The sequence below is a fragment of the Oryza brachyantha genome, chromosome 2 (assembly GCF_000231095.2).
Source record: "Oryza brachyantha chromosome 2, ObraRS2, whole genome shotgun sequence".
NCBI classification, from domain to species: domain Eukaryota; kingdom Viridiplantae; phylum Streptophyta; class Magnoliopsida; order Poales; family Poaceae; genus Oryza; species Oryza brachyantha.
Window position 1 is genome coordinate 21,599,695 of NC_023164.2, and position 57,063 is coordinate 21,656,757.

Below are 57,063 nucleotides of genomic sequence, written 5' to 3' on the forward strand. Positions count from 1 at the left end.
ACCACGTAACTTTGAGTTTTAAAAATTGAATGAAATCACTGCAGTTTTGAAATGGAAATCATGCAGTATCCTATATTTATCGTGATATTCTTGACGATAATCACAGCATTTTTTGCAACATCGGTAATCGCGATATATATGTCGATAATCCTGACGGCACGATCAATATAAATAATCATTGTTTAGGTGTGAAAAACACGTGCTATGTCATGATTATCACCACAATCGTTTTTCCTATGTTTTACCAATTTTTTTCAAAAATTTTAAAATCTCGCAAAATTTTCAAAGCCTACCGTGACTTAACAAAGCCACGCCTCGGCTGATCAGGCGATTATCATGATCACATGAACCCTAATTAAAAGTCCACTCTTGACGTTATTCTCGCTGAGGTTTTCAGCCTATTTTGCTGTTTGCATTTATTATAGCTCAATCTACTACCAGCTCTTACAAAAGACAAATTAGAGCATCCCGATAATTTATCTAAATTTGGTCATTTGTATCTTTATTTTGATGATAATCTAAAACAATTTCATCATTTATATCCCTTTGTACTTCAACATATCATCCATATATAGCAATATAGCATCCTTCATATCTCTTTGGAGGTTGCAGCTGACATTTAAAAATAGAAATAGAAGATGTGATGGATGCTCTACTAGAGCTTAACTTCTACTATCCATCCTCTATTTTCAGAATAAAGGATGGGATAGCTGATCCGTTGGGATGCTCTTAGTACGGAAAAAAGTCCAAGCTGTCTGCCAATAATGGAAAATCTTTATTGCCTTATGGGTAGGGAATGGCTATTTGATGAAGTAAGATTAGTTTAAATAGTTCTCAATTTACGTAGGGATGGTACATAAGGGGATAAAAAATATTTTTTTGGTAAATTTTGAACACTAAAAATTAACTCATTTTCACAAAGGGAGTAAAATGCTGGAGATAAATGACCTAAATCTAATAATTATATACCAGAAATACTTATATTTAAATCAAGGAAGGTCCAGAGGCTAAATAATGGGGCAGTGAGTTTGACTGCAGAGAATAAGTATTCATACAAGTAAAATAGGCTAGCGCTAGAGGTCCTGTTCTTTACGGATTAATAGGATTATTTACTCCTCGATTTCTGTTAACATCTGTTTTTAAAATCGTTGAACAGTATTGTTTAATATAAAAGTTATTTTAGAAAATTAAATAAGTCTATTTTATAAAGAAAAATCAACTACTAGCATTTCATTGATCATTAATTAATTATATTTTAACTTTGTGTGCGGCTAATTAGGCAACCACAGTATTGGTGTTGTCCATGTTGGATCATCAAGCCCTCGAATCAAGCGCAGAAGTAGAGTGGAGGTTACGTGCGCGCTGGGGCACCGTGGGCCGTCCGGTACAGGGTGAAGCGCGCGGTGATAGGCAGTGGCGACTGACACAAGCCTGGATACGGGCAACAATTCAAGACAACTGAACGGAGAACTGCGGGTGGCAAATCCAACCACCAGCCGGCCGGGGCGGAGGCGGCCGAGGGGCGCGACCGCCGACTTGTGCGAGTGGTGACGAACGTACGGACACACATAGAAAATCTCACATCGAATGTTTGATACTAATTGGAAGTATTAAATATAGACTATTAATAAAACTTATCTTATACTATGTACTATTTTACATGACAAATCTATTAAGTCTAAATAGTCCATGATTAGCGAATATGATGCTACAGTAAATATTTGCTAATTATAGATTAATTAGGCTTAAAAAATTTGTCTAATAAAATAACATTTATTTATATAATTAGTTTTATTATTCATCTATATTTAATATTTCTAATTAACATTTGAACATCTCTGACAAGGAACTAAAAAAGTCTCTGGATCCAAATAGGCCAGCAGTGATGTGTGGCCTTCTGTTTCTTTCATTTTTTTCTCTAACCAAGTGATGGGATTGTTCGATCCACTACGCACTGCAAAAAGGACGTCGATGCATCATGTGTATGTCCTTGTACTTACGTATATGTCCCACTTATATTAATAACGCTTTCTGTTTTAAAATATAATTTTTCTATATTTTTTTCTTAAAAAATTATAGATAGCGAGCAAAATACTTATATTTTGAAAGGTATTTGTTGGTTTTTTTTTACTCTCAATAGTTAAACCATGCTTCCACTACAAATTACCTATATATAATTTACACTGTAATTACAAATGTGAATTTCAAAATCTAACCATGAATTTCAACATTGCATTGTAAATTTTCTAATGCACACGATGTATGATAGAATTAGGATTGAATTAATTGATTGTGTACTTAAAAGAGGAGATATAACATATTGAAATATACTGACACATGGAAAAGATATGCTAAATCACATAGAGGACAAAATAAATGTATTAATTACTCCTTATTAATATGAATACTGCTAGATGGTATCCTGTCTAGGGATGGGATCATAAATGACGAACTAGCCTCTTCACTAGCATCCTCTTCCTCCTCCACTCCATTGTGTATCTCTCTAGGGTTTCCCATCTACCTCCTTCCCCTAACATCCTCGATGTCAGTGCACTGATTTGAGGGCACTCATGGTGGTGACAATGTGGGTAAAGAACTAGGCCCTTTTTATTATTAGATCTGGTCCAAATGAAAATCAGCTATGAGAACAATGCTCGATGCCAGCCCCATGGCCTCCTCCTCTGTCTCTCATGATCATGGCATGACAGAATAGATATGAAACCATGGCGATAGGAGCAACCAGGGAGAGAGAGGTTGTCAAGGAGGACACCGAGCGGCACAGACTTCTTCTCCTAAATATACATGGCCATCTAGGCCAGGCTTTAATAGGGGCACGAGCACGGCCCGATAAAGCACGACCCAAACATGACCTAGCACGAACAATTGTGTGCCCGTGCCGACCCCGCCCGTGACTATGGGCCGTACTTGGGCCATAACGCCGGCACATTAGGCCAGCATGAGCACGGCCCGTTAACGGGGATGGCCCGATATGGCCCGTCTCGTATGCATGTTTGTTTCTTATAGCTTTATATGTGTGATTTCTATATCTAAAATTATGAATTTGAGGAGTTGTATATTTTTGGTTGTCTAGTTGATAATGGATGTCTGGATTGGGTCATTGAGTGCTTTTCATTGTCAACAAGTTATTTTTTTTTATTTTTGAACTATTGACTAGCTGTTATTTTTGTATTTTGAAATCTGTGTCTAGAGTTCGGGCCAACACGGACACGTCGGGCCTAACGGGTCGGCACGACACGTATAAAACCTCCGTGTCGTGCCTGGGCTTATTGCAAAGCACGACACGCGGCACGGCACGACACGACTAGCCAATCGTGCCTATCGTGCTCGTGCCTTAACGGGTCGTGCCTATTCGTGCCATGCCGTGCCGTGCCGGGCGGCCCAGATGGCTATGTATACTCCTAAAGCGTTATTGATGGTAATAGAAGGGCGGCAATAAAGTTGTTGGATGTCGTAGTGTTGTCTTCTTTGTTTCTCCTGACCATGTCGTTGTGCTGCTCAAGATCCATTTGCTCTTGGGAGTACTAATAGGTATCCCAGCCGACTGAATCCCGCCTTTATGAAGCTTGGTACATAGAAGTATCGGTTGATACATGATCTAGCGTATTTGCGTATTAGGTTTGTTACCCGAGTATTAGGTCTACTACGTACCTCGTTGGCAGCGAAAGACTCACTCATCCATGAGCCCCAGAGTATGCAACTAGTCGATGACAACAGCTATGTAGGGAGGTAGAGGACGAAGGGACAGTGAACATGCGGAGGTGGCAGGATGGAGCCTGGGGCTGGCTTAGACAGAGCTCGTAGATGACTATGGAGGGAGTGTGTGCTGCCACCTCCTAGTGTCCCAACCTTTGGCACTATCGCCGTTTGGCCGAGAAACGAGCCGCCTATTGCGATTTATGTCCTCTCACTCTCTCACTCTCTCCTCTCATTGGCTCTGCCATTCCTCTGTTTTGTTGTTATGAGTGTTGTCTTGCTGGTGCCTCCTCCAGGCATCCTAGCTGCCTAGCGCTATCGTTTTGCGTTGTTATTGACTGATGACTTGCTAGGAGGAAGAGGAGGTGCGGGATAACATTAGTATATATCAAGTATAAAATATGGCATCATATTGTTATCAAAACTGTTTTTTTCAATGAAAAAGGTCGATAACAACTATCTTTTTTCTAAAAAAAAATCTTCAATAGCAACGGAGCAAATGGAGATTAACCAAGAGGTTTACAAGCAGACAAGCAGTACGAGTTCGCTTTTACTAGGAAGTGCACTCCTACTCCCTACGTTGTGGGTTGGTGACGACCGATTGCGTCCAGCTGGTTGCATTGCACGTAGTCTCGTCACTGAAACGGCGCGCTGTCTCCCGTGTCTCGTCGAGTCGTCAGAATCACCGGGATCCGCGCCCTCGAGCCCTTTGCGCGCACAGTCGCACATCTACAGCGACTACAGGTAGGGGACGCGCTCCCGGGACAACCGCCCAGCAGATCGAGCGCGCGCGCCCGCCCGCGCAGCTAGCTCACCATATCGACCACGCGGTTGGCATGGCATCTCATCGCGCGCTCCCGTCCCGTCCCGTCGCTTCGCTTCGCTCGCGGCCCGGCTGCGTACGCGCGCGCGACGAGTTCTAGCTAGCTTGGCGGCTTGGCGCCTCTCCCCCTCGACCCGTCGCGCGCGGCCGGCCGGGCCGACGACGCGACGTGCGCTCGACTCGTCGATCCCGCGCGCGATCCGGCTCGCGATCACTCAAACCGGGCCCCAAGATATTAGGCTTTGAAGGCGCGTGGGGGCGTCGCTGTCGTGCGCCGGCCGGGAGCGAGCGCGCGCGCGCCCGCCCGCGTGCGTCCGTCCGTCCCAGGCAGATGCAATCATGCAATGCAAGTACGTACACGCGCGGCGATCGAGGCAGGGGTTGAGGGGGATCAGATCGATCAGGGGAGAGCACAGTGCGCACTAGCAGTAGCATGCATGCACATCAGCACGGCGATGTTACTGTTCATCACGCCCAGTTGGTGGCAGAATTGAATGGTCCCGATCGATCGATCCAACAGAGTAGGATGGATAGAGGCTGTGTTTCGTTTCAGCTGGTTGGACTGAACTCCTCCTCGTTTTCCGTTAACATGTTTTTCAAACTATTAATTAATGTATTTCGTGCAAAAATTTTCTATATAGAAATTATTTTAAAAGATCAAATAACTTTATTTTTTAAATTTTAATAAATAATATATAATTAATCATATAGTAATTATGTTTATCGATTATCATGCGACTAATCAGTTTTTGCAACCGGCAGCTTGGACCGCAGCGAGAGATGGATAGATGGAGCGTCACCCTCGATCTAATCATTTTGCACCGCGAATTGGCAAACGATCCTCTTCTGTAGAGGGGAGGATGATGAACAGCGTCGCGAGGCACCAGGCTGCCAGAGAGCAAAGAGGAGGCTCGCTACTGTTTGGAATTAATTGCTGGGAATTTACCATGTGAAACTCAAGTTCTCGCCAAATAGAACTGTTCCGTATAAAGTTGGGCCTGAGAACGCGTACCATTTTAAGCCCAAATGTTTTCTGGCCTAGCATACAGGTCTGTCCAGTTCAGTCTGAACAGAGCCCATGATTTGGTTGTTGAAGAATATCAGAGGGCAATGCATAGAGGCCTATACATAGGTACTCCAAGTCTTCGACACCTCTCGATCAGTTGCCCAAAAATACGGTTTAGCTGTAACTCTTTATAAAATCGTACTGAATTGATTTTGTAAATGATATATATAAAGGTCGAAATAATAGTACTTTTCGTCTATATTATTAATATCGAAAATGCTAGATAGCGGTATATCATTCAAATCATAAGCAATGGGATGCAGGTACTAGCACCAGACTTACTCCGATACACATGAGACGATACAAAACATTCACACGGAGCAAGAGGCGATGACGACGGCGGCGACGATGACGACGACGATAGCAGCGACGACGACGTCGGCTCATCTTCTCCTTGACGGCGTCCTCCTTGGCGAGCACATGCTGCCTCCGGCACGTCTCGACGGTGTCATGCCTCACTGTGAAGGAGAGGGGAGGGAAGCAGAGGCTACGGGGGAGATGAGGAGGAGTGTGAAGAGATGTTACTTGTAGTTGAGGGGAAGAGAGTGGAAGGGAGGAGAGAGCAGGTGCAGGAGGAAGACGATGTCTTTAGTTTGGTTGCTTGGTTAACATGGTACATGTGAGACACCATGTTACATGGAAGCTACTATGTTGTATGGTACTTTGTAGGTATCATACATGTGTCTCAATATTATCAGACATGTAGTACTCGACATGATATTGTTTAGGTATCATACGAATATTACTGTTATAGTATCTTTCTTTGTTTTTTGTTACTTTGTTTTGAAACTAGTTGATACTCATATAAATCAAACCATATAGACAATCTAATGGATAACATAGATGATATCTCAATGGTACCAACTGAGTATTATGGCTAAGTAACATATTACCTCACATGTACTATGTATGATACCTTAATGTATCAGGCATTATACCATAACCAAGTAACATGACACCCCAGGTAACATGTCACATATACCATGTATGATACCTCAATGTATCAAGCATATTACCATGATCATGTAATAGGATATCTCACATGTATCATGTATGATACCTCAATGTACTAGGCATGGTATCTTGTTCAGGTAACATGCGTGCTACCTGAAGGGTACTATGCTTGGTAACATAGCCAGGTAACATGGTACCTCCAAGTAACATGGTATCTCACATGTACCATGTTTGATATCTTAAGGTAACAGGAATGGTACCTCCGAGATAACATGGTACCTCATATGTATCATGTATGATACCTTTAGATAACGATACCATGGCTAGGTAACACAGTAACTCCCATGTAACATGATACCTCACAGGTAAAGATACCTAAATAGTACCCAACCAACTAAGCCACCAAACTATCGTCTTCCTGATGCACCTGCTCTCTTCTTCCTCAATTGCAAGCAGCAGCTCTTCACGCGCACAGACGACAGGCATTGGCGGCGACGACGACTGCGGGCAACGATGGCGACGACGACGACTATGACGACTTGTCACGCCCAGAAATTTACACCAAATTTCTGAACAATAGCATGTATTAAATCTCGGTCCAGGCATCAGCCCGAGTACACACTATGACAAATTAATACACAGTTCCACGACTTAAAAACAAATAAAAACAATTATCTATCGAAATGCAGCGGAAAGAGGAAAACAAGACTAGACCATCTAATCTTCAGCTTCAGCTTGCGAAGACGGCTCCACACCACAGGCACTCTCGACGGCGGACTGAACCTTACTTCAACCTTCGGAACAACCTTCTTCTGACACCGGCTCTGGCGCTTGCTCTGGTGGGGGAAAATTAAGCAAGGCTGAGTACAAACCACCGTACTCAACAAGTAACACCCAAGAGAGGGAGAATAATGAATGCAACAGGGTATCAAGGATAGGCTAAGGTTAACTTGCACAAAAGCTGCAGTAATTTAGCAAAACAGTAGATAAAATAGACTGAAATAAAAGTAAAGTAACATTTAAAATAAACATCCACTGTCCAACGTTACACCACGCTGCAACAGGCCCAAACCACTGTCGAACGTTACACCACGTAGCGACAGGGTCAACCCTCTGTCCAACGTTAAACCACGTTGCGACAGACCCAAACCACTGCCAACGTTACACCACATTGCGCAGGGTCAAACCAATTTCAAGATTAATAAAATTATTAAAGGGGGTTCAACTAATCCCAGTGAGTCTGTCGGTTCGCCCAATAACCGCGGGCACGGCTATTCGAATAGTTTTACTCTGCAGAGGTGTACAACTTTACCCACAAGACATGGCTGCCAAGCATGTTACCATGCCCCAACGTATCACCACGATACCTCAGTACGGAAACCATGATAAGACCTTTCACCTAGCCCTCCCTAGACAATCGCACCACACTTCAGGTTTCACCCCCTCCTTTACACCAATTCGGGCAGTCCCCTCTTGTGCCTTGGTAGATCCGGAAGCAGGAGAAGCTTTCGTTACACCACGATTGCCCGTCCATACTCCATCACGCCTACCCTTGCCTGGGTACGTCGAATAGGGACAAGCTAGATTACGAGTCTCACCGTTGCCCATTCTGGCTTGTGGTTAGTACGTGTAAGACCTTCAGGGTTTCCTGAGAACCGGTCCTTAATTGCTATGGGTGCGACTCTCAAAACCATGCACCCACAGCCCACCATAAGCAATATTTTAGTTGTATTAATCCATCTCGGGAAATGAATAATGATAACAACCATTGAAGGTGTACCAAAGTGCAACAATAATTAAATAATAATTGGTGAGCTAGTTGAACTAAGCATGGCTAAGCATTGACTAATCCTAATTCTAGTCAAATTAACCCTGGGATGACAATAATAAATGGGAATCAACGGATATAAAGGTAAATGCCCAATAGATAAATACAATAAATAGATTTGCATAAAACAATGCATGTTTGAATGTAAAAGCGGGGGATTTTATAATCATGGGTTCAATATGATCAAAGAAGGGTGCCACTTGCCTTGCTTAGACCCACGAGGAACTTCGGCGACGACTTCGGGAACGAACGGCGCTGCGACGGGGTCAAAACCTACGACAAACAAGGCAAAACAAACAAAACAGGCTAAAAAACTACTGAAACAGAGAAAGAAACTATTTTTTAATGGATTCTTGGCATTTTTCTGGATTTAATGAAACTTGAATGGACCTAAACGGAGACTAGATGGATTACTTATGAATTTTAGAAGTTTTCTGGGTTTTTTAGCTAAACAGAAAAGTCCTAAATCAATTATTGCGCAATTAATGGGGCTGCTGACGTCAGCGAGGAGAGAGGAACTGACGGCTGACAGGTGGGGACCACCTGTCAGTGGGAGAGAGGGGAAATGGGCGGCTGACACGCGGGCCCGGGGAGGAGAGAGAGGAAGGGGCTGGCGGGGAACGACTGACGGGTGGGTCCCACTCGTCAGCGAGAGAGGACAGAGAGGAGCGAGCAGAGCGCGCGGCTCGCGGCGCGACGGCGCGGCGGGCGGCGACCGGCGGACGGCGGCGCGGACCGGCGGGTATGCGGCGGACGGCGGCGATTGGCGACGGCGGCCGGGAAGCGAGGACGTCGGCGGCGCGAGCAGCGGCGCCCGAGCGCGGCGCACGACGACGACGGCACGGCGGCACGGCGACGGCTGAGGAGGAAAGGGGAGGTGGCGATGGCGATGACCGGCGGCACGAGGGCGTCGACGTCGGCGACACCGACCGACGACCGAAGGGCGACGACGGCGTCGGCGAGGAGGAGGCAGAGACCGCGGCGGGGTGGCGCGGCTCGGAGCGGCGGCGGAGTAGAGCGGAGGGAGAGGGTGGCTGAGCGGCGGCGGAGCGGAGCGGCCAAGTGGCAGCGAGAGAGGAGAGGAGAGACGGCCTCGACGGCGGCGCGGGGACAGCGACGGCCGGCGACGGCTCGACAGCAGAGCGGCGGTTGGTGGTCAGCGGAGGCGAAGGTGGTGACGAGAACGGCGACGACGAGTCGGCGCGGACGAAGACGGCAGGTGGAGGGGCGATGGCGATGGCGCCGGAAGGTGGAGGCGACGGCGGGCGCAGGCAGCGAAGGCTTGGTGGCCGCGCGACGATGGTGGCGAAGGGCGGAGATGCAACGGCGAGCACCGGCAGCGCCCGACACCAAACGACGGCTCGCGGGATCGGGTGGCGGCGGAGGACGTCGGCCGACGGCGAGTGGCGGGGCGCACTTGCGGTCGCACGAAGAAACAGAGGAAGGGAGGAGAGCGGGCTCACCGGGGTGGCGCGGCGACGACGGCCGATGCGATGAGATCGGTCGGTGCCGGGCGACGGTGGCGCGACGGCGCTGCGGAGCGGCGGCGCAACCGGATGCGGCCAGAGGAGCTAGGCGGGAGCACGAGGGAGGAGTGGGGTGGAGTCGGCCAGGCAGCGACGCAGCTTGGCGGCTGAGCGGCGGACGCGACCGGAGCGGCGGCGCAACCGGAGCAGTGGCGCACGGTGACGATGGCAAACGGCACGGCAACAACGGCGTGACGGCGACGACGAGAAGGCGACAAGCGGGTGACGCGGCGGACGGCGACCGGCACTTACCGTTTGCACGGGGAGGTCGGCAGCGGCGGCGAAGAGGGGAGAAAGAGGGAGAGAGGAGCGGAGCGCTCACCAGTGGCGACGAGGAGCGGCAGCAGGTCGGCGAGGATGAGGCAGAGGTGATGACGCAGACGAGCGACGGCCTGCGACGTTCGGGGGCGAGATCGGCCGACGGCGTCGAGACGACGGGGCACGGCGGCGGAAGGGACGAAGGGGCGGCGACGAAGCTCGGCGACCACCGGTGGCGACGAGGGCCGGCGGAAGGTCGGCGAGGACGAGGCGGAGGTGGTGACGCGGGTGGGCGGCGACGTCCAACGGCCGACGGGGAAAACGGCGGCTGACGGCGACGGAGGGAAGCTTCGGCGGAGAGGGGGAAAGTGGCGGCGGGGCGGCGACGCGAGGATTTTATAGGTGGTGGCGCCGGCTAGGGCGGAGCGGCCGGTGGAGACCGAGTCGACGACGCGGCGAACTCGGCGGCGGGAGTTGCGGTGGCGGCGCGAGCGGAGGACTCGGGGCGGCGGCGGACTCGGCCGGCGCGGCGTGGCGCGGAGGCGGGGGCGCTGGCGAAACCTGGTCGCTGACAGGTGGGCCCCACCTGTCAGTGGCGCGAGGGGAGGAGGGAGGCGAGACGGACTCGCGGCGAGCGCGGGCGCGGACGCGCGAGCGAGCTGGGCCGGGCAGCGGCCCAGGCGGAGGCGCGCGCGGGCGGAGGAGGCTGGAGCGGGAGGCCGGCTCGGCTGGGCCGGCCGGGCGGGGAGAGGTGGGCCGGCTCGGCTGGGCCGGCCCGGGAAGGAGGAGAGGAAAAAGAAAAAGGAAAAAGAAAAGGAAGGGAGGAAAATTGGACTTCGGCCCAATTTGAGAAGGAAGGGAAAAAGAAAGGAAAAAGGAGGGAAAAAGGAAAACCCCACTTTTGCCGAGTTTTAAATTAATTTGTTTGGCCAAATTTTATACTTCTGCAATTTAAATTCAAATCCTGTTAGTCGATTTGCGAGCCTCGATTTAATTGAATTAATTCCTTTTAGAGGGATTTTTCCTGAGTTAATTAAGCCAATTGTTACTTACGAATTTCTTTTTACGATTTAGGCTTGGGATAAAACCCCGGGCGTGACTCGACTGCAACGACGACAGCGAGGAAGCACGACGGGGGGATTCACGACGGCGAGGAAGCACGGTGGAGGGAGTCGCGACATGACGAGGAAGCACAGAGGAAGGGAGTTGGTGCCGCGGCGTCAAGGAGTCAGCGTCGTGGGCGCCGCGGCGACGAGAAGCGCGGAGGCAAGGTGGTTGGCATAGAAGAGAATACGTCGTATTTGTTTTATTTGGTTCGCCGTTGATATCAGGGGTGATGATCCCATTCTATAATGGGAAACCGTACGTAGGATAGCAACCGCCTATTAATATACTTCCTCCATAAAAAAACTTCATTTATAGTCTTTCTCACGTGTATGTATATGATACTAAAAACTAAATGCCTTTCACCTTTTGAAACTCCAATACATTTATTTTTTTTTTCAAGAGTTAAAAATGAAGTTTTTAGGGAGGGGGAGGGGGCGGAGGTAGTATTTCCCAAGCATGCGTTGTAGCTCGGTCAAAATCAATTCTTTTGTCAATTACTTGTCCAAACTTGCACTTCTATTATGTATCAAATCTTATTTCAGATAGTTATACTTTAAGACAGACGGAGTGCTACTCCAAAGCCCTAGCTTACTACGATCATTTCAAAGTCAAAATAATGGTCTTATACTCTTATTAATATGAATAGGTTTTAGGTAGAACAGAAGTAGATCGTGAATTCAAGAATTTGACAAGGAAGTTTGTTGTACCAACTTACTCAAATAGACCTGGCTAATTCTTTAGCAACTTTTGATATGCTGGCTATTGCGTCATTTTCTTCATGAAAAAGAAAAGTATAGAGAATATTTCTGGCTGTTTCGTCGATTTCTTCAAAAAAAAAAATGCGTGGAAGATTTCAACATAGAGAACAGGCCACTTTACCAGCAGAATATAAAGATGGAAATAGAACAAGGGAGTGCATGAATCTGTCAGCTCTTGCATCAACAACCTCACTGTATGTCTGATATGATATTCATTACAGAAATTACTTGAGCTACACGTGTTATTTGTTCCCATGCAGGAGATTTTTTTTCTGGTTGAAGTTACGGATCAAATCAAGTCAAGTGTAAACGAGAAGATACCAAATTTCCAAGTAGACAGTTCCAGTTAGGTGAAATTTGTCCACCACCTTGACTTTGTATGCGTTTCATATCCTATTTCTATTTTTCATATACTGAAAAGAATGCAATTTGGTTAGCCCATTCATGCAATGACATACATGCATAATCAGTTCTTCTGCATATACACTTTTAATCTCATAGGTGAACCCAACATTGACCATCTTGACATCCCTGTATAAAAAACATTTGACCAATTTGAGATCTTTTGTTTGGAAGATAGTATTCCTACAATGTGATCGACGCATGTTCACATGAATATTCTTCAAAAATGCCGGACGTACTGGGCCAGTGGGCCTTACTTTTCTTTTCATCTATGCATCTGTTTCGGCCCAGGCCTCTGCGTTGCTACCAGCTACCGCCAAGAGCCATCCCCCGGTTAACTCCGACGGCGCCGCGCGGCCGCAACGGCAGCCTGGCCGCCGGCGGGGACGAGCCCCCTTCATCTTCTTCCACTTCCCCGACCTACTACTGCACTGCCCTCTAATGCCTCCGTGTATCCCGTACCTCTCCGGCCATCTCGATCCGCCACACCCCCCGGCCCCCGCGTCGTCGCGCCTCGCCCGCCTCGCGGCGGCTCGGGTTCGTTCGGCATCTGAAACCCAGCCGGCTTGGCGATGGAGGTAGGATTGTCAGGGATGTGCCGCCCACCACCGTCGGCTTGGTAATTACTACTGCTACCATGCAGCGCGTTTCCGCCGTTGGTTTTATCTTTTATGTATGTACTAATTCAGCTGCGTATTGCCGCGGATTTGTGCCAGGGTCTTTGGTTTGTTATTATTATCTCGTGCGACTTCTGTATTATATTCTGTTTTATTAAGCCTGGTACTAGATCTTTTGGTTTTTGATATCAAAAGCATGGATCAAACCGAATATTAGTACTGGACACATGTTCACATGTCACAGTCTGCCAAATTGATATCAGAAGCATGCTAATCTACTCACATGTTCACACGTCAGAGTCTGCCAAGTTGATATCTGAACATATTAGAGCTAATCTACTGCACGGACCAGGGAAGAAGGGTTGCTCTTGGCAATTTTGTGTCATTGTGTTGTCATACCATTAGGTGGCATGATGAATCCCCTAGTGCATTTTTCCAGGTTTATGTCTTTATTGTTTATTCCCGTGCTCAATTTCTTTCGTAGAGAGAAGTCGAAAGACACATGTGAATGGGTTCTGAGTAGTGACTACTGACTACTACATATAGACATGTAGATTAACTTCATTACTGCACATCAGGTTATTTTTTCCCTATAATTGTGTAGTTGGATTCCTCTAACAAAATTGTGGTGTGCCACAAATTGTACATTTTCAAAAACTTTCTTTCTTTGGGGTCTCAATCAACTTCAGCTGCCTATGTTCCACTGTGTAGCATACGGACCAAAGAGAGTCTGATGGGAATGTCCATACCTTTATGTTTCTTAATATTTGATGCCAATACAATGCACTGATGGCAGTGCTTATACCATTATGCTAGTATATATTATGCCCTTGATGGTAATGTTCATAACTTTGTGTTTCTTAACTTTTGATGCTAGTATAATGCCCTGGTGTAAGTACGGGCACACTACTATGTCTCATCTCTCCCTTGAAAGTCGAAAGTATAAAAGATATATGTGCAGTACCCGACAGCAAGACATTCAAGCATGCAGTTGGTGATTGTACGTTTCTGTAAATTGTGAAGTGGTTGTCATCAGGATTCAAGGTAGTGTCATTTTTTTCATTTCCCCATAATTACATGCTTACTTAATTCACCTACTTACCCACCAACTTTTTCAAGGATGATATCTTGGGTCAAATTCAAGAACGGAGATGATCGGTTTTGGAAGGTTTTAGGTGTTGTTGAACTGTGGTAACTGGTAAGAGAAAGTTCAGGATTAGTTGTACCAACCTATTGGCAGAAGTCTAGTTTATCAAGACACAGAAGATAAAACACATATCTGTCGACAAGTTCTGTATTTGCTTCAAGCAATCTTCAAACTCAGAAGTTTTTTCTTGATGTAAGATGATGACTGAAACGGGGAAGGGGGGAAATTGTCAATAACCTGGTTTGGTTTACATCTGACTGCAGAGCTGTAGTCCTCTCATCAATTTTATATATAGTTCAATTATGGAGTTGGAATCTCACAAGTCACAGCCACCGCCACAAAATGTGGGAATGGTCCTGTGATCAAAATGCGAAGGTTCTCATTCATTTGCATGTGCATAATCTGTTCATTAGAAGAGAAGACCAGGAATCATTGCGTGGACGCAAACCAATTTTCACCCCCGTTTTGGTGTACACGTTCATTCTATAATTCCTTGTAGCACGTGTTAATTGTTCATGTAGAGAACATTCCACGTACAAGAACAAGAATGGCAAGCTCGACATGACCAAAGTTTTCCATCTTTTTCCATTTTCATCCTATTTTTCGCGGTTTCCATATAGGAGTCCACTAGACCGACCATTGTACATGTACTCTTGACTTTTTTTCCCCTATACCTACTTCATCAACGTCATCAAAATTTGGTAATTAACAGAGTAGAAAAAACCGATGCAATCTTGGATCAGCTATCCACCTGTTGCAGAAAACACCCTTCAACACCAGTATATAAGTATTTCTTGGAGGAAAACAAATAAAGTGTTCCCTTCAGTGACATCTAGCCAATGCATGTTTCGTGAAACACCTTCAGAAAGAACGCGTTACGATAAGTACGTAATCATGTATGCTTAATCTGAGATGACACCGTATTTTTTTTACTTAAAGAAAAGAGATATGGATATAGTCAGCATTAGCAAGAGGGCATGGACAGACAGTTTATTAATGGATTGACCGGGCATTTTATCTCCTTATTTTCCTGGTGTGAAAGAACAATATACGTAGTGCAGAATAACCTACCACGAGTATCCAACTACCCCCAAATTATGACTATTTTAGAACTTTAATATGTAGTCTCCAAACCGAAATTACCTGGATGCACGGTCAGGTTTAAGAGTGCACTGGGATAACATGGCTACTTTTCCTAAGGTCCAACACTTCACTGCAGGGTTGAATTGCACGGACCATGACGGCTTTTGAGCTAAAACTTTCTAGTACTGTTTCTCAACTGTTTTTTATGAGAATTTTTCCTATCCTTAAGAAGGCACCGTAAGGTACCACTGTTTTCTATATAAAATTTAATGATTTTTTATCATCATTAAAAAGTATCTCAAGGTACCAAGAATTTTAGTATAAATTTTTGGTATCTCAAGGTACAATGTACCTCAAAATACTACACTCTTTACACTAAAAAATATGTTATCTTGAGATACTTTTCAATATCTTTTAGTATAGAAGGTGTCAAGAGGTATCAAATTTTACATAGAAAACAGTGGTATCTCCTAATATCTTCTTAAGGATAATAAAATTGCTCTTTTTATATGATACCGTTGATTTTTTATTTACATTTGAATGTTCATCATATTCAAAAATTATTGTAAATATGGACAATTATAAGTCATTCTTAAATTTTCTTCGGTAATAAATTAAATCATAATAAATAATTATATAATTTTTAAAATAAAACGAATGGTTAAATATAGACACAAAAGTTAACGACATCAAATAAAAAAAAATAGAGGGAGTGCCTCCCATTTGGCTTGACAGTGAGAGAGTTCTCCTAAATTTACACGTGTTGGTTAATTTCTTTGGAATAAAGCAAAAGGTGTGAACTTCTTCTGCCATTTTCCCTTGGATTTCCACGCTTCATCGAGCAGTAGGTAAACCCATAGAATTAGAAGTTCAGAGTTGGGACTACCGTTTTACAGACAGAGGTGAGACTACTATTCCGTAACTCAGTAGAGTTCTATCAACCACCACGGGACCGTCAAACCTTGCAAATACGTCGTGTCATATTATCCTCACCATGATTACCATCTGTGTCCAGCTAATGCCTTCGTTAACTGTGACCCTGGAAGAACAATTCCAGCCAAGGCATGAAAACTATACCCTGAAGCGATCCTGAAATTCAGCCAAAATGACAAAAAAAAACATTGGTACAGTACTGTTTTATCCATATTATGCAGATAAAGGCCTGTAGTGTTCGTGCTGGATCACATCCCTGTCGTAATGATCACAAGATCATATCCGACGAGAAGTCTGACCCCCAAAATTTCCTACCAATCCATCCATGGCTCGTATCACCTACCCAAACGGACAGCGACATGGCCAGTTCTGAGCTCCGGCATGACATCGCCATTCGCCACCCACCACCCAGTTCAGTCCACTTCCCTGTTCCAACTGCCAAGGAAAACCACCACGGTGTCAGTGTTTGGCATTTATCACGAAAAAATTAAAAAAAATCATATTTATAAACTAAAAATAATTTATAAGTAAATTTTCATATACGTGCTCTCAGCCATTTTAAAACAAATAATAAAAAATAAATTATAATAAAAATATTTAAATTAACTTTAAATTAAAAATTAAAAATTTAAATACCGGAGAAAAAAAAAGTGCGTGCAACGTTTCTGCCCAGACAGTACAGCGAGAGAACCGGAGAGACGAGTACTACAGCACATCCGACATGTCACGCTCACGCGCGCACTCGGACGGCGCGGGGTAGGGCCGGCCAGTGGCGACCGGAGACCGCCCGCGCACGAGCTTGCACACAACGAGCCGAGCGCGACCGCGACCGCGACGGCGCCGACGCCGACGCCGACGCCGACGGCTCTTCGGAAGGGCCGAGCCTCCGCGGTTCCGCCTACCGCGCAATGCGTGGAAACTTCGAGAAATAGTTTGTAGCATAGAATGCCATCTAAATAATTATTAAAAAGTATAAAAGTTTTTAACAAAATAAATTAATATGAGTTATATCACTCCACAAACCTATAAGTTTAAATTTAACTTTTACAAGTTGTAAAAAAAAACTAAACTAAAGTTAAGTATATACATATTCATAATTATATTTGTTATTTTTGCTACGACTCATAGAAGGTGAATTTAAACTCATATATTTATAGAGTGATATAACTCGTATTAATCTATCTTATTAATTTTTTTATATTTTTTAATAACTAATTAAATGATATATGGATGAACATCACCCGTTATGCTAAAAAAACCGCTTCCTATAAACTTCTGTTTTCTTGTGCATGGCTACACATACACCTGCAGTCAGTGCAGCCGTCGGTAGACACGCAGAAAGAAGCGGTATTGGCGAATTAAAACGGTTTATTTAAGCGACGTGCCGGGATGTTGTGTAGGGGGGTAATGTAAAAACCAACACGGCCGCTGCTTTGAAGCGTTCGCTCGTGCGCGCGGGCGCGGCCAATCCGCATCGCATGCATGGCCGCGACGGCGACGCTTAACTAATCCCCCACACTTCATCTGTTCACCAACGCCACCTTGATCGTTCGCGCCTCGCGCGGGCGCTATATAATAAGCGGGGCGCGCCTCTTGTCGCAGCTTCCATCGTCGTTAGCAGCTGGCGCGAGCGGCCGGCGAGCGATCGAGCGAGCAAAACCAGCCAGGGAATACGCATCAAACAAGGGGCTTGTTAGCTTTTGCTCAAAGCTCGCTCGCTCGCTTTGCTAGCTTCGCGGACCAGACGATTCAAACACCGGGCGAGCTGACTCGCATCGAATTGATTATCGACATGGACGCCGCCGGCGACGCCATGGAGAGTGGACAGCGCGCGCCGCTCCTGCCCGAGGTAATGGCCGCTCCTCTCTCTCTCTTCAGGCCACGCTGCAGCCATGAGCCATGGATATTGCTACAATGGTCAGGGCCGTCGTCTCAGCATTGGTGCAATTTGTCGGTTCAATTCATCAATTGTTTGTTAGTGTTCGTGTCGTTTGCACGCGTACCGGGTGGACAAATGGCAGACATAAGGATTGAGAGGGGAAAAAAAAATCAGAAATATGAGTTCTGTCCATGAAGAAACGCTTTCTGCTATCTTACATGCCATTAATTAGAATCCTGGCTGAGCAATGACAACAGCAAGAATGCCATTGCAACCTTTGTGACGGAATGGGGCAGGTGGCTCAGCTCGCAGCAACTTTAGACCAAGTATGAGAAGATATTTGTTTCTCAAAAGACAATAAAATACAGGGACAAACGGTTGATAGATACATCAAACTTGTTCAGGTCACGGGGTGTCGTAGAGAAGATTCCAAGAACCGGCTAATTAAAACTATGAAACACAAGCATACACACCATAACCAATGTTCCGTCCACTCTTCACCAAATCCATAGTAGGACCCTTTCTCTTTTCTTCCTCGTCGGACAATCACAAGCACTGACGTTCGCATTACATCATGCTTGGGCGTCACATTCACTACTTTTTCAACACACGAATTAATATGTGCACATTCTTTTATTTTTCTTCTGTGTGAGACGAAGATGTACGTGCAGATTCAGATATTTTATCCTTGCTTCTGATAATTTTTTGTGCTATTTTGTTTCAAATTGCAGAGTCACGGGCTCCAAGACGATAGCCTGCAAGTGCCACTCCTCAAGGACAAGAAACGCAGCGGCAGCAAGGCACCTGCAATAGTTCTAGGTAAACATAGTACTAGTGACTTTTCTCTTTTATGCAACAAGTGCAATATGCATGGAACAAATGCATCAGTATGAGCCCGTGCTTACTGGATCGAGGGTGCAAATGGTGCAGGGTTCGAATGCCTGGAGAGCACGGCGTTCAATGGCATCTCGACGAACCTGGTGGTGTACCTGGAGACCGTCCTCCATGGCAGCAACCTGGCCAGCGCGTCCAGCGTCACGACGTGGTACGGGACGAGCTACCTCACCCCGATCTTCGGCGCCATCGTCGCCGACACGTTCCTCGGCAACTACAACACCATCCTCATCTCGCTCGCCGTCTACCTCCTCGGGATGATGCTGGTCACGCTGTCGGCGTTCCTGCCGACCACGGCGGCGCTGTGCGCCGCGGGAGCGTCGTGCGGCGCCGGCGCCGCGGGCGCGCAGACCGTCGCGTTCATCGGGCTGTACCTCGTGGCGATCGGGAGCGGCGGGGTGCGGTCGTCGCTGCTGCCGTTCGGGGCCGAGCAGTTCGACGACGACGACGCGGCGGACAGGGAGCGCAAGGCGGCCTTCTTCAGCTGGTTCTACCTCTGCGTCGATTTCGGCCTGGTCGTCTCCGGCGTGTTCCTCGTCTGGATCCAGCAGAACGTCAGCTGGGGCCTCGGCTTCGGCATCCCCACCGCGTGCATCGCGCTCGCCTTCGCCGCCTTCGTGCTCTCCACGCCCATGTACAAGCGCCGCGTGCCGACGGGCACCCCGCTCAAGAGCCTCGGCCAGGTCGTCGTCGCCGCCTTCCGGAAGGCCGGCATGAAGCTGCCCAACGACGCCGAGCTTCTCTACGAGGTCAGCGACAAGATCGACTCGCAGCCCAAGATCGCGCACACCAGCGAGTTCAGGTTTCTTGACAAGGCGGCCGTCGTCTCGGAGTCGGACCTGGAGGAGACACCGGAGGCGGCGAGCTCGTGGAAGCTCTGCACCGTGACGCAGGTGGAGGAGCTCAAGATCCTGCTGCGGCTGCTGCCCATCTGGGCGACCAGCATCATCATGTCCTCGGCCTACTCGCAGATGAACACCACCTTCATCCAGCAGGGCAGCGCCATGGACATGAACATCTTCTCGGTGCCAGTGCCGGCGGCATCGCTGAGCTCCTTCCAGGTGCTCTGCGTCCTGATCTGGGTGCTCCTATACAGCAAGGTGATCGTGCCGGCGCTGAGGGGGTTCTCCTCCGGGGCCGCAGGTGAGCCGTCGCAGCTGCAGCGCATGGGCGCCGGGCGCCTCATCATGGCGGTCGCCATGGCTGCCGCCGCGCTCGTGGAGATGAAGCGGCTCAGCGGCGCGGCGAGCGGCGAGACGATCAACATCGCGTGGCAGCTGCCGCAGTACTTCCTCCTCGCGGGCGCGGAGGTGTTCTGCTACATCGCGCAGCTGGAGTTCTTCTTCGGCGAGGCGCCGGACACCATGAAGAGCACGTGCACGTCGCTCGCGCTGCTCACCATCGCGCTGGGGAGCTACCTGAGCTCCCTCATCTACGCCGTCGTGGAGGCGTTCACGGCGACGGCGGGAAGCCCCGGGTGGATCGCCGACGACCTCAACCAGGGCCACCTCGACTACTTCTTCTGGATGATGGCGGCAATGTGCACGCTCAACTTCGTCGTGTACAGCGGGTTCGCCAAGAACTACAAGCTCAAGACCGTGCTGTCGTGAGTCGCCATTGCTAGCCTTGCAACAGCTTCTCGTCAACACACGAAGAATCGATTACATTTTTGCACAATTGTCAATTGGCGATTGGTGAAGGGTAGTACAGAATACAGACACAGGAAACATATTCATTAGGAAAAAAATTAGCGCAGGATTTTTTTTCTTTTTTTTGACGAAAAAATGTTGCACAGATCCTTTGGCATGTCAGCAACACTTTGTTGTTAGATGATCACTTCCTGTTGAAAGACTAGGATATGATTCACAATGCGCCTTTTTCACATGTAACTCGTTCCAAGGAAAAACGTACTTCATTCAAAAAATACTACTCTTAAAATGTCACTTGTGTTAGATGATCATTTCTTAAAATACTACGTTTTAAAATGTCACACATGTACTCCCTCCGTCCTAAAATAAACAAATTTTTCATTTTTTACCTATAATTTTTGACTTTTCGTCTTATTCAAATTTTTTTGCGATTGATATTTTTGTTTTTATTAGATGATAAATCATGAATAGTACTTTATGTGTGACTATTTTTTTTCTAATTTTCTGAAAATTTTTCAAATAAGACGGACGGTCAACGTACACGGAAACCGAAGAATTGGTTTTTTTGTCAGAGGGATTAATATTTTAAGAAACCTGTCACTTGTGTGACATTTGAACAGGGGTACGAACCAATGGAAGACCATACCACTGTCAAGCGATGGAAGAATTTTTGTATGACAATTCGAAAAGGCTTATGTAGTGTTAACACCTGGCAGTTGGGCCCATTTGGGCCTAATTGATTGTTGAAGCAATTTACGGTCCAAGACATGCAGGCAAAATTAGTTGGGCCTAATTGATTACTGAAGTAACGCTGGGCTCGCAGCCTTCATCATGCACGGCCGCACGGGCCTTCCCAAGCCCAGGAAGAGAGAGAGAGAGAGAGAGAAAGAGGCATAATAAAGCCATAAACCGTGTGCCTGTGGATGGATTCGCCGCAGAGACCGGGCAGGAGGCGCGTGCTGCCTACGCGACGCCACCTCACGATCCCAACCGTCCACGCCGAAACGGACGGCCCGGATGCTGTTTTCCCTTGCGCATATCCTCTCGAACTTTCTACTAGTCGGTTGGTTTTGTGCCTCAACAAACAAGCGCTGCTTTGGGAGGAAGAAAAAGAGGGTTCCTCGCAGACGCAGTTGTATCGTACCACAGTCCACAGGTTGGAAGAAGAAGAAAAGGAGGATATAATTCGACGGGAAATAGAGAGCTTGGTGTTCGTGCTTGCGGAGTTCTCGGCGATTGATTGATTGATTGGCTCGTGTTTTTCCGGTGGCGGGGCGGGTGGATGGGGCAGGCGTTCCGGAAGCTGTTCGATGCCTTCTTCGGCACCAGCGAGATGAGGGTATGGTGATCTCTTGTTGTTTTTGTTGGTCAAAAGTAAAGAACAAGGTTTCCTTTCTTGGTGTTCTTCGAGAACTTCTCGATTGATTCTTGCTTCGTGATGCATGCTTGCTCTTTTAGGTCGTGATGCTTGGGCTGGATGCCGCGGGCAAGACCACCATACTGTACAAGCTGCACATCGGGGAGGTCCTGTCGACTGTTCCTACGATTGGTAGGTTGCGATTAGTTCATAGCGATCTTGTTTTGGTTTGGTATTTTGTGCTAAGTGTGAAATTAAATCAAGGCCTGACGGATGCATACACGAGGAAGAAAAGTTAGCTCTGTTGGTAGAAGAGGGCAAAACAAATTTTTACATGGTTTTGCGAGATTGGGAAAGAATATGCTATTTCTGAATAGCAAGCATCGCATTGCTCTTTAGATAGCAATTCTCCTATCGTTAACGCTTATCAGATGTTATTCTTATTAGCATATCTGAGATGTCTGGATATCTCACCCTGGACATCGGTTAATGACGTGATTTTTCTGCCTTCGTGCTGTACTGCCACAGGGTTCAATGTTGAGAAAGTACAGTATAAGAACGTGATGTTTACAGTATGGGATGTTGGTGGCCAAGAGAAGTTGAGGCCTTTGTGGAGGCATTACTTCAATAATACGGATGGCTTGGTATGTTTTGTTTGTTTTATGGTTGTTTGATTATTATTTTTTTGGAATATGAAAACAATTACTGCATTATTTCATTAAGAAGGAGAGAAGTGGTTATTTGATTACGTGTGTAATGTTATATATTATATGGCTGACTTCGAGACAAATATTTCTTAGTTTGACTTCTTGGTTAAGGTTATTTTATCCAAATTATACATAAGGCTGATGAGGTAGCCTGATGACCCTTTGAACACTTTTAATAAAAACTTAAAGCATACCAGTGTTGATACTGCAAATATGTATGTTAAATGCGTGGTATGTGGAGTTCTAGAACACTGATCTAAACAATTATGACAATGAGCTAACCCAAATTGGTTGTATAGAATTTTTCCAATTCTTCTTCAGTTAATGTGTAGACTCATCGATCTAGAAGAAACACGTGCTCACCATATTATCTATTTTCATGTAATAGTATTGTACTCCCTCCGTTCCATATTATAAGATAGATTCATCCATCTATCAATGTATATGTTTTGTATATATATCTATATTCATTAGCACACATATAAATCTAGGTAAGACCCGAAAGTCTTATAATGTGGAACGGAGAGAATATTATATAATCATGCTTAGTAATTAGGATAATGGGGTCAAGTTTCTCATATCCTTCCCTGTATTATATTATATTGGCATTTTTTTGCTAGTTCAACACTTAATCAATTACTCTTGAGTTGCTAGTGTAAATTATATCTTACCTTGATTTGATTTATTACAGAATGCACAAAGCCATATTTCCAGATATAAGCTTGTTGCCTTATTTTAGATTATTTTGTGCTATATGACCTAATGTAGCTATTTCTATATTTCAAGTTTTTGCCAAAATATAGCTATTTCTCCACCTATCCATCATCTCAACCAATCACAACCATCTTTCATTTAATTTCTCCACCTACTTTCTCTTCTCAATGTATCACAACATTCCATCTTTCAATTTCACCCGCTTCCTTTATTCCCATGAAAACTTCTATACATGCTTACATTTTGAGATAGGGGAAGTAGTAATTAGCCAATTTTGTATATATAATGTAAATGTAAATCATACTATCACTTCTTCAAGATGGCTAGCTGATGCTTTCGAGTACAGCTTTATTCTAGTTTCTTGTTGATTTGTTTTCCTTGAGAGATCAGTGTGATACTGAATTTTGGATGTATTCATGAACATGACCAACTAGTTTTATAAATTTTAATAGCATCTTATTCATATATAATTTTTTCATGTTCTGATTTGCAGATCTATGTAGTTGATTCATTGGATAGAGAGAGAATCGGAAAAGCGAAAGCAGAGTTTCAGGTTTGATAAATTATTTTTAAGTTATACTCATTGCATAGCTTGCCTTGTTAGTGAAGCTAAGATTTGCTAGCTTTGTTGCAGGCAATTGTTAATGATCCTTTGATGCTAAACAGTGTAATATTGGTATTTGCCAATAAGCAAGACATGGTAAGTCAACTGCACTTGACAGTTCATTTTGTATTTTAACACAAACGTGCTTGAATGCACGTGTTTGAATTCTGTGAACATGCTGCGTATTGCCATCCATAAATGTATTTCGCAGCATTCATATAACAAAGAGGATTGCTTTGCTTCTTTATATTGTTGAGTACCTTGTATGTACTTGTGCTGTTTGCAATTTTGCATTATGTGATTTTACATTATTGAAAATATATTTTGTCCCACAATTTTCTATCTCCAGTAGTGTTGTAAAACTACACCTTATGGATGAAATTGTGCTTGTGTGATATTTCTTAATTTGAGTAGGTTACTGCAGTAGTAATGCCTTTTTGCCTTCAAAGATACCATTATAGGATGCAGCCATGCTGTTTGCCGCTCTTCTTTTAAGGATGATATCTGAACAAATATACGATAGTGCCTAAACATGCGGTGAAAACTTTTACTTTTCCATAGGAATGTAGGATGGCGCTGTTCACCCTCTAGTAACATACTACTAGTAAACTAGAATGATCTATGCTGGTCCTGTCTAATGCAGCATTCCTTGTTTTGTCAGAAAGGAGCAATGGCGCCAATGGAGGTGTGTGAAGGCCTTGGTCTCTATGATTTAAAGAACCGGATCTGGCATATCCAAGGCTCCTGTGCCCTCAAAGGTGATGGTCTTTATGAGGGCTTGGACTGGCTGGCAAGTACTCTGAAGGATTTGGAAGCTTCAGGTCGCCTCCCCTCAGGAGGAGGGACCTCATTGTTCTAAGTAGCAGGTCTGCCTGTGAGATTCTTCTGTTGACACCGACAATCTTGCAGCAAAGATGATCACGGGAAAAAAAAATCTTGATGTGAAAGGCCTCATATAGTCCCACGTAACATTATGGCTCAGGCGATATGCTTCGTGGTATTGATTTTACTGAATGCAAATGATGCATGGCCTGACTACTTGAAATACTGCCACTGCAATTTTGTCATGGGTAGTAGTGTAGTACCCATCGAATCTTGTGAATTTTGTGAAACACATGTTACCGTAGAAAGTTTCTGTAAAGTTATTATGCTGGCAAATGCAATATGTAATTCTGAATCAAAACAATATGATCGTTTGATCCGCATTAGATGCACGTCAATTTTGCTAAAATTAAACATACGCGAAACCGTTTATTAATGATTAAACAATAATCTATGTTAAAACTTTATATATATATATATATATATATATATATATATATATTCTCAACTATCTGAAAGCAAATGTTAAGAACATAAACTATAAAGATAATAACCATAAAATCAATTTTAAATTTAAATTTTAGTTTATAACTATGACCATAAGAAAAGGATGAAAAGGGGTGTTAGCTAGAGCTAGCGACTCCTGAAGAGGCTATCCGGTGTACCAAACAGGTGTACCAAACAGTACGAAATTCTTGGACTGATGCGTACGAAAATGCGTTTTGTTCTCAATTTACGCAGATGACGCTATTATTTTCCTCCGACCTATTGGATCATAGGTGGTACTGTACCTATGTACAGTTAGTTTTTAGATACGGTGTTTTGACTCTTCATTTTATTTGATTTTTTTGTGATTGATATTTTTATTGTTACTAGATGGTAAAATATGAATAATATTACATGACTAATTCTTTTAAAGCTTTTTTTATAAGTTTTTTAAATAAGACGAGTGGTCAAAATGTTGGATACAGAAATCAAAAAATAAAGTTATTATGGGACAGAGACTGTACTACAGAAAATGTTAACCATACTGATCTTAGATATTTTTGGGGTGACTACTGAGTTTGAGAATGGGTCCGCATCTTTTGCTTATGCTTAAAAGCTAAATTTTAAATTTTAAAATTTAAATTTAGAGTTGATTTTGAGTTTTTTTCATTCTAGTTTATTTTTTAGCCTTTGCTTTAGATTACTGAGAACATATATATAAAATTGTATCTATAAATTATTTTTAATCATTATTAAGTCATTTCACGTATGCTTAATTTTAGCGAAACAGTAAGACCGTCTTGATTAAAAAAACTCCACCCTAATCAGATTTGCTAAGGAACATGCGCTGGAAGTAAGAGGTATACTCGGTTGTAAGGCTGAAAATTTTCCAATCATGAAGACGAAGCTTCAGTTGTTATTGAATAAGGCAGCCAACAAGGTGGGCGGTTGGAAGCCTAAAATGTTGTCATGGGATGGATCACTCAAGCAGATCAAGTCAACTCTAACAACGCTACCTATGTGTTTCCTCGCTACAATGCAAATGCGAAATGGGTGATCAAAGAAATACAAAGAAAATACACAGGTCTCCTCCATAAAAAATATGTTGATGTTAATTCGGTGAACTAGAAGACTGACATATGCACCATCGGAGTGTGGAAGACTGGGAGTCAAAGATCTTAAACTCTTTGGACAAGCCCTCCTTCTAGGGCCATGTTCGGCAATAAGGAAAAGGGGTTGGTTATCGGACATAAAAAACGTAGTAATAAATTAGTACATGATTAATTAATTATTAATTATTAAAATATAAAATAGATTAATATGATTATTTTAAACAACTTTCCTATAGAAAATTTTCGTAAAAAATACACTGTTTAACAGTTCGAGAAACGTCCGTCCGAAAAAAGAGAAGGTTTAGATAACTTATTGGCTATATCGAACACGGCGTAAGAAGGATACCATGAAAACTACTTTACACTAAGAGACATGGACAATGATAGAGATGCTCCTGGAAAGGAAGTACAACATTTTCTTACTGTAAGTGAAAAATAATGAGTTGGACATGGAATTTTGGAGGATCAATTGGCTAACGGAAGAAGAGTTGTCACTAGACGGTCAACAATCTATGGATTTATGGGGATGTCACACCTAACTACTGCATAGAAAATACTCGGTAATCAATGGGACCAGACATCGTATTAGCCCCTCCTATAAAACCCTAGTAGAATACTTTCAGCTCTAAGATGCTTTCCAGGTGGTGTAATTGCAACCTGCAACAAAACCGACTGTAGGTGAACAACCTAGTAAGATAAGAGCACTGTTGAGGATAAAATTCTTTACATAGACCATGGCCAATAGACGATGTCTCACAATGGATAACATGTAGAGAGAGGAAGGCTATATCAATAGACATGCATAGGGGCGGACGTAACCCAAAAATCGAATGGGAACACCTTGTTAGAATTGTTAGTGTGCTTAACTTTTTTTACTTAATTACACATTAGTAATATACTAAATATTAAATTTGAGTGGGGTATTAGGACCCCACTTTACATACCGTGGTTCCGCCACTGGACATGCACCCTATGCCAAGCACAAGATGAAATTTGCTATCACCTATTTGTAACGTGAACCTTCACTAATATAATATGACGGTGCTAAAGAGTTACGCCTATCTAGTTTTTCTCACCAAATGAGGTAGAGCTACTGGTGGATGGAGACAAGGCTATCTTTTCAGTTGTGTTACAGGAAGTCTTTCAACTCCAGTAATGATTGTTTGTTGGATGATATGCAATGAGCACAACACTAGGATTTTCGACACAAGGTCGCGGTCCATAGAACATCTCTTCAATGACATCAAAGAGGCATCAAAGAGACAACCATGGTTTGGAGAGTGGCATTAACTTTTCAAGAATGTAATGGATTGTAGTTAAATGATTTAGCGAGGCAATGCTTTGGGGTGGAAACAACGCCAAGGCATTGATAGCTTACCGGCATACCAAGTAAGTACTATAATAAACCGTGCATCAAGAAATTTTAAATTACAATCTTTTGATTATAATAAATTGTGCAATTAAAGTACATTTTGCTGTGTAAGAAAGTACATTTTGCACTACAATAAATTGTGCAAATTCTGAAATACCGCCTCATCTTTTGTCTTTTACTTATGCTTATAAAACAAAATTTAAATTTTCAATGAATTTGTTTTTTTACCGAAGTTTATTTTACGGCTATGACTTTTAGATCGATATGAACATGTATATATAATTTTTATTCGCAAATTATTTTCCGTTTGTAAAGATACCGTTTGATATTTTTCTTTTAAAAACTCAAAGATGACCTACTGCAATACTTTGGTGGCAGACCGTGAAGTGCCTTTTTTCAGCCAAAACTATTTCCTCTGGCGTGGTGTCAAATTCTGAATGAATATCTGTATGGTCTGTGGTTATGACTTTAATTGGTTTTGAAAGATAGTTAAACAACGAGTAGCAAATAATAATAATAAAAGAAAATCTCCAGTCATTTCCCAGTTTGAACACGACCAGTAAAAAAGAATCAAAACTGATGATAAAAAAATATCGAGCTAAGCGACAACGACAGGAAAAGGAGATGAGATAGGCGTGACAACCCGTGAGGCCGTGGGGAAGAGGAGACGGCGAGCAGAGGAGAAGAGAAGAGAAGAGAAAGAGGCGACGCCGCTGGCCAAGTTTCCCCGTCCACAGCCACAGAAGAGAACGCCTCCTCGCGGCCTCACCTCACCTCACCCCACCTCCACCCCTCCCCCTCCCCCTCCCCCTCCCGGCGTGAGAATGAGATAGAAACCGCGCCAATCGCATGACGCCATCACCGGCGTCCACGTCCGCCTCCGACGCCGGGATGCTCGGCCGGCGCCTCGTGATGCTCCCGGCCGCGGCGGGGCTGGTGCGCAGGGGCCGGGCGCGGATGCGGCTGGGGTGCGTGCTCGAGCACGTGGCCCCGCGGCTCGCGGTGGCGTCGGCCGCGCTCGTGGGGGCCGGGGAGGTCATCGCCGCGGCCGCCGCCGCGGGGAAAAGCGGCGGCGCGGGGCATGCCGCCGTGGCGTCGACGCTCGCGCAGCTTACCGTCACGGCGGTGGCGATCGCCTCGGGGGCGTGCCTGTCGACCAAGGTCGACTTCCTCTGGCCTCGCATCGAGCAACTGCCCGGTAGCTCCTCTTCTCTCTGTGCACGCTTGTTTGTGCATTTCAGTATATCGTTGAGGGTTAACTGCTTAAACCTGAAACGATAGTTTATCTGGGGCAATAAGCAATAAACACATTGGAGTTAAAGTCGATTTGGTAGCATGTGAGAATAGCTAAATGATTCCTTCTCACAGGTGTTATAATCGATAAGCTTGTAACCTCCTTTTAGATGGTATAAATTGTTATGCCTTTATCCAAAATACTTAGTTGAAATTATTTTGTTCACATGTAAGATTAATTCTGGTTAGTAATCAAGAGAAATCTACTGTGTAGAACATCCAAGGACGTGGCATGTAGTATGGCATAAGAAAACAATAGTCCAGTTTTGTGATTTCTGCTTAGTTAACATTGTTGATGGCTTTCTGCAGTAAGCCAATAACCAAGTGCTATGCCTGCAGCTATACTCCCATTTAACCAAGATTAGTAACTATTTCTTCCCTCCCTTCATATTTGTCATCCTGTATACATGTAGACACTCTTGTATTTGAAGGAGTAGAGGTGACTGGATATGCGATATTTGAGGACCCAAAGGTACCAAACAAAAGATAGATTCTCGATAAGTATTTTTTCAGCTGAATGTTTTCATTTTCGCTCTCCAATTTGGTATTCTGAATGCTGTTATGCAGGTTCAGAAAGCAATTGTATTTGCAAGTACAGCCCACATCAGTCAATTTAGGAAGACAGGAGATCCATATGTCACACACTGCATACATACTGGGAAAATCTTAGCTGCCCTGGTTCCATCTACTGGAGAAAGGGTATTACTTTCCTGGTGTTCTGTTTATTCTATGTGCTTATTGGTCCACAATATTCACCCAAGCTTTCTAGTTGATTATTGCTTTTGTTCTAGCTTCCCCTGACCCACCATTGCATCTCATGCAGGCGATCAATACAGTTGTTGCTGGCATTCTTCATGATGTTATTGATGATACAGCTGAGAACTTGAAGAGCATAGAAGAGCAGTTTGGGGATGATGTTGCGTGTTTGGTATCTGGTGTTTCAAAGCTAAGCTACATAAATCAGGTGATGTATATGTTACCTGACGATTGCTGACGTTGATTTAGAAAGGCTAATTAACTTGGAACAATTTTGGGATGCAATATATTATGGTTCTGGCACCAGTTCAACATGAATACATGACTGCTGCAACAATTTGCCAGTCATTTCAAACGTCAAGCATATTCTGTTAGGTTAAAGACTTAAAGCAACATTTTCTTGTTATATTCCACTTCGATAGTTCAATCATGCCACTTCGTCAATTTGTTGCCTCCATGTGTCTGAATGAAGATCTATGTATATAATTCTTGAATAATTTAGCTCGTCATATCCTATTGGCCTATAAAACAGTAACACATTGTAGATTTCTCTGATGAGGTTATATTTGCTTACACTCAACATTCTCATGCTGTTTTTTTTTGTGCTCCTTGTGGATTACAGCTGCTGCGCAGGCATCGGCAAAAAAACACTGGTGGAAGCACTCTTACTTCTGAAGAAGTATGTCCTCTTCCTGTAGTCTTTAATGCACTCTAATCTTTATGCTAGTAAGATAAGGATGGAGCTAAAAAAATGTTAATGTCTTCACATTATTCCCATGATTAGTAAATGAGTTCCCAAACATTTATTGGCATGCATTTGATAATTTCAGTTGCCATACAAGGCACTACTGCTGTCTTCAGAAAACCACGGAATTTATTATTCTCCTGTTGTCAGTCAGGCAAATAATTTGCGGGTTATGTTATTGGGGATGGTTGACGATCCACGTGTGGTGCTCATCAAGCTGGCTGATCGCTTACACAATATGAGAACCATGTATGTCATTTTAGGCTTCTCATCATTATGTAGTTTACTCTGCTGATTTTATTCCTTTGCAGCTCAGGTCATTGAGCTTATAAACTATCTAACTCTGTTTTATACTCCCTCAATTTCAAAATATAGGGCACATTTTGTTTTTATTAGAACAAGGATTTGACCAAAGATACTAACATTACCACTTATGTGACATAAAAGTATAATAATAAGAAAATACAAATCTAATAATATCATTTTTGTGTCACAAAAATGATATCCTAATAGAGTAGCCTTTGGTCAAACACTTGTCCTAACAAAGCAAAATACACCATATATTTTGAAATGGAGGGAGTAACCATTTTAATTGACTTTGTTTTCCCTTCAGTTTGGCAACAGTACCCATTTTTAATCATTTTAGGCGCATTAACATCATAAGACAGCCCACCTCAATCTGAACCAACATGTTCTATTATTGAAATGCTCCTTCTAACTTCACGGTAATTTCAAATAGTTATTGTACTATGTATATTTTGTATCTTACTGAAAGCAGTATTTCAGCTATGCTCTTCCCATTCGCAAAGCTGAAGCTGTTGCTCAGGAGACATTGGCTGTCTGGTGCTCACTTGCTTCTCGATTGGGTGTCTGGGCCTTGAAAGCTGAGCTAGAAGATTTATGCTTTGCTGTCCTTCAGGTTTTTATTCTTTAATATATTAACTATGAAAGTGTTATTCCTTGCTCAATATAAAACTAGTCATGTACAATTCTTTATCTACAGAAAAACAAGAGCATTATAGATTGCCCTCACACTATCTTGATATTTTTGTTGAATATCAACATATGGTTCTTGTATATCTTCATTTGGATTCTTTCTGTCTTGCCATTGTTGTTATACCTTTTTTCTGATTTCAGGAGAACTCTGTAGTTTATTGTGGTTAATGAACGCTACATTGTTAACTTAAAATATGTATGGTTTCTCTTTTATTTTTCAAAGATATTGTTCTGGTTTGAGTAGCTATTCTGTATTGCACAAGTTGATCTGAGTAACCAGATCTTTTGCATGGTTGGGCAATTTATGTATTATATAACTTAAGGAGTTGGGTTGACATCTCAATGCTTTCAGAAGGCTTATGCAACCCTTTTCTCATCATGTATAATCATTAGTTGTGTGTTAATTGAATTGACTTAATTATCCTAAGGCACAATCACACAATTTATTTTGCTCATCTTCTTGTTGGCTGTCTCAATTTGTTGCCCCCAACCATTTTACCTCATGGTTTTATAAATTTACTCCCTGATACCTTGGTATTGCGTCATGGTTATATTTAACTGGTCGATCTCTCTGTTGAATGCACACAGCCCCAGGTTTTCAAGAAGATGCGATCCGAACTTACTTCAATGTGGAAGTCAACCAACAGATCTAAAAGTATGAGAAGGTCATCAGCAAGAAGCGGACTACCTTCCTCTATGAAGGATGAGCATAAAACTTCCATCCACGATTTTTTTAGTTTGAGTAACCAAGAAAAACTGAATATGAAGGTGAGTTTATCGTAAGATGCACATGTCTGGGTCTTAGTGAATCACACATATTGAACTGCTGTAGGTTGATTTACATGGCCATTTTGTAGTGTTTTTTCATTCATTCTGCATTTGTGCTTCCCATATTCACCTGCCTCCCTCTCATAAACATATGTGAACGAAGGCAATGAAGCCTACCTGGGGCTAGGGTAATCCCTTACTGCATTCTTTTACATGCAGGACCTATTGCAAGCTGTACTGCCATTTGACCTCCTTTTGGATCGGAAAAGACGATCTTACTTCCTTCAGAATCTCCAGAGTAGTTCTGAAACGTCTGTAGCAAAGCCTAAGATTGTTGATGATGCCGCTGTTGCATTAGCGTCTTTAGCAGCTTGTGAGGAAGAACTTGAACAAGAATTACTTATATCAACATCGTAAGTTCAGACCAATCTTAGTCATTTTCAGAAGGCATTGATCTCTTGTGTACATGTTTCAAATCTACTAGTGGCATCCTTGAGTTATGTGATTTCTTCAGGTATATACCTGGTATGGAAGTGACTTTGTCAAGTAGACTCAAGAGCTTGTATAGCATGTACTGTAAGGTATACCACACTACCACCTCTTGTTATGCTCAGTGATGTATGATTTGTTTTAAGTTTATTCCCATATATTATGATCATAAAATTGAGATCTTATGTTGGCCCAATCAATAAAGGATATTTCTTATGTTATAACATTGTATTATATTTGATATTTGTTGGTTTGCTTATTTGGTGAAATATTCTTCTATATCTACAGATGAAGAGGAAACATGTAGGCATTAGACAAATCTATGACGCTCGTGCATTGAGGGTGATTATTGGAGACAAAAACGGTGCATTGCATGGACCTGCTGTCAAGAATTGCTACAATGTCCTTGATATAGTACAAAGGTTTGTCGTGAATTAAGTATTTAACAAGAGTTACATCAAGAAGGGCCTGGCACCTACTTTACCAATTACATGCTTTCTCTTATGTATCATTTAACACCAGTTTATTACTGTATTAGATATGAAAATTTTTTGCCTGGTATTTTGTGCTGCTCTTTCTATGATCCATGTTTGATTCTACAATTGGCTAAATATCATTTTTCCCAATCAAAAACTTTTAGCTATACCTTACACCTTTGCAACCTGTCTGCTTTCTCCATATATGCAGGCTATGGACTCCAATTGATGGGGAGTTTGATGACTACATTATCAACCCAAAGGGCAGTGGTTACCAAGTAAGAATCATCTGGCACCAAATCAAATATAACATGCATTGATAATTTGAGGCAATAGTCCCAGCAGCCTGTTGCCAGTAGGATGAAATTTTCCAACAGTTCTTGCATTTCGAATTTTGCTCTTCGTTGTTATATATGTCCACTCTAATATTACTAGTTGTTCATCAGCTGTCTAGAATTGATTTTTTATTTTCGTATACACTATCGAATATTGCACAGACTTATCATGTTGTCTCTCTTCGCTTCCTTATTTGCTGTTTTTTTTTTCAAGTCACTCCATACAGCAGTTCAGGCATCTGACAGCTCACCACTGGAGGTCCAAATAAGGACCCAGGTAGAAAAAAATCTTTGTTTCTTCTTCCTTTTTTCATTTGAATAGATCTGTGACAGTTTGCCTTTATCCTGATGGAGGTATTTGTTCGCAGAGAATGCATGAATATGCAGAATATGGACTTGCTGCTCACTGGCTGTATAAGGAGAGCAAAGTTGACTACAGAGGTGGCACAAGTAACAAAATAGGACAAAGTACATCGTACCCATCAAATTCTTCAGAAGATGAAAACTACATACAAGATGTTATGCCCTCAAAGTACAGTTCTATGAAAGTGGGGCATCCAGTCCTAAGAATTGAGGGTAGCCAGTTACTGGCAGCTGTCATTGTCAGGTGTAGCATGAATGAGAAAAATGAACTTTGTTATTGTGAAAGCTTGCTATTGCAATTGACACCTGATTATGTTAGTTGATTTGCAGTATAGATAAAGGGGGAAAAGAGTTGCTTGTTGCTGTCAGTTTTAGCCTTGAAGCTTCTGAAGCACTAGCTGAACGAAGATCTTGCTTTCAGTTGAAGCGTTGGGAAACTTATGCTAGGGTTTATAAAAAGGTCAACCTGATAACATTTTTTTTTGGTGATGGATACTCCTTACTAGAAAGTACTTCTGTCTAAAATTCAAGCTTATTTCAGGTTTCAGAAAAATGGTGGTGTGCACCAGGACATGGTGACTGGTCAACAAATCTGGAAAAGTATACATTGTGCCAGGATGGGATATTCCACAAGGTTTGCAGTGCTGAAACGTTACTAACTTCTGTTAGATTTATTTCTTTGCTTCCCTTTTTGTGTTTTCTTTTGGTCTTGGTTTGAGTTTTCTGCGTTTGAATAGCATTGTGTGGAACGAGTTACACAAACTGAAACTTGGAGTAGATTGTTTCTGTTCTTGTAGGAATTTTGTTCATGGGTTTTGAACTTTTGATTATGTACTGTACTCCAATGATGTCTTTTGCAGCAAGACCAATTTGGGAGGCTTTTGCCTACTTATATTCAGTTTATCGATTTGACGGAAGAGGAAGAGGAAGAGTATTGGATGGTTGTATCTGCCATATTTGAGGGTAAAGAAACCTCATCTCTGACGTCTGATTCAAGCAACACTGAAAGATCAGCATCTGAACCTGCAAGCTCTACTCCACTGAGTGATCCTATCAACAATAAGGTTGGCACACTCAGGCTATATCTCATGTTTATTCTGTCTTGTCGTCCCAGTTAAAATGTTATAATGCTCTTGTTACTGCATAATTAAGGAAACATGCTTTTTCTCTCCACTGGATTCTCAAAATGCAAGATGGATAGCATGAACATACTCTATCCACTGGATTCTCGAGAAAGCAACACAACATGTTCAATTCTCACTATTTCTTCAATATGCCCGGTAGGTTCATTTGTTAAGGACAATGCTTCAATGGGAGCAACAAGTTCGACGTGGAGCATCACTGGCGGAGAAAAGCCTTACTGTAAGCACATGCACAGAGCCGATCCTTCGTGAGGTGGCCATCATCTGCTGGCCGCACGGCAAGATAATGAGGATGAGCCTAGGCAGCACAGCCGCCGATGCCGCTAGAAGAATGGGCGTTGAAGGGAAGCTGCTTTGGGTTAATGGCCAACTTGTATTGCCCCAAACAGAGCTCAAGGATGGGGATATAGTTGAAGTGAGGATGTAGCTGATCTTCTTGGTAAGATTGGTTTCTGAAGTTCTTATCAACTATCAAAGGTCGTACCAGACTGGAGATTAAGAAATGTAGAAAACCAACACCTCAATTGTACAGACCATTTTTTCGAAAGAATCAAAGGATGCAGGATTTATGTACAGGAAGTATTATGTTTGTACATAACCAACTGGAGGTACCAGCTGTACGTGATCCATGTTTACCAGTTAAATTGTAAATTTCTGTAAGTAAAGCAGTAGTAATATTAGTCAGTAGGTGACAATTCTCTAGGAACTGTAACTGTTCTGTACATAAGTGGCAGTTCTTGATCATCTCATAATTTGAGCTAGTTTAAAACCTGGAATGAGATAATGGAATCTGCTGTAAATTTGTAAATCAGTACTGCATCATTTCCATGCAGCTATACTGGCACTAGCAATGACGCTTGTCATCTAAAAAATTAATATTTTTGTAATGGAGGGGTGCTTTGCTCTTTCATGGAAAAAAAATTCAAACAACATATTTGCAAACAAAAAATATGAAAAAAAATCAAACAACATATTAGCAATTAGCAATGATGTTTGTCATATCAAAAATTGGTATTTTTTGTAATGGAGTGGTTGTTTGGCTTTTTCATGGAAAAAAAATCAAACATATTTATAAACAAAAAATAATTTGTAAATAAAACTTTATATATGTATTCTTAAGTAATCTTAAAAGCAAGGTCTGAAAAATAAATTTTGGTGAGAAAATCTAAAAATCAACTTTAAATTTAAGGTTGAAATTTTAAATATTGGTTTATGAACGTGACAATTATTTTATGAAAATTAGATCATATTGATCCGGCTTTACGAGGAAGCAAGAACGATTACAGAGGATGTTTTTAGCTTCATGAGAGATGATGCGAGAAGTTGAATTTTCCAAAAGATATGCACCGCTTAAGTGCTCATTTAAAAGACAAACAGAAAAAGAAAAGGCTCCTATTGTTTTGTTCTTTTTTGAAGAAAAAGTAAAAACGTATTTGTTACAACGAAAAATTATTTACGGATAATATTTTTTAATACATGTCTGACTCAAAAGCAAGACCATGATTAGAAAAAACCAACAAATAAAATCTAAAATTAAGTTTTAAATTTCAATTTTTGGCCCGTAAATAATTACAAAAGCGAAACAGCCGAAATTGCCGCCGAATCCATTTATCAGTTCTCATGGAAAGATGGACCGATTTTGCAAGTGCTCATCTAAAATCGATGTGGTTTTATCGACTCAATTGTCAACCACTCATCACGTATACTCCAAATAGCGAAGGAGTTTATTGACTCATCACGCCTCTTTGCAAGAAGAGCTTCAAAAACATGCGCCCTTTGGCCTCTCCAAAATTAATCGCCTTTCCAAAATTCCCTCTGGAGAGCGTGTTTACACCTTAGCTAGGCGTCCCGGGGCCCACATGCAGTGACACCGCGAGCTCACACCGAACTCACCGGCACGTACAGCTAGCTAATCCAGATGGGCCGATTTGAACGGCCTGCATGATACTACTCCTGCGTTTCCTTCCACTCCTGCGACGCGACGCGACGCCGCCACGTCTCCCCGCTTCCTGAGGCAGCGTTCAAACATTCGAAAAGAGGAAAACCCTAGCGAGTCCCCTCCCCCAACGGTCACATAGCTCGAATCCGCTCCTATATAAACCCCTCGCCGCCCACCTCCCTCCGCATCTCAGCTCCGCGCTTGATTTCGCCTCGCCCATCCACAAATCCGCCGCGCCCAAACCAGGAGGAAGAGGAGGTAAGAGGAAAAGGTAGGTGACGAGAGAGATGGAGGGGGCGGCGACGGCCATGGACTTCCACGCGCTCTCCCGCCGCGAGCTGCAGGCGCTGTGCAAGCGCAATGGAGTCCGCGCCAACATGACCAACGCCGCCATGGCCGATGCCCTCCAGTTGCTCCCCTTGGTGAGAATCTCCCTGATTTTGATTTGATTTGATTGGTTGCCCCATTTTTGCGGTTCTGTATGATTTGGCGCGGGCTGGTGATTGATGAGCTGTGTTGGGGTTCGGATTAGGTGGATGGGATCGACGAGATCGGCACGACGCTCTGCCTCCCGACGCCGGGCAGGTCGACGATGAAGTCGGCTTTGAAGGCCGCTGCGGCGATCGGTGAGGAGGAGGATCAGCAGCAGCAGCACGGGAGCCCGCTTCCCCGTGGCCGCCGCGTGTCGGTGAAGTCGCCGGAGGCCATCCGGATGGACGTCGAGGAGGGCGAGGACGAGATGAAGCGAGATCTCGGCAGGGAGATCATGAGGACCCCTGGCGTGGCGCTGCGCAGTACCAGCCGCCGCGCGCGGGCCACGCCCGCGCCGATCCCCCCGACCCCTGCGGCGTCAAGCGTACGCGCGACGACTCGGCGGACCACCGCCACGCGCAAGACGGAGGAGGCGGCGCCGACCCCAGCTACTCTGCGGAGGAGCCAGAGGACGGCTGCTCGGAAGGCCTCTGCTCCGATGGAGGAGGAGGTCACGACAACAAAGACAACTGCTAGGAGGTCTGCGAGATCGAAGGTAATGATTGATATAGAACAGGAGGTGGAGGACATGGCAATGGCACTGAAGGAGGTGAAGGTTCAGGAAGAGGATCCGAAAGGTGAGAGAGAGAGCGATACACTTTCTGTGCTCAGATTATTTGTTTCGTTCGATTGCTTGGAGGAGAATTTTTATGCTAGTTTCGTCATCATGCAGATGCTGCCTCTAATGAGAAATGTGATGAAACTGAGGTAGCGGAAGCTACTAAGCTTATGGAAGAAGGAAGTGGTAAAGAGGAGGAATCAGAGGAGGGTGAGGAAGGTGAGATAAATCATGTGTTCCCATTACCTTTCAAAAAAGTCTTAGTGAATTTAAATTCTACATATGGTTTGGTTGAATTTGGTGTTATTTGTGTGCATTTGATGATTAAAAATTCGTGTCTATGCAGTTGTTTCCTCTGTTGTGCTGAATGCACTTGCATTAGTTTCAGATAAGAGTTGTGATGACCCCAAGGAGGAAATGGTTGCAACTGGTGAAGAATCAGCTAAAACCCAAGAAGGTGGGATGCTTCACACTGTTCTCAAGCATTCCATAATTCAACCTTTTTGTCTTTGATTTATCTGTACCGATGAAGACTGAATTGTGGTGTTCGAAAATTGAGGCATTTGTGCTTTTGCCTTACAAGTAGCAATTATGAGTTCAAATCTGTGAATTGTGGTGTTCCAGGTCCATGCATCTAGTATTTGCTTCGTACATAGAGACTAAACATTCTGAATTTGTTTTATTGCAAAGTTAATCCGTTTATACCTGCAAGTTTCTGAATTGTGTGCTCTTGTCTATTACTTTCTCGTATTGCTGATTCTGAATCTTGCTGTATCAGTGGAAGGAGTTGGGAAAGAGCAAGAGCTCACTAGTGTTGTGAATTCTGCTCACATGCCAACCATGGAGGATTCGCCAATCCTAGGAGTCCTGTCCAAGCCAGAACGTGTGGAACCGCTCAGCGAGAAGGTAGAACATGCCTCTGTTGGCGATTGTCCCCGCATTGGTGAATTGTCAGCAGTGAATGAGATAACTGGAGAGATGAGCGATAAGGAAGTGGACGCCGATGAAGTGCCAGAAGAGAAGCTTTCAACTGATATAGCAGGTGACAAGACCGGTAGCGAGGAAGATGGCCTCAATGCAAGGAAGGAAGCATCTGCCGTTGAGATGCCACAGGCTGATCTAACAGGCGATGAGACCAGTGAGGAAGAGGATCTGAATGTAGTGAAGGAAGGGGCGGTCGATGTGGAGCTGCAGGCTGATCTTAAAGATGCTGAGACCAGTGAAGACGTTGATATTGATGAGTATGCTGCCACTGAGGCCTCCAGTGAGGAGACTGATGGGGAGAGTGACCCCTCTGAAGTGGACACTGATTCTGAAGAAGAGGAAGCAGAAATGCCGCCGGTCACAGTAGAGGATGCCTTGATTACCGAGATCAACCATGCTGGTGAAGAAGAAGATGAGGCCTCCAGTGAGGAGACTGATGGGGAGAGTGACCCCTCTGAATTGGCCACTGATTCTGAAGAAGAGGAAGCAGAAATGCTGCCGGTCACAGTGGAGGATGCCTTGATTACCGAGATCAACCATGCTGGTGAAGAAGAAGATGATTTCAGCGATGACCTGCCACCGGAGTTTGACAGTGCTGGCAACTTCACTGATGCTGAAACTGAAACTGAGAGTGACTCCACTGCTGTGACTTCATCTGCTGCCAAGGCTGCTGCTGTGAAGCACCTGGATGATGAGTCCTCCGTCACCGAATCATCCAGTGAGGAGGAGGTTTCTCAACAGGAGATAGAAGCCTCACTTAAGACCATCGTGAAGTCCCTTGATGTGTTCACCATCACCCAGCAGGATGAACTGGCTGAAGAGATGAAGAGCATTGATGTTGCTGAGGCAGCGGGAGCAAAGGAGCTGAAGAAGAACAACAATCTGGTGGAGGATCTCAAAGGCAAGAGCCTAAGGAAGCTCAAATCCATGTACAAGGATAGCCTCATTGCCAAGGTAACGCCAATTATAAAACTTCATTTGCTAACCATTTCGTCAGCTCATTATTTCCCATCTCCTTGACACATTTGCCTGGTTCGATTTGAAGGCTGCCACAGAAGGGAAGAGGCTGGCGCTTGCAGAGCTGGATGACAACGCCGGTGTCGGCTGCTGATCGACGGCGGATGGGCGCCAGGCTGCAAAAATTCGTACCTGCATCTGCTCCTATGTGTGGCTGAATAACAGAGGAGAGCTCTAGTTGTGAAGTGATAACTATAGCTTCGTCTGGGTGACTTGAATACTCATCAGGTTGTGAAACCATTGGTTTCCAATCCTGCAGTTTGCCGTTTCATTTTTCTTGTGGTCGTTATGTCTTTGTACCCGTTCCGTCGTGAAACTTTAAGACCCTATAATATAAATTTTTGCTGTTTATCGGTAATCAGAATTATTTGTTCTTCACTTGGTCCCGTTGATAAATGATACTACTGTAATAATTATTCTTAATACTTTGACAAAACGCCACTACTTGCATCTGAGAGAAAAACGGACGTCTCACTGCAGTTTGCCGTTACATTTTTCTTGTGGTCGTTATGTCTTTGTATCCATTCCGTCGTGAAGCTGGCTTTGTTTAAGACCCTAAATATGAATTTTACTGATTATCGGTAATCAGAATTATTTGTCCTTCACTTGGTCCCGTTGATAAATTAATACTACTGTAATGATTATTCCTAACTCTATGAGAAGACAACATGCCATTTGAAACGCACTACTTGCATCCCCCCTTCTGTGCTGTGTTCCTCAGTTAATTGGTATGTTTGAGAAATCGAAATATCCAACCTCACAATTCCACTTGATGCACCAAGAGGAATCAAATTTATATTGACAAAAAAAAAGACCTCTAGCTAAACTGAGAACATAATACGGAGTTGTGAGACACATGGAAAATTGAGATCTGAAATTATAATCTTTGTCCTTACTAAGCCATGGAAAATTCAGAGCTGAAATTGACACCTTTTTCTCGGAACGAAGGCTCGAGCCTTTTTGTGCATACGGCCCGTTATGGGCCAACTCTGTGATGAGGCATAAGACAGCCCATTTGACCCAAATTAATCGAAAGGCCCACGTGACGAAGGCCCAGATCTACCCATCGCTACACGAATCAACTACCAAACCCTAACACACGCCTCGCCCACCAGTATATAAACTCTATCTGAAGCGCAAGCTCGAAACCCTACTCCCCCGAACCCCCAAGCCGCCGCCGTCGCCGTCGCTGCCTCCACCTTCCCGAGAACGCAGCCATGCCGCCGAAGCTCGACCCAACCCAGGTGGTGGATGTGTTCGTCCGCGTGACCGGCGGTGAGGTCGGCGCGGCGTCGTCCCTCGCCCCCAAGATCGGTCCGCTCGGTCTCTCCCCGAAGAAGATCGGAGAGGACATCGCCAAGGAGACGGCGAAGGACTGGAAGGGCCTCCGCGTCACCGTCAAGCTCACCGTCCAGAACCGGCAGGCCAAGGTCTCCGTCGTCCCCTCCGCCGCGGCGCTCGTCATCAAGGCGCTCAAGGAGCCCGAGAGGGACCGCAAGAAGGTGAAGAACATCAAGCACAACGGTAACATCAGCCTCGACGACGTCATCGAGATCGCCAGGACCATGAGGCCCAGGTCCATGGCCAAGGATATGTTCGGCACCGTCAAGGAGATCCTCGGTACCTGCGTCAGCGTCGGCTGCACCGTGGACGGCAAGGACCCCAAGGACCTGCAGCAGGAGATCACCGACGGCGAGGTCGAAATCCCCTCTGCTTAAGCAGGTAGGAAAAAACACGACTTTTTTGTTCTTTTTTCTTTGGTTAATAAGGCATTGCATTGCTCTTTAGCTTAGATAATAGGTAAATTTGGTTTCAGGTATCAAACCACGTAGTTTTATGATCGATAACTAAAACTGATGTAAGCATTTTTTTTTACTTTTTGCCCTCTGAAATCAAATTGTTGGGATTGATAAGTTAGCTCAATTTGTTATGTTGGAAATGAATTTTCAGCTATGATTACATTCTTTACACAGTGATATGGATGTAGCGATTCCTTACCATTCTGTGCTCATTGTTAAAGCATCCATGTTGGATTTTGCAGGTTTGGCATTGAGGCGGTTGTTATGTGAGGCTGCTGAAGTAGTTTTTCTACCTAGATGGTTCCTGGTGCAGTCCAGAGAATGGAAGACTGTTCTGTTCACTTGTCCTGCTCTTGCTCAAGAAGTAAACTTTTGTCATGCTTTAGTGGTACCCATGTGAGACTTTTTTTTGCCATGCTATATTGTTTACCTTGCGAAATCAATGTTGTTAATGCAGCTAGATTTATAATGTTATTGAGTTTTCTGATGGCAATGTTCTGGAGGTTCTTATTCAAGTTGCATTTTGTTATGTAGCTTGGTATCTAACTGCGGTTGACAATTGAACTCGGCCAGTCAAAATTAAAAATGCCTGATATCGCTTGTTATGATGCTGCACCCAATGCTTCCAGTCCGGAAAACTCAGATTTTGAGCCTATAGCCAACCGTAAATAGAGTAGATGGTTTAATGTTGGACTCTTCACAAAAAAAATCTTGGACCCAGTAAGATTCAGGGGTTGTGTGGTTTATATACTCAATTTGTCGAGCCTAGCCAGTTGATCAGCCGACCAAACAATCCCTCAAACCTTGGCTAGTCTGACAATACTCTTAGATGATTGAAAATATCACAGAGAATCCTCTTAGAAGATTAAAACATCACATAAAATGTCCGATTAGTCAGACTGTCGAAATCATCTCTGTCAAATCCATACCTATCCTTAAAGCAACAATTTCACCAGCCACAGCGACGGATAAGGTGTCACTTGGAACGGAGGATTTTCTCAGGATTTTTCAGAGGATTTCAAATCATTCATAGGTGGATTCCATAGGATTGGTTCCTGTGTGCAGTTTCTAGATGAACATTACATAAACATTTGGTCAGACCTCTAGAGAAAAAAATAGAACGCCCGTACGCTGCAAGCAGTGTGTGCAGTCCAGAAAATTAATCAACATATTTCCTGATAAATGGCACTTATGCCCGATATTCGCCTATATAATAAAAAGGAAAAAATAATGTTCTTCACTATTTATGCAGTAAATTTATATGAGACATATATGTTGATCTTTTGTTAAGATTTGTGTACAAAGAATTTTTTATGGATAGTACACAGTAACTGATGTACTTCCTCCATATTCATATTTATTTATATGACATCGTTGACTACTTTAATCATTCAACTTATTAAGAAAATATAATTATTAATTATTTTTTATAATTTGATTTATTATTTTAGGACTTTAAGCATGACTTATAATTTTATATATTTGATAAAATATTTAATTAGATGAACAATCAAATATAGATTAAAAGTCAACGTCGTAATACAAGCGGAAAATACAACTTTTAAGATATGCTGTAAAGCGTGCTGAAGCATACAAGCTAAAGGTGAAACGGATCTTTTTTAACACAAATATAGGTCTAACAACGTTTTTAAGCGAAAACAAAATATGCAGAGGATTGTATATGCAAAATATAACCTCAGTAAGCCTTTTGGTGAAACTTGTGAAACTAGTATACATCCCAAATGAAAATAGGGGGCTGCTACGCCCGGTTCACCGTTCAACCAACGGTATAAAAATCTCGGTTCTAACAGAGAATCAAGACGCGACGTGCTCCGTGGCACCGACCACACTCACGGCGGCGAGTTCCCTGCCGTCGTGCACTCCTCGCCACCGATTCCGTCATCGCTGCCGTGGAGGGAAGCAGAGGCTACGGGGAGAGGAGTGTGAAAAGTTGATGCTTGTAGTTGTGAGTAGAGAGCATGTGCAGGAGGAAGACAACAACTTATTTTGCTTGCTTGGTTGGTTGAATACTGTTCAGATATCAACTATGGTATATGTTAGATACCATGTTACATAAAAGTTATCATGCTACCTAGCCATGGTACTATTACCTCAAGGTATCATATATGATACATATGGTGTACCTGTTATCTTGAGATATCATACATGATACATATGAGGTGACGTGTTATTACAAGGTACCATGTTATCTTTTCATGTTATCAGCCTGATACTCTTTAGGTAGCACCCATGTTACTAGGGAGGTACCATGTTACCTGGTCATGTTACCAAGTTTGATACCCTTTAGTTAGCACTCATGTTACCATGTTATCTTGTCGTGGTACCATGCCAGGTACATTGAGATATTATGCATGGTACTGTTAACGTCAAATTTTGGCAAATTGTCGTTATAGTTTGAAACATAACTAAAGACCGAATCGGATAAGAGAGGGTGAATCGGCTGGAGGCAGGAAAGCGGAAGCAGTACGAATGCAACCGATGAAGTCCGAATTGGACGAATTGGAGTCCGATTGAGCCAAAGCTTAGAGATAGATTCGGTGTTAGTTCTGAGTCCGTGTCGAATAATTAGGCTTTAGCTTAGAGTTTGTTTAGGATTTCATATTTAATTAAAGTCCAAACATTATAAGTTGGTTAGTAACGGAATTTTATCTAGATAGGTTAGTTAATATTGGGGTTATAAATATGTGTGCCCGGGGTTCTTATAAATTATCTTCGGATCAATTCAACTTGGACATGCTTGAGCTTTCGGTGCGGGATTTGTCAGCTTCACAATGTAAGTTCTTGTTGGTCAAAGTCCGTCGATCAATTAGAACAGGACTGTCTCGGTTAAGTCCGATCTCCTGCCTAGTTGGTCGGCAGGGTGAGATCTATTGCTGCTTCAGTCTATTTTAGCTTGAATGGCTTGAGGTAGTAGTGGTTCTCGATTAAGTCCTTGTGAGTTCTTATGTTTAATCTGTTAGCATGACTCTAGTCGATTTAATTATGTCTCGGTTTGGTCCGATCAATCTGGTTGGCTATATTTATGTTGTCAGATTAAATCGGGCGCTTGTGAGGGCTAATCGCTGGAGTTCTAGCCAGCATTATCTTGAGTAGTATATTGATTAGTTCATTAAGCTTATCAATCTTCATGTTTTCTATAATTATATCGTGCTAGATTCATACTGTCTCGGTTAAGTCTGATCTATGTTATTTGGTGCGATCTGTTTATAGATGGTCGTCCGATCGGCTAAGTCTAATGGGTTAGTTGATAGATTACGCTGGTTTGCTATCTTATTATTTGCATACCACAATGATTAGTTGATCTCATGTATGGTTATGTCTAGATCTGTATTGTCTTGATTAGGTTCGATCTTCTAGGTCTGGTAATTAGTATAGCATTTCGGTTTATATTTAAATTCCACACTTAGTCTTCTATCGGCTGTCGATTTTACATGAGATATGCATTGAATCGGTTCGATCGGCTGATTAATCTTAAGACTGTCTCGGTTGAGTCCGATCTTTTAAGATTATTTGATTGGTTGATCTGTTTAGTGTTTATCCTGCTTCTGACTCAGCCGATTGAGCACATTTATCCTCACTATCATGAAATTCTTGTAAAGCCGATCGCCTAGTTTATCGGCTAGGGTCCTAGGACGGTATCGATTGCCCGACCGATAGTGGTTTCGGAGTTCACTGTTTTTTCATTTTATATCTCGTTAGTTATAGGATCAAACTGACTATCACGTCCAATATTTCTAAGAATTAGGTCCTGCACTGGAATGGTCTAAAATTAATTCTCAGATCTTCGTATGTGACTGTTGATTGTCATTTTCAGCGTCAACAGGTACGTATGAGGTACCAATTTATCTAATGCATCTTCTTCAAATTGACTAAAAAGCTGGCAAATAATCTTTGTTCACGTACAAACTTGTCCATGGAACAAGATATCACTCTAATTCTCATCCAAAAGCTGTTGGTTTGGCCTAGGAAAAGGAAGAGAACGAGGTAAGGATCACCATCGTCTGTTCTGCTATCGTTGTCGTCGCCGTTGCCGCCGCCGCAGCCGATGTTTCCGTCGTCGCTACCGCTGCAGCCGCAAGCCGCCGCTGTTCTCTTCGTCACCTCGTTTGTTGTGTTCTTTGTTGAAGTTTGACAGTAAAAGTAGTTGCATCCCGTCGCGATCCGCTTTGGCGGGCTCCCGTTACGTACCATTTCCGATAAAAATATCAACTGAATCTGCTCTTTCATTATGTTCTCCATCCACTGTCAAATAAAAGATGAGGGTGTAAGTCAAAACACAAAACAAAATTCAACTCTAGGGTATATTCGAATTCCACGGGATTTGGAGTTTGGACTTGGCTTGCCACCGAGAAATCTGGAGAACAGCACGTAGCACGGCAGCAGGCCAGGCAAACAGTAGGACCGGCACGTATTCCCGCGCATCCTTGCACGGTGCACTGTTCTTGCCGAGCTGTGACTCGCCATGCCCTCGGCTTGTACACAAGTATACCTAAAGAGATGAAAATATATGCTGAATTCTAACCAGTGAAACAAGGATGGGTCAGCGGTAATAATCAAATCGTGATCACGCAAACAACCAGTGTCAAGTTACATGGATAAATGTCCCAGCAACTAATGAACTGAATACAGCACACGACGCACAAGGGATGCATCTCAGCAAGCACCAATGTATCAGAAACGTAAGCACAGTCATATTGCTCACTACGGAGCGATCCTACATTGTTCCAGTAGTTAAATTCAGGGCATTCAGTCGTCGTCCTCAGCGAAATCAGAGCCGGCGAAGTCAGAATCATCGCTGATATCCTGCACCTCATCCTCAGTGTCATCACTCAGCTCCTGCACCTCCTGGTAACTCTTCTTGTTCCCCCTCGTTTGCCTTGTCGGCCTCGCTGCAACTGGCTCCGCAGAGCTGCCGGAGGCAGGGGAAGATTCGGTTTCTTCAGTGCTCGCCGAAGCGGTCGAGCCCCTCTGCAAGACGGAGCCACTCTTCTTGTGGAAGGGAGAGACCCTCATCTTGCGCACCTTCTTCTCAGGAGATGGAGCACTGGTGCTGCTGTCCTCTGTAGGCTTGAAGATTTCTTCCATCACTTTCTGCCTCATGGACTTCCCCTGAGCAGGCGCCCTCTTCCTGGTAGCAGCCTTCGGCTTCTCCGCGGCTGGCTTTCTTCCCCTACCTTTCTTCACCTGTACTTCCATGGCGAAATCTTCCTCATCCTCCTTATCGATGGGCTCTGTTGCGTCTTCGTCGTCATCAGATAGCTCAGCTAAGGATGACAAGGCCTTCTTTGCTGCTCCTCTTTTGCTTGGTTCCTTCTTGCCTTTCTTAGTTTTGGTCTGTTCTTCTGCAGTCTCGGTTTCCATAGCTGCAAGTGCTGAACCATCAGCCTAAAGTTTGGAAAATAAGAGAGAGAGACATTTACTTTTTTAACAAAAGCGATATGCATTACCAGTATCTTCTGAATTGTCATCAAGTTTATAAGCAGCCAATCGGTCTTTTAGAGCAAGAACTTCGTCCTCCTCGTCATCACTCGAAATTATGCTTGCCTGTGAAATTGTCAAACTGAATGGTAAGGGCGACAAAAAAATTACGATGCACACAAAAGGGAGGTTTGCGTCAGGGACCAACCTTCTTAACTGGTTGCTTCTTCTGTGCGGCAGGCTTCGGGATTGCTGTTACAGCCGTGGGTTTTCGAACCACTGCAGCAGCAGCAGCAACATTCCCTGTAATGGATGAGCAGGCAATTTAGTAGAATAATCCATCTGTAGCATGGGAGTAGGAGAGAAAATAGATAACAGTACCATCAGTAATTTCCGCTGCTTCAGAATTAGTCGCTGTCTTTTTAGGTCGTCTCCTGGCCGCTGCTTTAGGTGCAACACCATGTCCAACATTCCTGGTAGATCTTCTCTCCTCTGCATTTATTCTGTCCTCCTCATCAAGCACCTGAATCAAAAATCGAGAGTAAAAAGTCAAAAGAGAACACAAAATAATAAACACCACAATCCCAAACCCATTGTAGCATTGCTTACATCCAGTTGCTTCTCAAATTCATCAAGGTCTCTCATCCAAAGCAACTTTGGCGTTGTTCCCTTCAGTTCAGCTACTCCATTCTCCAATCTGCCCTTCTCTGCAATGAGCTCCTGAACCTTCTCCAGGGTCAAGGTACCGATTGACATTGAGAGGAGATATTCGTAATCACTTGAACTAACTCCTTTCACAGTCTCAGGGCTCTCTTCATTTTCTTCATCCTCTTCAGAAGCTCCAACTGCAGCTGGCTCAGTGCTCTGTATTTTCTTCGGGAAGGGATCAAATCCCTTCTGCCGAAGTTCTACAAACAGATCTGCCCTCTTCCTGTTATTGACTATGATATCGCCTTCGACAACAGCAAGAATAAATCTAACTTTGTTACTAAGCTTCTTCAACTCCAGTTCAATATTTTCCAATAACACTCTCTGCATAACCAAAATTAGTTAATGCGGTAGAAATTCACTACAGAAAGATAGAAAATGAAGAACTTTTAAGGCATGCACTACCTTTCTTTTCTCATAGAACTCAAGCCTCAATCCAAAAAACTCTTGAAGTACTGGAAAAAACATAGTTTCAGTGACAAGTTGAAAAATGGCCTAGAGTAACACGATTATTAATAGTAATACTTACTGTCCTCTGGAGTATCATACTTCCGAATTTTGCCATTTGAGTCAAATAAGTGCATATTTGTTGTACCAATTGTAGTTGTCAGCTTGAACTTCTTCTCCAGCCCTTCTTGCTTAGCTATAGCCATATTTTCTTTGCTCAGGGTGATCAGAAATTCCACATTCTTATCATCACTATGAGTATCAAAAACCTGTAAAATGATTATGGGTGAAGAACAGAACTTAGAGGAGAACACTGATAACCTCAGCAAAAGAATTGTGTAAAAAACTAACCTCGATAAAAGGCTCTATATCCTTGTCCTTGTCCTTTTCCTTCTCCTTGCCCTTACCCTTACCCTTGTCCTTGTCCTTGCTCTTGTCCATTCCACCAATAGATATTAGGAACTCTTTGTAGTCCTGAGACCAGCGACGGATTGGCAGCTCAGTAATTCTCAGTGTAGTGTCATCAAGAACCTCGATAATACCAGTGACAGTATAGCTGACACCACCCGCTTTTGTACTTGTTTTCTGAATAGAGCCCTGTTGTGTCATGAAAATAAGGTTGCCCGCATACAACCATTGGTTAAAAATGGAGACACACACAGCTAGTGTAACAGTACTATTTTGTCAACAAATATTACTGACCTTGAACCCCCTATACCATGGGTCCATTGGTTCAACAGGCTCGTTGTTTAGCAACCTTCTCAGATTAGCAACAATATCTCTTGGGTTATAGTTTGGGATAAAGGTACTCCATCCAGTGCCAATGCCTTCACTTCCATTGACCAAAACCATGGGAAGGATTGGAACATACCTGAAGGAAAGCAGGCATGTCTTATGTACTTGTATAAACCTATCTGTAAATTGAAATCATGGAGAAAGAAGACTCAGATAGTTGATATTACCAGGTGGGTTCAATTGATTGTCCATCTTCATCCAAGTAGTTAAGAAGAATATCGTCATCCTTAGGGAAAATTGAACGAGTGATAGGTGCCAACTGGGTGTAGATGTACCTAGCACTAGCAGCATCTTTGCCTCCCTGAAATGAACACAAGCAAGCAGAGTCATCAGAAGATAGGTTTACAAGCTAACAAAATAACAAGGTCAAAGGAGCATCGTTATCCCACCTGATCTCTGGTGCCAAATTGACCAAGGGGCAGCAAAAGGTTTATGTTATTGCTGCCAACAAAATCTTGAGCCATTCCAGTAATCGTACTAGCTAAACTCTGTTCGCCATGGTGGTACGCTGAGTGCTCTGATACATAACCAGAAAACTGTGCCACCTGTGGTGAATAGAATTAACAGTAGCTGTGTAAGTATATTTTGTCATCTCAAATGCAGAAGTTTCAAAACAACTTAAGATGGCCCACCTTAGTTTCCTTGACTAAGTTTCTCTTGAACGAGCAAAACAATATCTTCCTCTGGCCTGGTTTAAGGCCATCCACCATGGAAGGTATTGAGCGTAGCAGATCTGCCATCGAGAATTGTATCAGCTCCTTGTTGATGAAGTCACTGTACTTGATGTATTTATCATGTTGATCAAGGTAGGTTCCAGGCTGAAATTTTGATTATATATTAGTTGATATAGAATTAGTGACAGTATTCTCAGATATGAAAAGGACGTAGGAGCAAACCTGAAAGTTGCTAAGCCAATCTTTCCTATCAGTAATTCTTTTCTTGCTGAATGCTAATTCAATATTGTCATCATCTTGGTCATTCGCCCAGACAAAATCCTTCTTATGTTTGGCAATATCCTGGAAGTACTGCCTACCCTCTGTGGAAGTGCTTGTTCCAAGTCCCTGCGAACACCGATGATATCCTTCGGTAAGCACCACTATAACAAGAAAATAGTCCACCCAAAAACAGACCAGAAAAAGAGACTCATTGGAAAGTTGAACTAACAACATGTAATACATCAAAGGGGAAACAGACCTTGTAGTATTTTATAGACCAACCACGTGCATTTCCTCCAAGGCTCTCCTTCCATTGTTCGTACTCAGGCATGGAGTAAAATGGCAGGACATTTTTTTTGTCTCTTTTGTTGGTGGCCTGTGCAAATATATTCAAGGATTATTATTTTAGCCAATGAAGCCCACAGAAAAGAAGTGCAACCTGCAGAATTTACTAGTCCTTCAAATGACAAAGTTGAGTATGATACTTTGGCTTGCTGTTTAAACACAGCAAATAAGCATGGAAGAGGTAAATCCATCAGAGCTTCCTACCTTGATAATAGGAGTAATAAACTCAACCAAGAAAGATGGAATTTTAATAAGAGAAGGCCAGAATGAGTGAATGAAATTGATCAACAGCCCTTTGATGTGGGAACCATCATGGTCCTGAAATTTTCTTACATATGAGCAAACAAGCAATTTGAGATAGACGAGTTAAAATAAAATTGAAGAATTCAAAACCTGATCTGTCATTATCATCAGATGGCCATATCTCAAGCCTTTTGTACTATCATACTGCTTCCCGTGTTGCAAACCAAGGATTTGCTTTATATTCTGGATCTCTGCATTCTCCATGATCTGCTTATGGCTTGCTTCTCTCACATTTAATAGCTTTCCCCTAAGAGGAAACACGCCATAGCGATCTCTTCCTACTACAGCAATGCCAGCCATCTGAAGAAGGAAAAAGGACACTCAACTCCACTTCGATATAAAAATTATACACGTTTGTTGGAGTTACGCAGGCTTGTACTACTCACAGCTAGAGCTTTTGCTGAATCTCCTTCAGTTAGGATTAAAGTGCACATCTGAGAATCCTTCCCACCAGCACCGTTTGCATCCTCCAGCTTGGGAATGCCGGTGAGTCTTGATCGCTTGCTTCCATCAGTCTTCTGTAGTTCCTTGCTTAGTTTGAAATCAGCCCAAGAAAGGAGATTGGTGACAATAGCCGAGCTACCAACTGCAATTGTAAGAAATAGACATCACCATTAATGGTGAAAACGCATTTAAAATTCCAGGAGACGCACAACAAATTGATCACATACCCTTCTTGAGGAAATCTTCAGAAAGTTTACACTCTGATCCAAAGCTTCCCTGACGAGTGGTCAAGGTCTCTTTGGTCTGTGAATCAAAAGCTGGGTTGTCAATGAGTGCATTAACAAAGACCCACAAATGGCTCTTGACGTTATGTGCTTTCATGTGGGCATTCTTGTTCTTCTTATTCACAATCTCCATCACACGGGTGGCGATTTGGTTAGTGACACAGTCGACATGAGTACCACCCTTTATGGTCGCAATTCTATTTACAAAGCTGACCTATAAAACAAAAAGAAAAGGTGTAAGACATAATGCTAAATATATCCTGCAAGGGACTCCAGGAGAATAACCCACCTGCTGAAACTGCCCTTCACTAACACACACACACACCTCCCACCGATCATTTACTTTCTCGTAGATACTGAAATGAAGACATGTGAATGAGATAAAAACAACAGTATAAGAGCTTTTACAGGCACACGGAAAAGAAACTGATGTCGCGTGAATTGTTGTCTAACCTCTTGAGCTCATCGGCTCTGTCCTTGGAAGCGGACTTGATATACAGTTCCACATAATCCTTGAAGCTATGTACAGGCACCTTTTTGTGATCCAACTCAACCTTCACGGTTTTGCCAAGAGTGCCTGCCATATCAACCACTCTCTTCCTCATGAGGGCTACAACATCATTTTCAAGCTCCGTCATGTTGAATTTGGCAAGGTCAGGCTTGAAGCTGACTCTGGTCCAGTTCTCTCCTTGTTTGCACTTAGTAATCTGGGGTTCAGACTTCTTTCCCATGTTTTCAGAGAAAACCTGCACAATAGTTCAGTAGTTTGTTTTAACTTATCTATGACTATGATCTTTATGTGCTGGGATATTACTACTACATGAACTAGAAGTGATGTTTATCAGGTTCATCATAGACCTAACTAATGCTAGAGAAAATAGCACACTCTGATTAAACTAAATGTTCAGATATCTCGTTCGACTTGCAGTTCATTAGGAATCTTCATTCCTAAACTAATTCACCCTAATATTTTATCGCTTATTGAAATAAGCAACGGAGGGGAAAAAAACGCTCAAGGAACAGATGATTTTTTTACCTGCTTGTACTTCTTCTGCCGACGCCCATCGGCGGTCTCGATGACGAACTCCGTCGAGAAGATGTTGGTGAGCTTGGCGCCGTAACCATTCCTGCCGCCGGTGGTCTTCTTCACGTTGTCGTCGTAGTTGCTACTGGTGAGGAGGTGGCCGAATATCATCTCCGGCACGTAAACGCCCTCCTCCTGGTGGATCTCGACGGGGATGCCGTCGCCATTGTTGTAGACGGAGATGCGGCACTCGTCGACGTCGATCTCGACGCGGAGGGCGTCCATGGTGGGGTCGCGCTGCTTGTTGTCGGCCGCGTTCACGAGTATCTCGTCGAAGATCTTGTAGAGGCCGGGGACGTAGGTCACGTTGCGGTTCACCACGGCGCCGTCCTCGTACACCCAGAGCTGCGCGGTGTGCTTCTCCACCGAGCCGATGTAGGTGTCCGGCCGCAGGAGGATGTGCTCCAGCTGCGTCTTCTTCTGGTACATCTCCTCGATGGTCTTGCCGCCGGCGCCGCCGCCACCACCACCGCCCGCGGCGGAGTTGTGGGCGGAGCTCGACTTGAGCGGGAACCTCGCGGCGGCGGCCGCCATGGCGACGCACGCACACAGAGGTTGTGTGCTAGGGTTCGGGTCGTGGAATGGAAATGACGGATTGGGGAATTGGGGATCCGGATGAACGAAGGAATGGGGGCGAGGGGTTTTTATCGAAGTGGAGGCGGCCAGGCCGACGAGTTCGAAATTTGAATTTTGGGGTGGGGGTCACGTGGTGGACTTGGGAGCCGAAGTCAACGAACGGTGGAGATTGCGTGGCGCATGGATCTGGCGGTGGAAATTGAACTCGCCCGCTGAGGTTTCTGGATTTCGAGGCCTGCGGCGGTGCGGCCGGAGTCCGGAGAGGCAGCGGAGCGTGGGGACCGGGGCTGTGTTGCTTTACCTCTTTTGTTTTTCATTTTTTTTCACTCCGGTTGGAAAATGTTGGTAAGATGATGGCCCTTTTTCTAGAAATAATTAACTTTTCGCTACTCTTACTTTTGGTTATAATAAGGTTGGTTTAGATAAGGCTAAACTTTTTAGCCTCATGTCACATCGGATGGTTAAACACTAATTTGAAGTATTTAATATAGGCTAATCAAAAAACTAATTTTATAAATAAGAGCTAATCCGCAAGACGAATTTTTTGAGCCTAATTAATCCATAATTAGCAAATATTTACTGTAGCATCACATAGGCTAATCATGGATTAATTAGGCTCATTAGATTCGTCTCGCAAAGTCCAAAATTATGCATGGGTTTTATTTATAAACTATGTTTACTATTTATAATAAATATCCAAACATCTGATGTGACTAAGGGCTAAACTTTAACTCCTAGAAACAAACACCCCTAAGGGTCATCTATTATCGTCCATTCTTAAGAATGGCAAAAAGTTAAATGCCCATATTTCATTACCACATTATAATGTAATTTTTGTGTTGCAAAATTGATGCCATTATATTTGTATTTAAAAATATTTTTCTTATGACTATATTATGTGCCGTAATATACACTCTCATATTTTGTTTTTTTATGCTTATAAGCCAAAATTTAAATTTTTAAGAGGTTTTTTCATCGTAGTTTATTTTCTAGTCTTTTCCTTGAGATCGCTACGAACACATATATAAAATTTTATTCGCAAATTATTTTTTATTTGTAAATATGTCGTTTGATTTTTTTCTTGCAAAAGCCAAAAGATAACCCCCTTATACCATCTATTTTTTAATGTAAGATGATATTGACTTTTGATATGATGCTTGATCGTTCATCTTGATTTAATGCAAACATGTAAAAACATGTTTAAAAGTTCCTTTAGTAAAAAACAAGTCATGACAAAATAAATGATACTTGTATTTTTTAAAAATAAGACGAATTGTCAAATGTCATGTCAGAATCCAATGGTGTTATTTATTAAAACATAAAGGACAATGTTAGTAGATTCATTATTGGTTAAAGTATTGTCTTAATAAAATAGAAATGCATCTTATATTTTAAAATAGGGAGAATACTACCTTGAATGGTAAACTTAGAATTAAACAATCCTCCAACGTGATAATAGTTATATATGGAAACCTCTATTTGACGCTCAAGTAACCACGGTTGAAAAAATGCAATTACATACATGAACACAAAATTTCCTCTTTCCTTTGTTTCCCTCACGGTATCAAGGTGTGATTAATTCGGTGCAGTTTTGTTTTGGTCATGTGATTAAAAATGAACCAAATCTGGTTAGACAGATGGTTGTTTTTGGATGGTCGGGCTGAGAGTTAGTACATTCCTACTCTAGTTACCGGGTGAAGCACAACTTAACATTTTTTAATGGTATGTTCCTTTGTGTTGAATAGCTAAATAATTTTGCAATTTTGTGATAACTATTTGAGGGAGTAAACGAATGAATTGACTATTATGAGGTTAAAATAGTTTTCTAATAAAAAAGATGTGATTTTTTTATAAAAATCCCATCATTTAGTAGTTTTTAGTTTTGAGAAACGGGTGTATCAATCTATTCTGCAGTAGAATGTTGCATTTTCTGCAGTATCAAGCGATGATCCCTGATGTTGTAGGTATGTGGCTGACTAGCTACCAAAAGGCCGGGTTACCCAACCAATTACAACCGTAGTCACTGAGAATGGTTATCCTTCTAATAAATCTCAAACCGGTGCATTTGATACAATATGCACAATAGCAACAAATAAACATATTAAAAAAAACAAACAAACAAACAAATATTTAGCATTGTGATATAATTCGTTTGATGCCAAAACTTACTGCTATCTTCTATAAATTATTAGTTTATCAGTGTCTAACATATACCTTCTCAAATCCAGTATAAATGATGTGTGTTTGGTTTATAGGATGAGATGAGACCAAATTATAATTTCATTTGAGTAGGCCAAATTATTTAGATATCTTTGTTTACAGTGGTGTGCTTGATAGATTAATTAGTTTGTGGTGTAGGATTTTGGTATTGATGCCCTATGAAGTCAAGGTGTGCATACATTGGGTGGCTGTAGTATTTGATTTGGCTTGGGCTGAAGGTGGTGGCGTGAAGACAGACCTGTGCAGCGGTTCCTATACCCTATGAAATACTTTATTGCCGCTGCTTTTGCTGACATGGGTGCAGCCATGAAGACTGGTAAAACTAGCTACGGGAGACTTGCACAGCGGTGAATTGTTCGGTGGTCATTTGTCTGGCTAGCTGAAAGGTTTGCTTTTGCTTGATGGATTAGATTGGGTCGCATGCAGAGCCAGATCAAAGATGACCCGGATTCGCGTTGGATTATTCCATATTTAATTTGTTAGGATTATTCCATATTTAATTTGTTAGGATTGAGTTAGTTTAGAGATAAATGTATTTTGGTAGTTATTTTAGGATCGAGTCCTAGTTGTGTTTGGCAGTAGATATATACGGATATATTTGCTATATTATTGTGTTTAGGCTATACCATATATATGAGGATGTGAAATTGATTTGAGACCGCCGAACAAATTACCAATCTACTACTTTTTCAGTTCTATTTTTGTTGTTTTTCTTCGTAGCCAGGAATTTTAGCTGCTCTTCGATCGATCCGAGGTGCAGTTTATCTTTACCGTTTTGCGTTGAAAAACAGTCGTTTTCCTCCATGAAAGAGGGGAATTCTTTGTTGCTTTGCTCGGAAAGCATCCGTTCGTCGTCATGAAAGTACGACGTCTATATTGTGATCAAGTAGATCAATTTTACGTGGCAACAGATTCATAGTAGTATTTGATGCTAGGTTTTATATATGACACTTTTAGTTTGTAGTTACGTTAGATTTGTATTTATGATAAACGTGGTGCACCTTGGGTTGAATTTTTTTTAAAGTTAACATATATGGAGTTTTTAAGTGAGTATATAAATGCAATAAATATGTGGAGTTTTTAAGTGAACATATAAATTCAGTAGAAATGGCTTGCAGATCAATAGTTTTCAGGTAAAAAGAAGAAGAAATTTCTACAGTTCAAAACTAAGAACTCTCAATAATAACTTGAACTCAAGCATATGCCGTGTTTTCCTTTCAAGCATCTGCATCTGCTATCCCATCCATCTTAAGCTGGATAGTGTATCGATTCTCAAATTAGAAATGCATATCTAGGATAATGAACTTTCAAGAAGTGATAGTCATCATGAAATCAAGTAACTCACAAGTAAATATTTTTAATTATTGCATATCTTGGAGCGAACAATGAATGGAAAAAAGATTGCTTCGAGCCAGCCATCTATCATGAGATGTCCACTGTCAGCATTATGGTACTCCCCATGATTTTACCCATGTTCGC

At 43.1% G+C, this 57,063-nt stretch overlaps 6 protein-coding genes and 1 long non-coding RNA gene across 10 annotated transcripts; 6 read left to right on the plus strand and 1 right to left on the minus strand.

The window, feature by feature from the left end:
• Window positions 1-12,766: 12,766 nt before the first annotated feature.
• On the plus strand, window positions 12,767-14,537 carry LOC107303632. Its single transcript, XR_001549588.1, has 3 exons — window positions 12,767-13,055; window positions 13,931-14,097; window positions 14,173-14,537. It is a non-coding gene; the product is annotated as an uncharacterized LOC107303632 (long non-coding RNA).
• A 3,309-nt stretch (window positions 14,538-17,846) lies between these two features.
• LOC102701615 (protein NRT1/ PTR FAMILY 8.3-like) lies at window positions 17,847-20,923 on the plus strand. Its single transcript, XM_040521097.1, has 3 exons — window positions 17,847-18,065; window positions 18,827-18,914; window positions 19,026-20,923. Exons 1-3 carry the CDS (start codon window positions 18,009-18,011, stop codon window positions 20,597-20,599), a joined length of 1,719 nt encoding a protein of 572 aa, XP_040377031.1. The 5' UTR covers window positions 17,847-18,008; the 3' UTR covers window positions 20,600-20,923.
• A 797-nt stretch (window positions 20,924-21,720) lies between these two features.
• Window positions 21,721-25,228, plus strand: LOC102703460 (ADP-ribosylation factor-like). The gene is made up of 6 exons (XM_006647672.3): window positions 21,721-21,977; window positions 22,097-22,187; window positions 22,524-22,639; window positions 23,910-23,969; window positions 24,051-24,116; window positions 24,682-25,228. Exons 1-6 carry the CDS (start codon window positions 21,921-21,923, stop codon window positions 24,877-24,879), a joined length of 588 nt encoding a protein of 195 aa, XP_006647735.1. The 5' UTR covers window positions 21,721-21,920; the 3' UTR covers window positions 24,880-25,228.
• Window positions 25,229-28,479: 3,251 nt separating this feature from the next.
• LOC102701894 lies at window positions 28,480-35,954 on the plus strand. Of its 2 annotated transcripts, none has more exons than XM_015833218.2 (18): window positions 28,480-29,010; window positions 29,519-29,577; window positions 29,673-29,804; window positions 29,929-30,069; window positions 30,484-30,540; window positions 30,692-30,855; window positions 31,393-31,525; window positions 32,191-32,370; window positions 32,590-32,783; window positions 32,885-32,951; window positions 33,148-33,281; window positions 33,547-33,613; window positions 33,885-33,947; window positions 34,039-34,277; window positions 34,364-34,493; window positions 34,575-34,667; window positions 34,894-35,097; window positions 35,318-35,954. In XM_015833218.2, exons 1-18 carry the CDS (start codon window positions 28,662-28,664, stop codon window positions 35,600-35,602), a joined length of 2,691 nt encoding a protein of 896 aa, XP_015688704.2. In that variant the 5' UTR covers window positions 28,480-28,661; the 3' UTR covers window positions 35,603-35,954. The 2 variants fall into 2 exon arrangements, with proteins under 2 accessions (XP_015688704.2, XP_040376688.1); XM_040520754.1 differs by having other exon boundaries at window positions 30,761-30,855.
• Window positions 35,955-37,320: 1,366 nt separating this feature from the next.
• Window positions 37,321-40,719, plus strand: LOC102702168 (nucleolar protein dao-5-like). Of its 3 annotated transcripts, none has more exons than XM_040520258.1 (6): window positions 37,321-37,536; window positions 37,647-38,223; window positions 38,319-38,423; window positions 38,551-38,661; window positions 38,983-40,142; window positions 40,234-40,719. In XM_040520258.1, the coding sequence occupies exons 1-6, from the start codon at window positions 37,402-37,404 to the stop codon at window positions 40,297-40,299; spliced, it is 2,154 nt and encodes a 717-aa protein (XP_040376192.1). In that variant the 5' UTR covers window positions 37,321-37,401; the 3' UTR covers window positions 40,300-40,719. The 3 variants fall into 3 exon arrangements, with proteins under 3 accessions (XP_040376192.1, XP_040376193.1, XP_040376194.1); XM_040520259.1 differs by having other exon boundaries at window positions 38,587-38,661; XM_040520260.1 differs by having other exon boundaries at window positions 38,593-38,661.
• A 628-nt stretch (window positions 40,720-41,347) lies between these two features.
• Window positions 41,348-42,489, plus strand: LOC102703751 (60S ribosomal protein L12-1-like). The gene is made up of 2 exons (XM_006647673.3): window positions 41,348-41,927; window positions 42,247-42,489. The coding sequence occupies exon 1, from the start codon at window positions 41,423-41,425 to the stop codon at window positions 41,921-41,923; it is 501 nt and encodes a 166-aa protein (XP_006647736.1). The 5' UTR covers window positions 41,348-41,422; the 3' UTR covers window positions 41,924-41,927; window positions 42,247-42,489.
• A 4,141-nt stretch (window positions 42,490-46,630) lies between these two features.
• On the minus strand, window positions 46,631-53,400 carry LOC102704031 (DNA topoisomerase 2). The gene is made up of 21 exons (XM_006647674.3): window positions 52,741-53,400; window positions 52,158-52,450; window positions 51,994-52,060; window positions 51,648-51,918; window positions 51,363-51,562; window positions 51,067-51,276; window positions 50,878-50,991; window positions 50,588-50,704; window positions 50,290-50,454; window positions 50,026-50,211; window positions 49,783-49,938; window positions 49,561-49,694; window positions 49,301-49,469; window positions 48,950-49,195; window positions 48,681-48,867; window positions 48,557-48,606; window positions 48,053-48,475; window positions 47,825-47,966; window positions 47,652-47,746; window positions 47,473-47,569; window positions 46,631-47,388 (listed from the first exon to the last, which is right to left on the minus strand). Exons 1-21 carry the CDS (start codon window positions 53,320-53,322, stop codon window positions 46,772-46,774), a joined length of 4,521 nt encoding a protein of 1,506 aa, XP_006647737.2. The 5' UTR covers window positions 53,323-53,400; the 3' UTR covers window positions 46,631-46,771.
• Window positions 53,401-57,063: the final 3,663 nt, after the last annotated feature.

Bases quoted from the DNA above. Each gene is read 5' to 3' on its own strand.
- LOC102701615 (XM_040521097.1), top strand. From the start codon at position 18,009: ATGGACGCCGCCGGCGACGCCATGGAGAGTGGACAGCGCGCGCCGCTC. The intron at 18,066-18,826 runs GTAATGGCCGCT...TTCAAATTGCAG, and splicing joins GCGCGCCGCTCCTGCCCGAG to AGTCACGGGCTCCAAGACGA. The intron at 18,915-19,025 runs GTAAACATAGTA...CAAATGGTGCAG, and splicing joins GGCACCTGCAATAGTTCTAG to GGTTCGAATGCCTGGAGAGC.
- LOC102703460 (XM_006647672.3), top strand. From the start codon at position 21,921: ATGGGGCAGGCGTTCCGGAAGCTGTTCGATGCCTTCTTCGGCACCAGC. The intron at 21,978-22,096 runs GTATGGTGATCT...TTGCTCTTTTAG, and splicing joins TCGGCACCAGCGAGATGAGG to GTCGTGATGCTTGGGCTGGA. The intron at 22,188-22,523 runs GTAGGTTGCGAT...GTACTGCCACAG, and splicing joins GTCGACTGTTCCTACGATTG to GGTTCAATGTTGAGAAAGTA.
- LOC102701894 (XM_015833218.2), top strand. From the start codon at position 28,662: ATGACGCCATCACCGGCGTCCACGTCCGCCTCCGACGCCGGGATGCTC. The intron at 32,784-32,884 runs GTAAGTTCAGAC...TGATTTCTTCAG, and splicing joins GAATTACTTATATCAACATC to GTATATACCTGGTATGGAAG. The intron at 34,278-34,363 runs GTGTAGCATGAA...GTTGATTTGCAG, and splicing joins CTGGCAGCTGTCATTGTCAG to TATAGATAAAGGGGGAAAAG.
- LOC102702168 (XM_040520258.1), top strand. From the start codon at position 37,402: ATGGAGGGGGCGGCGACGGCCATGGACTTCCACGCGCTCTCCCGCCGC. The intron at 37,537-37,646 runs GTGAGAATCTCC...GGTTCGGATTAG, and splicing joins CCCTCCAGTTGCTCCCCTTG to GTGGATGGGATCGACGAGAT. The intron at 38,662-38,982 runs GTGGGATGCTTC...TTGCTGTATCAG, and splicing joins ATCAGCTAAAACCCAAGAAG to TGGAAGGAGTTGGGAAAGAG.
- LOC102703751 (XM_006647673.3), top strand. From the start codon at position 41,423: ATGCCGCCGAAGCTCGACCCAACCCAGGTGGTGGATGTGTTCGTCCGC.
- LOC102704031 (XM_006647674.3), bottom strand. From the start codon at position 53,322: ATGGCGGCCGCCGCCGCGAGGTTCCCGCTCAAGTCGAGCTCCGCCCAC. The intron at 47,747-47,824 runs GTACTGTTATCT...CATCCATTACAG, and splicing joins AGCAGCGGAAATTACTGATG to GGAATGTTGCTGCTGCTGCT. The intron at 47,389-47,472 runs GTAATGCATATC...CAGCACTTGCAG, and splicing joins TGACAATTCAGAAGATACTG to CTATGGAAACCGAGACTGCA.